The sequence below is a fragment of the Lycium barbarum genome, chromosome 6 (genome assembly GCF_019175385.1).
Source record: "Lycium barbarum isolate Lr01 chromosome 6, ASM1917538v2, whole genome shotgun sequence".
NCBI lineage: Eukaryota > Viridiplantae > Streptophyta > Magnoliopsida > Solanales > Solanaceae > Lycium > Lycium barbarum.
The window spans coordinates 120652420-120721206 of record NC_083342.1 but is presented as its reverse complement, the minus strand read 5'-3'; the positions used below and the strand labels follow the sequence as shown (position 1 = coordinate 120721206).

The 68787-nt window shown below is 35.8% G+C and overlaps 11 protein-coding genes and 1 non-coding gene across 18 annotated transcripts in view; 4 read left to right on the top strand and 8 right to left on the bottom strand.

The window, feature by feature from the left end:
* Positions 1 to 2169, bottom strand: part of LOC132645969 (translationally-controlled tumor protein homolog) — a 2407-nt gene extending 238 nt beyond the window's left edge. Inside the window, exons 1-5 of the mRNA XM_060363266.1 lie at positions 2007 to 2169; positions 723 to 796; positions 476 to 604; positions 231 to 388; positions 1 to 99 (exon numbers count right to left, since the gene is read on the bottom strand). The exon at positions 1 to 99 is cut by the window's left edge and continues 238 nt beyond it. Coding sequence (XP_060219249.1) covers positions 1 to 99; positions 231 to 388; positions 476 to 604; positions 723 to 796; positions 2007 to 2034 — 488 coding nt within the window. The 5' untranslated portion in view covers positions 2035 to 2169. The remainder of the gene's footprint in view (positions 100 to 230; positions 389 to 475; positions 605 to 722; positions 797 to 2006) is intronic.
* A 1696-nt stretch (positions 2170 to 3865) lies between these two features.
* Positions 3866 to 4704, top strand: LOC132644539 (uncharacterized). Its single transcript, XM_060361126.1, has 2 exons — positions 3866 to 4526; positions 4628 to 4704. Exons 1-2 carry the CDS (start codon positions 3866 to 3868, stop codon positions 4702 to 4704), a joined length of 738 nt encoding a protein of 245 aa, XP_060217109.1.
* Positions 4705 to 12984: 8280 nt separating this feature from the next.
* LOC132644538 (uncharacterized mitochondrial protein AtMg00820-like) lies at positions 12985 to 13338 on the top strand. The gene has a single exon (XM_060361125.1). The coding sequence runs from the start codon at positions 12985 to 12987 to the stop codon at positions 13336 to 13338; it is 354 nt and encodes a 117-aa protein (XP_060217108.1).
* A 233-nt stretch (positions 13339 to 13571) lies between these two features.
* Positions 13572 to 14108, top strand: LOC132644537 (secreted RxLR effector protein 161-like). The gene has a single exon (XM_060361124.1). It carries the CDS (start codon positions 13572 to 13574, stop codon positions 14106 to 14108), a length of 537 nt encoding a protein of 178 aa, XP_060217107.1.
* A 5859-nt stretch (positions 14109 to 19967) lies between these two features.
* Positions 19968 to 25756, bottom strand: LOC132645968 (26S proteasome regulatory subunit 6A homolog). Its single transcript, XM_060363265.1, has 9 exons — positions 25541 to 25756; positions 25340 to 25456; positions 23854 to 23961; positions 23329 to 23712; positions 22286 to 22404; positions 22009 to 22096; positions 21472 to 21591; positions 21215 to 21355; positions 19968 to 20403 (listed from the first exon to the last, which is right to left on the bottom strand). Exons 1-9 carry the CDS (start codon positions 25655 to 25657, stop codon positions 20326 to 20328), a joined length of 1272 nt encoding a protein of 423 aa, XP_060219248.1. The 5' UTR covers positions 25658 to 25756; the 3' UTR covers positions 19968 to 20325.
* Positions 25757 to 27531: 1775 nt separating this feature from the next.
* Positions 27532 to 34683, bottom strand: LOC132645966 (uncharacterized). 3 transcript variants are annotated; one of them, XM_060363261.1, is made up of 14 exons: positions 34299 to 34683; positions 32732 to 32787; positions 32503 to 32640; positions 32316 to 32397; positions 32063 to 32139; positions 31871 to 31986; positions 31669 to 31786; positions 31471 to 31587; positions 31280 to 31371; positions 29162 to 29228; positions 28999 to 29080; positions 28810 to 28901; positions 28284 to 28427; positions 27532 to 27959 (listed from the first exon to the last, which is right to left on the bottom strand). In XM_060363261.1, exons 3-14 carry the CDS (start codon positions 32635 to 32637, stop codon positions 27813 to 27815), a joined length of 1269 nt encoding a protein of 422 aa, XP_060219244.1. In that variant the 5' UTR covers positions 32638 to 32640; positions 32732 to 32787; positions 34299 to 34683; the 3' UTR covers positions 27532 to 27812. The 3 variants fall into 3 exon arrangements, with proteins under 3 accessions (XP_060219244.1, XP_060219245.1, XP_060219243.1); XM_060363262.1 differs by lacking the exon at positions 32732 to 32787 and having other exon boundaries at positions 32503 to 32663; XM_060363260.1 differs by lacking the exon at positions 32732 to 32787 and having other exon boundaries at positions 34299 to 34682.
* A 663-nt stretch (positions 34684 to 35346) lies between these two features.
* Positions 35347 to 39947, bottom strand: LOC132645967 (probable U6 snRNA-associated Sm-like protein LSm4). Its single transcript, XM_060363263.1, has 8 exons — positions 39797 to 39947; positions 39532 to 39568; positions 39396 to 39437; positions 38829 to 38927; positions 38666 to 38743; positions 36310 to 36349; positions 35989 to 36147; positions 35347 to 35654 (listed from the first exon to the last, which is right to left on the bottom strand). The coding sequence occupies exons 2-8, from the start codon at positions 39532 to 39534 to the stop codon at positions 35632 to 35634; spliced, it is 444 nt and encodes a 147-aa protein (XP_060219246.1). The 5' UTR covers positions 39535 to 39568; positions 39797 to 39947; the 3' UTR covers positions 35347 to 35631.
* Positions 39948 to 41273: 1326 nt separating this feature from the next.
* Positions 41274 to 41345, top strand: TRNAE-UUC (transfer RNA glutamic acid (anticodon UUC)). The gene has a single exon. It is a non-coding gene; the product is annotated as a tRNA-Glu (tRNA).
* Positions 41346 to 41809: 464 nt separating this feature from the next.
* Positions 41810 to 48517, bottom strand: LOC132645964 (F-actin-capping protein subunit alpha). Its single transcript, XM_060363259.1, has 10 exons — positions 48180 to 48517; positions 47940 to 48055; positions 47138 to 47227; positions 46023 to 46087; positions 44890 to 45051; positions 44478 to 44556; positions 44142 to 44219; positions 42655 to 42729; positions 42455 to 42490; positions 41810 to 42269 (listed from the first exon to the last, which is right to left on the bottom strand). Exons 1-10 carry the CDS (start codon positions 48301 to 48303, stop codon positions 42162 to 42164), a joined length of 933 nt encoding a protein of 310 aa, XP_060219242.1. The 5' UTR covers positions 48304 to 48517; the 3' UTR covers positions 41810 to 42161.
* Positions 48518 to 49176: 659 nt separating this feature from the next.
* Positions 49177 to 53369, bottom strand: LOC132645961 (uncharacterized). The gene is made up of 7 exons (XM_060363252.1): positions 52954 to 53369; positions 51269 to 51387; positions 51130 to 51195; positions 50832 to 51029; positions 50538 to 50656; positions 50103 to 50208; positions 49177 to 49922 (listed from the first exon to the last, which is right to left on the bottom strand). The coding sequence occupies exons 1-7, from the start codon at positions 53180 to 53182 to the stop codon at positions 49344 to 49346; spliced, it is 1416 nt and encodes a 471-aa protein (XP_060219235.1). The 5' UTR covers positions 53183 to 53369; the 3' UTR covers positions 49177 to 49343.
* Positions 53370 to 54753: 1384 nt separating this feature from the next.
* LOC132645963 (uncharacterized) lies at positions 54754 to 62131 on the bottom strand. 3 transcript variants are annotated; one of them, XM_060363256.1, is made up of 8 exons: positions 61367 to 62110; positions 58994 to 59071; positions 58764 to 58906; positions 58341 to 58411; positions 58049 to 58144; positions 55531 to 55623; positions 55289 to 55390; positions 54754 to 55167 (listed from the first exon to the last, which is right to left on the bottom strand). In XM_060363256.1, the coding sequence occupies exons 1-7, from the start codon at positions 61760 to 61762 to the stop codon at positions 55308 to 55310; spliced, it is 960 nt and encodes a 319-aa protein (XP_060219239.1). In that variant the 5' UTR covers positions 61763 to 62110; the 3' UTR covers positions 54754 to 55167; positions 55289 to 55307. The 3 variants fall into 3 exon arrangements, with proteins under 3 accessions (XP_060219239.1, XP_060219241.1, XP_060219240.1); XM_060363258.1 differs by lacking the exons at positions 54754 to 55167; positions 55289 to 55390 and adding an exon at positions 56614 to 56684 and having other exon boundaries at positions 55545 to 55623; positions 61367 to 62131; XM_060363257.1 differs by lacking the exons at positions 54754 to 55167; positions 55289 to 55390 and having other exon boundaries at positions 55545 to 56684; positions 61367 to 62130.
* A 583-nt stretch (positions 62132 to 62714) lies between these two features.
* Positions 62715 to 68787, bottom strand: part of LOC132645962 (ATP-dependent Clp protease proteolytic subunit-related protein 3, chloroplastic) — a 10385-nt gene continuing 4312 nt past the window's right edge. The window contains exons 4-10 of one of the 3 annotated variants that reach the window (XM_060363254.1): positions 68097 to 68156; positions 67574 to 67670; positions 67398 to 67471; positions 66438 to 66491; positions 66275 to 66358; positions 66033 to 66157; positions 62715 to 63156 (exon numbers count right to left, since the gene is read on the bottom strand). In XM_060363254.1, the coding sequence (XP_060219237.1) occupies positions 66062 to 66157; positions 66275 to 66358; positions 66438 to 66491; positions 67398 to 67471; positions 67574 to 67670; positions 68097 to 68156 (465 nt within the window). In that variant the 3' untranslated portion in view covers positions 62715 to 63156; positions 66033 to 66061. The remainder of the gene's footprint in view (positions 63157 to 66032; positions 66158 to 66274; positions 66359 to 66437; positions 66492 to 67397; positions 67472 to 67573; positions 67671 to 68096; positions 68157 to 68787) is intronic. The other 2 variants (XM_060363255.1, XM_060363253.1) reach the window with 2 other exon arrangements.

Below are 68787 nucleotides of genomic sequence, written 5' to 3'. Positions count from 1 at the left end.
AAGCCAGGTGCAACGTACAAAAAGGTAGGATCAGTAGCACCATCCTTGTAGTAAGCAAACACCAGGGAACTGTCATCATGCATACTCTCACCAACAAAGCTGCCAGCACAAACACTTAGTATAAAGTTCTAGTGGTTCAAGATGTGAAAGTGAAATTTAAAAACATTCCACTTCAGTAAGAATTAGCTTAGACGATGTGATAAACTGATAAAGAGTGAAAATAGACATACAATTGAAGGTCCTTGAGCTTTGACATGAGGAACTTAGTTGCTGATTCAATGTTCTTTTTGAATGTTTCTTGTGCTTCTCCTTCTAGCTTGGGTGTCAGGCTCTTGATATATCTCTTCATGTATGTAACAAATTGCTTCTTGTCAAAAGAAGGTTGCTCCTGCAAATAGCAAAAAACACTTCTTATTCACATATAATTAAGAGGAATATTAAAAATGCTGAAAGTTCCTTAAAAAGGTATACAAACCTGCAGTCTAAAAGTGTCAACAATATCGACAACCTTGACAGCTTGATCATCCACACCTTCATCTGCATCTGCACCCTCAGCAGAAGGATTTGCCCCGATGTCAACATCAACAGCTCCTTGAACAACCCACTGTAATGTAACAGACACACCACATTATTCCTTTTTTACTTGGATTAGATGGTCCACAAAAAATAAAGCTTGCTAACATATGGAAATATTTGGGGCAATAATTAACTGGAGACCCTACCTTGCCCTGAACCTCCCAAAGACATCCATTCTCAAGCTCTTTGTAGGGAAATGAGTCAGAGAGAAGCTCATCACCTGCAATATTTTTTTTAAAGTGTTTTAAATTTCAAGAACAGCCAAACTACTATGAAGGGGACGGGACACAAACGAAAATAAAAATTCCTACAAGGTGAATGTCCTTTTAAAGTATGTATAACTGGAAAAAACATACATGCTCAAAAGTTCAAATTGCGGAGACAAATAGGAAGCTACAGTTGGTTCAGCACCATAAAAATGTAACGATATTTTTCAATATTTAAAAAGCAGGTGAAAGATATTCACCAGTCCACATATAGGTAGCTATATTTTTGTTTTATTACAATTCCAGCTAAACATCTCATTCCTCCACATGCCTTATTTTGTGCTAAAATTCCAATGATACTGAGTATAATAGTTAGCTTTATAGGGTTCAGCCGACATAATAGTTCACTCTGTTATATACAAAAAACCCCATTGAGAGCACAAAAGCAAAGTGAAAACTCAACAGTTTGTCCAAAGCCACAACCTGAAAATAGTGAACTTTTGCATATCAAGCATGTGCACAAAACTACAAATACTTGAAGAAAAAAGCTTATACCAAAACAAAAACCTGTGTACTCTATTTTCCTTTATGATTACTGCAACCGAGATAAACTTCAAGATGTACAATTGATCTTGGAAATCCATATCTTTGGGGTTTGCAAAGCACATCTTTTTATTTTTGTTGCATAATTTTGCCTAAAATTTGCACTGGACAGATATATACTATAAGTCTAGTCAAACTAGAAGCAATCAAGATCAAGACTCTATGGATCCAAATCAATCATATATGGCTCTAAAACTCACATAAAAGAAATCAAACTTTGGGGATAAATCCTCCAAGATGGTAGATCCAGATTAGATCTAGTTCCTTCGTTCCCCAACAAACAAAAAAAAAAAAGAAAGAAAGAAAGAGGCAGTATCCCTTAATAGCTTAGGACCTTAGGCAGACCACATAGCAATTAAAACCATTCAAATCAGCCAGATCTTATTGACATCAAGGGAACATAAATTAATAACAAGTTATCCATTAGCGTAAAAGAAAACCTGACGCATCAACAACAGATACAAGCCAATCATCAAACACTATTGACTTCGAAATTACAATCCTCTACCAAAATTTTTAGCACAACATAACCAAGAGATTGGCCGATAACAAGAACCAGCAAAAAAAGAGCATAACAAATTAACGAAATCAGAAACAACACAATATTAGGATGAAAATTACCGGTAATAAGATCTTGATAAACCAACATGGTGGAAAAGTAAGCCTTTTTTGCTTTCTCTCTCTAAAATTAAGGATGATAAGAAGAAGAGAGAGGAAGAAAAAGTGTAGGCTCGACAAGGAAGGGTTTTGAATGGTACACAAAAGGTCTTTATTGCGCCAGGGGCTCTAGGTCTAGGGTAAGGCAAGGCAAGGCCCCAACTATTTAAGGCCCAAAAAGTATCAAGTACTACGTTATATTAGTTCGTCCGTGCCAATTTTAAGTATTTTATTTTGACTGAGAATGATATTTAAAAAAAAAGTTATTTTTAAATTTTGTGGATTTAAATTTGTCATGTATAATTTTCAAATTAAAAAATTACTAAATATAAACAAAGACACTATTTTTGAAACAGACTAAAAACGAAGATAAGACACTTCAATTGAAACAGAGTGAGTGTCTAAAAATTATTTTCACCGCCAATTTTACTTTAAAAATCAAACTCCCTCCTAAAGTATGAAAAATAGACATTCTTCCCTCTTTATCATATGTGATGTCTATTTTATCCTTGATATTTTCATTCCTTCATCTATGTAAACTTTTTTATATTATATATAATAATTTTTTTAACGTATCTATTTATAAATTTTTATTTAAATTCATTAATATTATATATTTAGAATAATTTTTTTATGAATTTATCACAAAATGTAACATTATTTTTTACGATTGATATTGTAATATTAAATACATTAAGTATGTATATTTGCATGTACATGCATGTGTATGCGTATATTTAAGTTTCATTCTCTCTTATACACTATTGTCTTTATAAATAAATGAGTTTTAGTTGTCATTAATGAAATATTTTTAAATTATAATTTAAGATTCGTTTACGACATAAATAGATATTCTTCTAAGAATTTTGTTATAAAATATACCTCTATTTTATTAATTATTTTTGTATTACATGCATTGTAATATATTTATAAAGTTATTATTACCTATTATTTTCACATGTATAAATAGATATTAGAGTTTTGATTATTATTAACAAATATTTTTTTTTAACTCTTCTCATTATTTCATTATAAAACGAAATTAACTTATACTCAATTAGTATTTCTCTTTTTTTTTCCGGCTCGGAAATAATGTTTATTTTTTCTATAGGAAATTCTTTAAATAGATTAAGGAAAATAAAAATATCATGATTTTAAAGAAGTAAAAAAAAAATATGAGTGGATAATGTAAGGGTAAAATAGGCATTTAAAAACCCAGTTAGGATAGTGGGAGAAGAATCTATTGTTCAAAGTTGTGTGGGGGGGGGGGGGGGGGGTGCGGTTGTGATTTTTAAAAGCAAAGTTAGGGTGTGTATATATATATGGGGGGGGGGGTGCGGTTGTGATTTTTAAAAGCAAAGTTAGGGTGTGTATATATATATATATATATATATATATATATAATTATTACATTAAAAATGGATTTCAAATTTAAAAGAAAACTATTAGAGGTAGATTGAGTGAGTTAATATTGATAAATTTTTTCTTTCATTAAATTAAACAATATAATTATCCTCTCATTAAATTTTTTTTTTTTTTTTTAGATAGTGTGATTTTGGCTCATGAATTGGTTAAATCATACACTAGGAAACATATATCTCCTAGATGTATGATAAAAGTGGATATTCAAAAGGCTTATGACTCATTAGACTGGATTTATTTGAAGCAAGTAATGGAAGAATTGGGATTCCTTGGAAGATTTGTTCAATGGATCTTTGGATGTGTTACTACAGTCAATTATTCCATAGTGGTTAATGGAGAACCCACCAAACCTTTTCCTGCTGCAAAAGGTTTGAGGCAAGGGGATCCTATTTGCCATAGCAATGGAGTACCTTAGTAGAAGTCTTAATGAATTGAAGGAGGACAAGGCTTTTAAATTTCACCCCAGATGTGCAAAACTAGGTATCACACACCTCTGTTTTGCAGATGATTTATTGCTATTTGTGAAAGGAGACTACACAGCAGTCACTAAACTTCATGAGAAATTTACCAGATTTTCTAAAGCCTCGGCTCTCCAAGCCAATCTAGCTAAGAGTGCTATTTATATGGGAGGGGTTGATCCTACAGAAAGTACGAGAATAACTCAATTCTTAGGTTACGCTACAGGTGAATTACCCTTCAAATACTTAGGTGTGCCATTGACCTCAAAAAAACTCAACCTGTCTCAGTGGCAGCCTTTGATTGAAAAAGTGGTGGCAAAGATATCATCATGGACAGCAAAAAAATTGTCCTATGAAAGCATAGTTCAATTGGTTAAAACTGTTATCTTTGGTGTTCAGTCATACTGGGCCCAACTTTTCATTCTTCTAGCTAAAGTAATGAAAGCAATTAATGCCTATTGCAGAAGTTTCATATGGTCAAGGATCAACACTATTACAAAGAGAGCATTGGTATCTTGGGATAGGGTCTGTTTACCTAAATCAGTTGGGGGAATGAACCTGACATATTTGAAGACTTGGAATAAAGCAGCAATCACTAAAGCATGTTGGGACTTGGCTACCAAACAAGACACACTATGGATCAAGTGGATCCGTACATATTATATAAAAGGGAGATCACTTGACCTTATTCCAATCCCTTAACAGGCAAGTTGGATGGTCAAGAAAATTATAGGCGCAAGGAGTGGACTTGTGCATATGCAGACAAGCAGGATAGGTACTAGAAGTGCCATTAAACATATATATCTTGGTATGCTTAGAGCATTACCTAGAGTATCTTGGAGGAACCTGTTATTTCATAATGTTGCTAGACCAAAGGCCATTTTTTTGCTATGGCTTCAAATACAGAACAGGCTATCCACATGTGACAGACTTATCAAGTGGGGTATTCAAGTGGAACCAAAATGTGTTAATTGCTTACTAGAAATGAAACGAGAGATCATTTATTCTTTGACTGCGCCTATGCTAAAGAACTATGGACTAGATTGCTTCTCTAGTTGCAGCTTCACTGGCCTGCTACGCTCAGCTGGTCACAACAATACGAGACTGTATTAAAAGCAAGTAGAGGGAAAACAAAACAGGCCAATATCATCAAGATGGTGTACACGGAGTTCATTTGGGCAATATGGAGAGAAAGAAACACTAGACTTTTTGAGAAGAAGGCCACTCATTGGGAGCCCATAGTTAAGGAGATAGCCTGTATTTGCAATACTAGAGCCTCGGCTTCACTAAAGACTAGATTGCTTAGCTGCAGATTTTAAGGCTTGACCACCTCTCCTTGTGTTCTATATTTAGACTAGAACTGGTTTTGTTTTGTTTTGTTAGTATCCTAGCAGTTCTAGTTTATTTTGGAGTTTGTTGTCGGGATGTTCTCTAGTAGACTTAACAGATTGAGTTGATCTGTTGCTTTGTAAATACTACTTTGGTAATTAATGAAATTTGACAGTTACCAAAAAAATAAATCCATTTTTTTTCTTCCTTTATGTGTAATCTTTTTTCATGTTTCTCGTGGTTTTACTTTTTAATTTTAACTTAGATTCTTTAATTTAGATATCCCTTGTTGTCAGATTTGATTGATCTATATATCAAAAAGTAATTTTTTTTGTGTCTTATCTTTTTAACTAAGAAATTTCTGAAGTGTATCGTAGAGTTCAAAATTCGATGAATATGGACTAACTCTTTTACCATGTTAACTTAATACCTTATCATATTTATGCAAAGGGGGAATTTAATACCATGACATGAGCATAACTCATGCATCAAAGCCATGTAGGTTTTTTTCCCCCTCTCATTCTTATATGAATTATATGAAAGAAACTTAAGGGTCTTTTAATATATTTTGATTTTAGGCTGCTAGTTCTGTTGAGACCATTGCATGAACTCACTGTTCAAACCAACTTCATTCACAATAATTGAATTATACATTCATTGTCTTTAATGTCTTGTCATTGTTGTCTTATCTTAATTGAGACTGAATAAAATTTGGTTGAGAATGTCATGGGTGGAGTGGCTGGGCAGGGGGAGGGCTACTAAAGCTTTGATTTAGGCCCTCAGAGTTTTGAGGCCCCCAAAGTTTTTTAATAGTAGATTTTATGATTTTTTTTAGTTTAGACAATATTAAAATTTGCAAAAAAAATTAACTAAGTACAAAAAATTGTAAAAAAGAAAGAAAGAAAAGAAAAACTACCTGCTCTTCATCAGTAAAAATATTTTAGCACTTTAAATTAAACTACTTAAATCCTAATATTAATAAATAGAGTCTTTTACAACCCTATCAAAGATAATATATTATAAATACAAGTCTAATATCTTATTTAATTAAATTATTTTTTACTAATATAAATAATTCAGAAACTCACTTATAACATAACAATCTACAAAGATGTTTACTATGTAGCTTTTTAAGAATATTTCTTATCTTATACCAAGCCATGGCAAATATCTTGTCGACAGTCTTGCATACAAGTTATCATGACAAATATTCTATCAACTTGACTCCAAAAAAATCAGGATTACAACTAACAGCCTCACGTTGATGTCCCCACGTTTCAACAATATGACATGGAAAGATGCAGTGAAGAAAGAGCCTTGCAAATGGAACGGATTGTTGCGGCAAGCTTTTGAGATAATCTTCACATCTCCGCCGATGTCGTCCGAACAATCAAACGTGGGTTGAGATCAGTTGTTTCACACCCTAATTTATCAACCAAGATTTTAGAAATGAAGTTTTGGCTTGTTCTATGCCAACATAGTTAGTGATCGCATTGTCACATCATACCCATCAACGCTGTAAAGATAGCAGTCTCACAGTTTCTATATCTTCAATTGAAACTCCTCAACTTTTAAAAAATCATAAACAGTAAGTATCAAGCAAAGATTTCATGAAGAAAAAAAAAACTGGAAAGGAAGAGTGAAAATACCTCAGCTTCAGCCTCCATAAAGTCAATGGTTGGCTGCATCTACGTGATTTTTAATTCTGGTGGAAAGATCCCTAAACGAATGTGACATGTAGATCTCTTCGACTTAGAAAATTATCAATCTTACTGCATGCACTGAAGAGTCTTACGTATAAGTTATCATAAAAAATAATGACAAATATTCTATTAATAGTCTTGCATGCAAATTATCGTAAAAAATCATGTAAAACATCTTATGAACTTGACTCCAAAAAATCAAGATTTAAATTAACAGTCTTACGTCCACACCAGTGATTTTAAGAATACCACTTAGATGCATAAAAAGAAATAAATACTGCATGGTCTATGTATGGCAATGAAAACTGAAGAATGTATCATTTAACTACATTGTTATTAACATGGACAATGATCTGAATAAAATACACATATACTTATTATATTGAGACACAAAAATAAGCAAAAAATCAAATATTAAGTAAGTATTAAGAACTGGAAGAAAACAGCAGTTCGAACGGAGGCGTGGTTGGTTGCTATTCCGCGGTAGTTTTTTTATTTTTTTTTATTTTAATAAGTAACAATGTATTTGCAGTTCTTTTTTTTCATTTTTTTTAATATATCCCCTTAATGTGCTTGTCCACTAAGATATTCAGGTTATGATTTGGGAAATTACGGTTTCTTAAAAATAAGATAAAAACTTTGAGATGTGAACATTTGTAACCATAATTGATGTTTTTCATATTCATATTTAAAATGTACATATTTTAAAATAGAATAAACAATCAAGCTCAATATTTAAGATATTTGAACTGTTGTCATTTGAGCATTACTTTGTCGCATTGAGCGTCACAGTGATTATTCACACACATTTGTGCTATATTCTTTAGTGTAATTATTTTATTCAAAGCTTCTATTTTAGTAATATTGATATTATTTTACAAAATCATGTACTACATGATTGACATACACTGATAAAAAATTAGTTATACTGAAAACAACAAGTACGGAAAAAATGGCAACATTCTTTTTTGGCGTATGCGTGTGTGTACATATCTGAGTTCTAATATAAAATTATATAAGAACCCCATAAACAAAATTGATTTTAGGCCACTAATTTTTTAGCCATCCATTGCAGTATGCTAGTGGGACTTGGTAATTGACTAAAATAAACCGACTTAAATTCAGAAATTACGTATTTGCCATCCCAATTTGAGTAGGATTCTGACTGACGCCACAGTTCGCACCATGTCCCAAAAGGAGCCAAAAATTTGCTGCCATTTTAGGCTTTTAACAAAGGCAAAATATAGTAAATACTAAAAATAATAATAGTACTACTAATAATATATTTTTATAGTGACCATGCCCCAAAGTGAAATTGCCATTGGTCCACTTGTTTGGATGTTAGTATAATCAACGTTGGACAATATTATAACTATAAATAGTATTCGGTTATGTTTAATTTTGAAAATGTTAGGAAAATCTGTATCGTTTGAAAACTATGTTTATTCTTGAAAGACTTTGTTTTAATACGTTTACGAATAATTTTTAGTTTGGAAGCAGGGTAATTTAATTCCTTCTTCAAAACTTATTCTCCTCTTTCATTTATATTAGGAATAGAAATTATTGGAATTGAAAGCAACTTGATTGCTTCTTGAAAAACTTACTTGTCTCTTTTAATTTAGTTATAGATTTTAGCAATTGAGACATTTTCAGACCAACTAACATTGCATTTTTATAAGATTTTTCTACCTTGAATTTGCTTAAAATTAATTCACCTTCTTTTTGTAATTCAATCTTACTTAAAGTTTGATGTTACAAGATGATAACAATTTCTAGAAGAATTTTTCCCAAAAAATAATAATTCTGTTTTGCATTCTATATGCACACGTCAATATAATAACATCACTAACAACGCTAAAAAATAAGTAATATATAACAGCTGTTGTAAATATGATAATGTGAATGTCCATAACTTCTAAGAGTTAATTCACTATTATGTGCACCATTATGTGTAGTTATACCACACCTCTACTACTCCCTAATTCATCTCCCACAACCACATATTTTTTCCACCTTCTCAAGGGGTTAATGTCATATTCAAGACAATCTTGTAACCCTCTCTATGGAGTAGTATTAATAGAGGTATGATATGTGATGTACTACACACTTGAAAGAAAAGAAAAAAGTCATCTTTACATTGTTTTATTCTATATTGTTTCTTTACATTGTTTTTTTCTATATTGTTCTCTTGTTTTAATATTTTATAGTGTTACTTTGAGCTTATTTTACAACACATTATCAGTACGAGTCTCTAACTCCACTATCGTCGTTCCAAGTTGAGTTTACTCTTTTATCTGGTATGCGTTTTGACCATCCTTCTAATATGTGCTATATATATAAAACAAAAGTCTCGTTTAGCCCGTTTTCAATTTGATGCAAATGTTTCCTGTTTCTATGCCTTATACTAGTTAATCCTTGGGTAATCAAATATGATGTATACTATTAACTACAATATTTTTATTTAATGTCCAGCATATTCAAATCAACTAGTTATCCATCATAGTATGACATCTGGAAGACTTCACGGCTAGTGCTCTTCCAAGTCGTTCTTATTTTAATTCTAGCATGTAGTATATGTTAGAATAGGCATAATTATTATCCTACTGTTTTGTTGAAAAAAATTACCATTGTTGTTTTGTGGAAAATTCGTAGTCTTTTGTGTGAAAAAAAGGATACTGTTTTGTGAGAGAAAAAAAAAAGTACTCTTCTGTGAAAAAAAAAAGGTACTCCTTTTGTGAAAAATGTACTGTCTTTTTGTTTGTGGAAATAAAGATGTTGTTTTGAAATTACGTTATTTTATTATTTCTAACACTAATATTTTTATGATAGTTTTGATCATCATGTCGAATTTGTCGAAGTTTGAGTTTGTGGCACTTGATATCTCGGGAAAGAATTACCTATCATGGGTACTTGATGCTGAAATTCACCTAGACGCCAAAGGTCTTGGTGCCACTATTACTCAGGATAATACAACATCGAGTCAGGACAAAGCGAAGACAATGATTTTCCTTCGTCATCATCTGGATGAAGGATTGAAGGTTGAATACCTGACAGTGAAAGATCCACTTGAATTGTGGACTGGTTTGAAGGAAAGGTATGACCACATTAAGGTAACGGTATTGCCCAGGGCTCGTTATGAGTGGATTCACTTACGGTTACAAGATTTTAAAACTGTATGTGATTATAACTCTGCTGTCTATAGAATTACTTCCCAATTGAAATTATGTGGGGATAATATAACTGACGAGGATATGTTGGAAACGACTCTTACGACTTTTCATGCCTCCAATTTGGTATTACAACCATGAAAGGGGTTTTAAAAAGCATGCTGATTTGATATCATGTCTTCTTGTGGCTGAGCACCACAATACCCTTTTATTGAAAAATCATGAAGCCCGTCCCACTGGAACTGCTCCATTCCCGAAAGCGAATGTGGTAGCAACACATGGCCCAACTGAAAGAAGACAAAATAATCGGGGCCATAATAATGAGTGCGGGCGTGGCAGGGGCAAGGGACGATATAATAATCGCGTGATGGTGGTCAACATAAAAGGGAGAACAATATGGGTTATCAAGGCAATCCTTCAAGGAACAACTGTCATCGTTGTGGTTTGAAAAGTCACTGGAAAAATGAATGTGGGGCGCCTGAACATTTTGCCAGGCTTTATCAAAATTCCTTCAAAAGAAAGGCAAATAGAGGTGGTGCCTCTTCTGCTAATGCCCGGGTGGAGTCACAAATGACTTTAAAAAATGACGATGAGGCAGGGCCTTCACGCAAAAAAAAGATGATAATGTTGAAGCTAATTTGGCTTTGAAAGATGATGATTTTGATGGGCTTGGTGATATTACTCATTTGGAAGTTGAAGACTTCTTTGGAGATCAAAATTGAGATTTGATCGTTTCACCGGGGAATGTGTTATGTTCTTATTTTTATTTATGTGTTTTAAGTTGTCCTTATATTGTTTTATTTTCGAGAAGTACTTAAGTTCTCTATGTTGTTTTATTTTCAAGGATTAGTAATTAAGTTTTATATTGTTAGTTTCCGTATTTCTTATGATGTATTTTTGTTTTTATGAAGATAAATAAAAATTTTCAGTCTTTAATTGGATCCAAGATGAGTAATGGAGATATGTGCCTTTTGGATAGTGCTACTACTCACACTATATTAAGAGAAAAGAAATATTTCTCTCATTTGGTTATGAAAAAGGCTTGTGTTAATACAATATCTGGTAGTACAAAATTAATTGAGGGCTCTGGAAAAGCGACCTTATTACTACCTGGAGGAACAATATTGGCCATTAGTAATGCACTATATTGCAGCAAGTCTCGAAGAAACTTATTAAGTTTCAAGGTTATTCGCCAGAATGGCTATCATGTTGAAACTGCCAATGAAGGAAAGGTTGAGTACCTTTATATTATTACAATGAAAGCTGGGGAAAAGTTTGTGCATGAAAAATTACTTGCACTTTCTTCCGGGTTGTACCATACAAGTATTGGTGCGGTTGAAACACATGTTGTAGTAAATAAAAGGTTTAATGGTTCTAATGATTTTATCATTTGGCATGACCGGTTGGGCCATCCCGGTTCTAATATGATGCGCAAAATAATTAAGAATTCACATAGGCATACTTTGAAGAACCAAAAGATTCTTCAATTTAAGGAATTCTCTTGTGCTGCTTGTTCTCAAGGAAAATTGATTATTAAACCATCAGCAACTAAGGTTGGGATTGAATTCCCCACATTTCTGGAACGTATACAAGGTGATATATGCGGGCCAATTCACCCTTCATGTGGACCATTTAAATATTATATGGTCTTGATTGATGCATCTACAAGATGGTCACATGTGTGCTTATTATCAACTCGCAATATGGCTTTTGCGAGATTGTTGGCTCAAATAATAAGGTTAAGAGCACAATTTCCAGATAATGCGATAAAGAAAATTTGTCATGATAATGCTGGTGAGTTTACATCTCATGCCTTTAATGATTATTATACGGCCGTGGAAATAACAGTTGAACATTCGGTTGCTCATGTTCATACTCAAAATGGTTTGGCAGAATCAATGATTAAACGCCTACAATTGATAGCTAGACCATTGCTAATGAGGACAAAACTTCCTGTTTCGGTATGGGGACATGCTATTTTGCATGCAGCGGCACTTGTGCGTATAAGGCCAATCAGTTATCATGAATTCTCCCCATTACAATTGGCTTTTGGTCAGGAACCAAATATTTCCCTTCTTCGAATTTTTGTATGTGCGGTATATGTTCCAATTGTTCCACCACAACGTACAAAGATGGGTCCCCAAAGAAGGTTGGGGATATATATTGGGTATGAATCTCCTTCAATTTTAAAATATTTAGAACCGATGACTGGAGATTTATTTACAGCAAGATTTGCTGATTGTCATTTTGATGAATCAGTATACCCAACAATAGGGGGAGAACATAAGCAGTTGGAAAAATGAGGTAGATTGGAATGCATTATCACTATCTCATTTAGATCCTCGAACAAATCAATGTGAGCAAGAGGTTCAAAAGATGATTTATTTGCAAAATGTTGCAAATCAACTGCCTGATGCATTTACTAATCTTCCAAGAGTTACTAAATCTCATATTCCAGCTGCAAATACTCCAGTTCGAGTTGATGTCCCGGTTGGACAAACGGTTAATGCAAATGAGTCCAGGCCACGTTTGAAACGTGGTAGACCGATCGGTTCCAAGGATAAAAATCCTCGAAAAAGAAAAGAAATAAATGATCAAGATGATCATCATGTGAGGGAAATTGCTCAAGAAGAGGCCCGAGACATAATAAATGATAAGCCCACAGAGAAGGTCCAGATACTTCAAAATAATGATAGTGAAGAGATCTCGATAAGTTATGTCTCGACGGGGAAAGGTGGAACCGAAATGATATTGTGGTCGACAATACTTTTGCATATAATGTTGCTGTTGAGATAATGCAACAAGATGAGGATCTTGAGCCAAAATCTGTTGATGAATGTAGACAGAGAAATGATTGGCCAAAATGGACGCAATTCAAGCAGAATTGACTTCACTTGAAAAACGTGAAGTTTTCGGACCAATAGTCCGAACACCTGAAGATGTGAAGCCAGTGGGGTACAAATGGGTGTTTGTGCAAAAACGAAATGAGAAAGGTGAAGTCGTAAGATATAAAGCACGACTTGTGGCACAAGGATTTTCACAAAGGCCTGGCATTGATTATGTGGAGACATATTCTCCTGTGGTGGATGCAATTACCTTCGGGTATCTAATAAATCTGGCAGTTCGTGAAAAGCTTGATATGCAATTAATGGATGTTGTCACAGCCTATTCAATGTGCCTGAAGCATACAAAAGTTCGCAGGAAACCTGTTCAATAAAACTTCAGAAATCTTTATATGGATTGAAACAATCAGAGCGGATGTGGTACAATCGTCTTAGTGAATATTTGCTAAAGGAAGGATATAAAAATGATCCTATTTGTCCTTGTGTTTTTATAAGAAGGTGTGGGTCTGAATTTGTCATAATAGCTATGTATGTTGATGACTTGAATATCATTGGCACTCCTAAAGAGCTTTCAAAAGCTATAGAGTGTTTGAAGAAAGAATTTGAAATGAAAGATCTAGATAAGACAAAATTTTGTCTTGGCCTACAAATTGAGCATTTGTCAAATGGAATATTTGTCCATCAATCAACATACACTGAAAAGGTTTTAAAGCGTTTTTACATGGATAAATCACATCCATTGAGTACCCCGATGGTTGTGAGATCGCTTGACATAAATAAAGATCCATTTCGACCTAAGGAAAATGATGAAGAGCTCATTGGTGATGAAACTCCATATCTCAGTGCAATTGGGGCATTGATGTATCTAGCCAATAATACCCGACCAGATATATGTTTTGCAGGGAGTTTATTGGCAAGATTCAGCTCCTCCCCAACAAAAAGACATTGGAATGGTGTTAAGCATATATTCAAATATCTTCAAGGAACAATTGATGTGGGATTATTTTATTCTTATGAATCCAAGTCAGATATGATCGGTTTTGCAGATGCAGGATATTTGTCTGACCCACATAAAGTCCGATCTCAAACAGGCTATTTATTTACATATGGAGGTACAACTATATCATGGCGTTCGATGAAATAAACAATAGCTGCCACTTCTTCAAATCATGCGGAGATAATAGCCATTCATGAAGCTAGTCGGGAGTGTGTTTGGTTGAGATCAATGACTCAACATATTCAGGAAATGTGTGGTTTTCTTTTGAAAAAGGATATTCCAACTGTATTGTACGAATATAATGCTGCATGTATTTGTCACGACCCAACCCCGTAGGCCGTGACTAGTGCCCGAGTTGGGCACCCTAACGAACTTATCCAAATCGAATCACATACAGATAGCATATGCTGGCACAATTGTCACACGCTGCCTTAAATTATATCAAACTGTCTCAAACGCATTTCAACACAACCATATATATATATATATATATATATATATATATATATATATATATCAACAGCCGACAAGGCTATCAAATGGCACAACGGCCCCAAAACAAATACGAATGCACGCCGACAAGGCTGCCATAGCGAATAGGATCATACAAACACATCTAAACAGAAGTAGGCACACACACCCACAAATACGTCTACAGACCTCTAAACAGACCAATCGAAACATATGGCGGGACAGGGCCCCGCCGTACCCCTGAACAAATATATACATATGTAACAAACGAACATATATACCAAAATGTAGGCTCTGGAATGAGAAGAGCACTCCAAACAGCAAAAGAGGGTGTCCTAAACTGGTGGATCACCAAACTGTGCGTCTGTACCTGCGGGCATGAAACGCAGCCCCCCGAGGAAAGGGGGTCAGTACGAAATATGTACTGAGTATGTAAAGCAGAAGATACAGAAGACAAATCTGAGGCATAAACGAATTAAACGTACAGAACATAAGTGCAAGTCCAACATATCGAAATGTTTAAGTTAAAAACATAAGTCATGCATAGGGTACAGAGGAATATGGTCGCCTGCCCGTCAATGGCGCCATAACACAGCATAACACCAGAAAGGTTTCAAATCTCCATACCCGCGTCACATATCATAGCACAGCATAACGCCATACACAACATAACACCATACACAGCATAACACCAAATATGAGTGGAACCCGACCCTCTGGCGAGTAGCTCGGTGAACCATAAACACAATATAACTCCGGAGTATATCAAGTGCGCACGACAACAGAACCGGCCCGGGACTCGGCGAAAGGGATAACAGAATGCACGAGTAGAGTCGTGAGTAGTCATATGCATAAAATCATTATCATGAACTCAAACCTAAGTAAAATGATCATACTTGAAAATCGAAATAATAGTCATAACAAATTCTCTCAAAAGTTCTCCGAATTACATAAAGGAAAGTCGCGGGACCCACGGACGGGTATTGACCCGAGTCGGGCCCGCCTATGGAGAACATACTCATTATACATCATGCAAACTCCTATAAAAAAATATTGGAGCAATCCGAGCCTTTATGCAAAAGATATGGCATTCAAAAATTACGAAATTCTTTAAAGTGAACCCTTTCTATGCAAAGTTCGGAAAGCGATTATTTCAAAGACATAATGGTTCATATTTCATCAAATCATACATAAGAGTGCCAAGGAATATATAAGGATCATAACATGCTCGGATTTCGAATCTTAGAATTTTCCTCAAGGCTTATAATCTAGCCTATTGAAAACTAAGACATGCCAAAAGAAAGAAGGATTGGGCTTTACATACCTCGTACGCACTCCAAGTTAGTCAATCTAAAGTTAATCCCAATCTACGCCTCGGGCTCTCCAAGGTCTACAAATATGCCAACAAATATCCAATATTAAACGTAGGCACTTAAGCAATTTATTTCAAACTAACACTAAATTCTACAGAAAATTCGGCGGCACTTCCCCTGTAAATAGGCCAACCCGAGAATTTAACTCGTCCAAAATCAACAACAACAACAACAATAACCAACCTAGCAACTCCAATAACCAATCCGAAGGGCAATATTGCATTAATAACTTTCTTTCGCAACATTCAACAACATTCATAATATTCAATGGACGACTTACATTCAAGCCACATTATCGCTCATACATTCACTTACCAACCCGAATCTTTACAAACAATATTCAAGGACATTCTAAACAATTCACATAATATTTCCAACTATCCCACATTTTCTCCAATTTGGCCGAAAACAGCCCCTAAAACCGAGAACAGCCCCTTTTAACACATTCCTCATTTTCAAATCATGATATGTATCGACAATTCACAATATAACGATATCATTTTCATGGATATACAAATTACGTCAAACGCACAATAATCCTCAAATCAGTCCGCAACAATTCACCATATCATTTTGGGACATTAAACTCTCATTTCCAACATAAAAGTCATCACAACAACCATTAAAACGCTAAGCGACATTAGTGTGTTCTTTGGCATATAGCATGACCCATATTCATCTATCACTACACATATACATATATTGATGATTCTTAGCCATCCTACACACTACAACAATTTAACATGCTACATGGAATTTATTCAACAACCCAATCACCATACCCATTTACACGGCTAGCACACCCATCACACAACCCACTTCCAACATACTATATTTCATGATTTTTATCCATATTAACATACTACAATATGCATAAAACATTTATAACCCATAAAACAATATCAAAACTCACCTTTCTTCTTCAGTCCACAAGAAGTCTAGGGTTTGCAAATGGCCACAACGAATAGTTGGATGACCCAAATAACACTCCCACGCTACTTAGGGACCTCAAAATAGTTGGTTTGTACCAAGGAAATAATTTTGGGATGGCTTGAATTGGATTTGGTTTTCCATAGTGCTTGGCCGAGAGAGGTGATGGTGGTGCTCTCCAAGTTCTTGATATTTTTCTAAGTGTAATGACAGAAGATGACTTAAGGGTTATCTTTTAAGCTTCCACAATATTTATCCATGTGTCCCATGGCCCACACATGTGTTGGACCAATTAAAATTGGCCACAACAATGTGTGAGACCATTTCCCATATACACGGCCACAAGGCCTTATGGTGCAAGATTTTTAATTCCAATTTTATGAATTGTGGTCCCAATTTTTCCTAAGTGTTCAATGCCAACAATTTCATATACAACTTATGTCTCAAAGTAGAATCGGAGGTCAAAAGTCCCGACTTCAAATCCCGGAAAGGTCTTGGCCCTAACTTATCATAATTAATCCGGGTTGTCCCAATGTATAAAAATACGGGACATAACAGTATTGCTCAACTGAAGGGAGGATACATTAAAGGAGACAGAACAAAACATATTTCACCAAAGTTCTTTTTTACTCATGATCTTGAAAAGAAAGGTGAGACAAATGTTCAACAAATTCGCTCGATCGATAATTTGGCGGATCTGTTCACTAAAGCATTACCAACCTCGACATTTGAGAAACTGATATACAAGATTGGAATGCGTCGTCTCCGAGAACTAAAGTGATCTTTTCATCAAGGGGAGAAAATACGCGCTGCACTCTTTTTTCCTTGGTCAAAGTTTTGTCCCATTGGGTTTTCGTGACAAGGTTTTTAACGAGACAACAAATAATGCGTAATGAGGCACATTATCGGACATCCAAGGGGGAGTGTTGTAAATATGATAATGTGGATGTCCATAAATTCTAGGAGTTAATTCACTATTATGTGCACCATTATGTGTAGTTATACCACACCTCCACTACTCCCTAATTCATCTCCCACAACCACATATTCTTCTCACCTTCTCAAGGGATTAATGTCATATTCAAGACAATCTTGTAACCCCCTCTCTATGGAGTAGTATAAATAGAGGTATGATATGTGATGTACTACACACTTGAAAGAAAAGAAGAAAGTCATCTTTACATTGTTTTATCGGAAAAGGGCCAAAATTACCCCTGAACTTTGGGCAATAGTTCATCCATACCCTTCGTTATACTTTAGGGCCAATTATACCCTTACCGTTATACTATGGGGTCAATTATACCCTTATATCTAACAGCTGCCACGTGGTATCATCCCAGCCCTTCAAAATTATTTTCCCCTCAAATAATTTTTTACCCACTAAAATAACCCAATCCGACCCGACCCGAATTTTTTTTTTCCAGCCAAAGTGATACGGACCCAACCCATTACCCCTTGGATGGAAAAAAAAATTCGGGTCGGGTTGGGTTATTTTAGTGCGTAAAAAATTATTTGAGGAAAAAATAATTTTGAAGGGCTAGGATGATGCCACGTGGTAGCTGTTAGACATAAGGGTATAATTGACCCCATAGTATAACGGTAAGGGTATAATTGATCCTAAAGTATAACGAAGGGTATGAATGAACTATTTCCCAAAGTTCAGGGATAATTTTGGCCCTTCCGTTGTTTTATTCTATATTGTTCTCTTGTTTTAATATTTTCTATTGTTTCTTTGAGCTTGTTTTACGACAACAACTTGACCTTTATAACTCTTTAACATTAGAAGATCTATGCGCTTAAATTAGTAAACTTCATTCATATCTTGTCAAGTAATGTTATTAAAGTTGAAGATATAGGAGTTATAACTGATTATTTAAATTACTTTTTTTCTAGCTTTCCACTATACTATGTGCTAGTGTTTGTCCCACCCCTTAGCAGTGGTACCTTCCTTTTAATTGAGCGAACTCATAATTGATTTCCCTCGATTGGAGATCCGTTTCTAAGATCTTACTGAATTATTGTATGTTGAAATTATCTGAAATCTAATAACATTTGATGTTCCTTTTTTTTTCTTCCCAAAATTCATTCCCTCTGCCTTACTTCACAATATTTTGCCTTATTTTTCAAGTGATGGTCAAATTACATTAACAATAATTGGCAACATTGCATTAAGTTAGAAAAAAACAAACAAAGAATAGCTGGTTAGAGTTATATAAGTATTAGTAATATAAGAATAATAAGAAATAAGAGAATCTATATATTATTTTATGCAGATATTAGCTATGCATGTTTCTAAGTAGGCGTTTTGACATACAGTTTGAAACCAACATTTGGACATACATTTCATCTCATGATTTCAAACCCCAAATCATCCAAAAAGGCATAATTTAGAGTTTCAAAAATTTTAAATATAAAACTTGACCCATAAGTTTATATTTTATAAAAAAAGACCTATTAGTTGGTAAATACTTTTAACAATTACTCCCACCAACTTTTTACCAACCTCGTTAACTTCCACCAATCTTTATTTATGTCTTTTATGTGGGAGAATTATATTAAAGAGTAATTACATTACTATTCATGTTAAATTTTTTTTTTTATTAATCTAAAATTTGATCAATTGATGTTGTATTTTTTAAAAAGGTCTTCTAGTAACGTATTAATTTTGTTATGAATTATGACTTACTCATTTGGTAAGATTGTATAAGAATTGAAAATATTTTGTTAGTTTTCAAAACTTGTGGGGTTTTTATGTCTATAAAAGAAAATACAACTTAAGATATCCAAATTACATATTCAAACATGATTTCAAATCATGATTTGAAACCATGTCCAAACGGCTCCTTAAATTGCAAACCAGACACCGTAGTAAATTTATACACAATTAACTTACCTCCCAATGAACTTCCAATCATGGAACTACTTATGTTAGATTTGATACCTGCATAACTCAAACTAGCTAGCAAACGACCCCTAAAATTTAGTTTGGTTTGTGCGCGGTCCAGAACCAGTCTCCTATAGAGGTTAGGTGGTCAGTAGACCGGTCTGAGCCCCTTGTTACGAGGAAAAAGGGGGGCCAAACCAGCCTCTTGGCAGGGTACATTGTCCCTGATCCCTGGACCAATTTGGTGAATCTTTTCTCTCAGGTGTGCCACAACACAACCAACCTCTACGACTGCTGGTAGTCTACAAAGATGGAGCTGCAATTAACTAAACCCCAATCACAAGCACGTCGATCAAATAGCAGATCTTATATTGGGTAGCTATTGTCCAAAACTAAAGATAAATTCCAATTAACAAGAAGTCTCAATTGCCGATATAGGTCATTAAGTTATACAGCATGAAAGTATAAAAAGAACAAATTCAAGAAGAGATCAACACACCAGCAGACCATTTTGATATCAACAATCAACAAGTGTTGCACAAAGGCTAATGTGCAAAGATTCTATCCCTACCCTCCCTCCTGTGCCAGAAAGAAAAAGGGGTACTGGAAGGTTCTTTTTGGCCGGGGGGGGGGGGGGGGGGTAGCATGCAGTAGCCATGTCAACTTTGAAAGCTAAAAGCTGCTCGCCGTGGCACCTCAAATTAGTTTAGGCGTAGTAGTTCAAGCTGGCTTTCTTCTTGGCTTGAACTTGAATGATACCTTCATTGAAGTCTTCATGTGTTACCTGCAAAACAGTGGAGACGAATTAGTTCTATCCAGCTTGCCAACCATAGAAGGAATTGGATTCTGTTTTCGCACAGTTGATTAGCTCTCACGGGACGAACTTAAACATGGAGAAGGGTGTCAGAGATCATCACGCTTTTTTTTTTTTGGTTAGGGAATACAGATCATGACATGAATTAATCACCACTAAACTTTGAAAAAAGCAGACATAAAGGGCCAGTTCAACTTAATTAGGACTATGAATATAATCCAAAATTATTGACTAAACCAAAGTAAAGTCTAAACCTCATCATGATCTCACAAAATAACATGGTTCTTATGTAGTTATATAAGAAGCAGAATATTTCTTCAAGTTGCAATGAGGAAAACAATTAGAAACAATCACTCGAGGTTTCTTAGCATACTTGTCAATTCTTAATTTTCTTCATTTCCAAATCAAAAATTAAATTTTCTTAGGCTTCTAGTATCATCAAAGCATTCAAACCACTTGAGCTTTTAAGCTCCCTAAAGAAGGGGAGCCTTGGAGCAATGGTAAAGTTGTCCCCATGTGACCTATCGGCACGGGGTCGAGCCATGGAAGCAGCCAATAATGCTTGCATTAGGTTAGGTTGTCTACATCAGACACCTTGGGGTGTGGCCCTTCCCCGGACCTTGCTAACGCGGAATGTTTTGTGCACCGGGAGCCCCATTTTTTTAATGATAAGATGCAGAACTTAAGTCAAATATCAAAAAGATCATAGCCAGAGCTTCTGCCCAACGATGCATATCATGCACATATTTGGAGCACACACAAAGTAGGAGAGAGAATAGACCTCAGTGGCATCACGACGGAGTGCTAGCATGCCTGCCTCAACACATACAGCTTTCAATTGTGCCCCATTAAAATCATCTGTTGATCGAGCTAATTCTTCAAAGTTGACATCTGGGTTAACATTCATTTTTCTGGAATGGATCTGCAGTTCCAAAGAATCCACACATGTTAAAGCGAAATACTCGAGAACTCATTTCATGTTAGCTAACAAGGCAAGTTGAACGAAATGAAATGATATATGTTTGGCATAGTACCCACCTGCAAGATCCGAGCCCTGGCTTCCTCTGTGGGGTGGGGGAACTCAATTTTCCGATCCAATCTACCAGATCGCATCAAAGCAGGATCCAAAATATCAGCTCTGTTTGTTGCGGCTATCACCTGAAGTGAAGGAAAGACACCAAAAGAATTCAATGAAAATGTAGAAAACCAGAATACTGAAGATCACCTCATTTAGTTTTTAGGGCTCGTTTGGTTGGGAAACAACTTAACCCGGGATTAGTTATTCCACCCTCAAGGTGGGATAAAATAAGGCTACAATCCCAGGATAACTAATCCCGGGATTAGTTATTCTAGATTTTTATTCCAACCAAACATGGGATAAGGAGGCACTAAAATTTTATTCCAGGACTATTTTTGCTTATCCTTCACACCAAACGACTCCTTATAGTTATGTGCAACTAAAATCAAGAAACCAAGTACAAGGTAAAATTTTTGCAAAGGAATATCCTACTCAATACCTGAACCACAAAGTAAGGAAAAAGATGTATATATAAATAGCTGTAAGTGGAAAAGTACCTTAATCCGATCATCGCTGCTAAAACCATCAAGCTGATTAAGTAACTCCAACATAGTTCTTTGGACCTCTCGATCCCCACTAACCTCACTGCAAAAGAAATACATTACGTAGTAAGAGAAGAATCAGCACCCACATCTATGAGGAGCTAATAGTGCTCAATTCCTTTTTTTGCAAGCACAAGCCACTCCTTAGCCAATATGCTTGCCTACTGAGGATATTATCAGCATGCAAGGTTAAGTAGATATATGTTCAAAGGAAATCAAAAATGCAGTATACCTATCAAAACGCTTTGTGCCTATAGCATCAATCTCATCAATGAAAATTATGCAAGGTGATTTCTCTTTTGCCAGTTGGAAAGCATCACGAACAAGTTTTGCTCCATCTCCAATGAACATCTAAACTTAGCACAAGCATTGATCAGCAGCATAATTGAGTAAATTCTTCAGAATGGAACTTAAAAAAATAGTAAAATTTCTATGCAGTAGTTGGTAGCTAACTAAATGTGTCATTAGAGAAATTTGACATGGCAATATTAATCAATTTTTTTATGCCATGTAGACATGGACCCCACAAATAAAATAAAATAAAATAAATTCATATTTTAATTTTGGATATACATTGCAGTTTTTTCCAAAATTTAATGTATAAAAATTAATCTACTACTTTAGACACTTTACGTGAGAGCTAAGTTGTTAAATTTCAATTGACTCATTGAAAACACTACTGTCAACGGATTTATTTTTAACCTTAGTTTCAATGTATATTAACCAAAAAAATTATTGTTTTTTTTTTTTGGTTAAAAAAAAAAATGTTGTTGCTTACAAAAGGAAAGGGTCCAACCGGTCCTATGTGGCCTCTTCCTTTCAGCCAGACCAATAATAACATTCACGTGTTTCTATATATTCTTTAATTATGATTAATTAATATGTATTTTTATTTTATTTATTTCTTAATTATAATAAAAATCATACATATTGTCGTGCAAAGTATTTACATAATCTAAAGCTGTTTCATTAAAACTAAAGAGAGGTAAATTTAAAGGATGATTTTAGACCTATCTCCAGATATAAAGGACCACTTCATTCTCTCTGGATCTAATCTTCCAGTTTTAGACAAATTCAAGTAGAGAGCCATCTAGCATATTAAAATTTTAATATACGTAATTTCTAATAGATAAGTGTACTTTGCAGCACCTCTTAGTCAAAATTTCCAGGAACAATGGGAAGAGGGAAAACTAGGCCCCAGTATCCGGCAAAGAGAGTTCAATTTCATCTAATGCAATTAAACACAATCGGATTCAGAAGCCAAAGATGATCTACCTGCACAAGCTGAGGTCCAGCTAGCTTAAGAAAAGTAGCATTTGTTTGTGCAGCACAGGCTCTGGCCATCAGGGTTTTCCCAGTCCCAGGAGGCCCATACAAAAGGACTCCCTTTGGAGGACGAACGCCTAACTTCTGGAACCGTTCTTGGTGCGTCATAGGAAGAACAATTGCCTCGACAAGTTCTTGAATCTGTTTTTCCAAGCCCCCAATATCATTGTAGTCTTCAGTTGGCTTTTCATCAACTTCCATTGCCTTTACCCGGGAATCATATTCAGATGGCAAGGTATCCAATATCAAATAACTGTCTTTGTTTACTCCAACCAGATCACCAGGCTTCAAGTTGTCAGGATCAACAAGACCAACAACAGGCAAGAAAATTGTCTACAAATGGCAATAGAAAAGAATTCAATCACTGAAAGAACTTTACCATCTAAACTGAGTATAATCTAAAGAAATTTTGGATAGTAATACACAATGTACAACTAGAAGCATATGATGTAATCCTATGATTTGACGCCTTACCTGACGCGTGGATGTTTTCAGTACAACACACTTGCCCTTCCTTTGCGAGTCGAGATCAATATTTGCACCATCCTCCTCAGCTTCTTCCTCCGGATTCATTTCCAAAATCTGAAAAGGAGCAGAATTAAATGAGTTCCTCAAAGTTAAACTTCTTTACTACTCTTTCCATGAACCCATATTCCTAATACCCCAAAACAAAAACAAAGAACTTCACCAGTTTCAAAAAAAAAAAGGGGGGGGGTCAAAACTTGCAATCTCACAGTTCAATGTGTTGAAAAATAAGACCTAAATATAATGAAAAACAGATTCAAGCACTGAAGAAAAGGAAGCATAATGACCACTCCCCTCCGTCCTGCCCAACATATATTTCTATTGATCACGCTCCTATTTCTTTCTTCTTCGCTTCTGGTGAGGATAAAAAAAAAATAGGAGGATGGACTAGAAACACATATTATCCTATCTATCGCCTTGCAAAAAATGCAGTTTCTGTACTTAGATTGACACTCAATTAATTTTCTTAGGGTACTCTTCAATATTGAACAAAAAAATGCTTCAAATAAAATCAACAGCAATATATGCAAACCTAGAACGTTATTTCTAGGATTATATAATAGTAACCACATCGCGTTATAGAGAAAATTATTTGTGACACTACTTCATTCCAAGCAAAAGATATATATCAAGCCAGAATCAGCAACACACCCTAAAAGTTGTTAACCTCTAAGTTCTTTGCCATAGCACAAGAGATGAACTTATAAAGTGGCTAGGAGCAAGAACCGATTCAACAATTCTATTATACTTGAGATATCATCACACATGAACTGTTCCTTGAGTCACTTAGAAACCTCCATTTTTATCTTGCTTTTGGCGTTGAAAATTTAGCATGGTACAGTACTCTTCCTGTTGATGAAACAATTGCTAATAAATTACCCAAGTTCTCTTCCTATTTTAGTGAATCCAAAGACCTGCACTCCTTCTATGATAACACTACTGGTACTTGTCATTATCCCAAAATCTCAAGTTCCTAACTACGAAGGTACTCATTATACTTTAGAAGCCACCATGAGGGACCATAAAAACCCCTTCTTGGAAATCCAAGACCGTATAAGCCCAATGAAACACATCCTGCATAACAGGGGTACTGATTTTAGCAAAGATCAATTAGGTTTCAGGTTCAATTTAGCCAATCCCCATATTCAAAGACCTCCTAAGCCCTACACTTAAAAAAGTTTTTTTTTTTTTGCCTTTTTGTACTTATCACTTGCTAAAGATAGGCATCAAAAAATAGAAAAATACCCATTGAGGAAAACCTAATTACTGACCTCTAACAATGGTGCCGACCAAGTAAAGAAGTTGTTTATTCAGCTTAGTTTTCTATCAAAAAAAAAAATGATCTTTTTTCCATTTTTTTTAAATACTACTTACTTGCTAAAGATAGGCAAAAATAGCAAGAAAAATAGTGATTGAGGAAAACCTAATAACTGACCTCAACAATGTTGCCAACCAAGTAGGGAAGTTGCTTATTGAGCTTAATTTTCTCTTGATTCTCCTTTATCTTCTCCTTGAATGAATCCAACTCAAGATTGGTTCTCTGTAGCTCTTCCTATAAAATTCAGCATTCAAGTCAAATAGTCAATCCCCAAAAATCGAGACAAAACAAAAACAAAATTAACTGAAGATCGGAAACCTTTATGATACGAATTTTGTTGTCAAGAAGGCGTGAAGCCCTAATAATATCTTCAGTGGACATAGCATGAAGTTGGTCATCTTCGAAGTTGCTATCTTCGGCCATCGGTGTTGCCATTATTGAGAGAGGTTCGTATGGGAATTTGGGTAGAAATTGGAATGATGGAGTCGATCTGTGTAATCACAAAGCTTTATATTCTCTCTTCTTTTTGTTGCCAATATTTGCCGTCTTCTTCCCCAAGAAATAATATGGTGCCAAATGGGCCGTCTAAACGGTCTTGGTGCTGGTCCATGATTGGCCCAATCTCCTTTGTCGGCCCGTTGAAAAGCAAAACGCCTAATAGCTATGACTTAAGGGTCGTTTGGTCTTTAATTTTTGTCCTTGGGCATTTCCAGTAACAAAAAGGTGGCCAAAAATATCCTTGATATCAAAAAAACGAAAAAAAAAAAACTATGCACTGTCCTGCATAATACTGTAGAAATTAATTAATCCGGTATAACTTCATTTCTACAAAAGCCTGACAAGGCAGAACTCATGCCAGACAAGGCAAGTTTCTATAGATTTATGCAGAGCGAATTAATTACGACACAACTTATGCCGGATAACTTCATTTCTACATAATTATACCGGACAAAACATAGTTTTTATGTACTTTGCTCGACAAGGCATATTTTTTATGAAAATTTACCTTGCGATTTTGTTTTTGACTCTGTTGATCCAACCCGGAATATTTGGTTTCGTAGACCAGCGAGTAAGAATACTTTGGCCCATAAATTATCATTAAATGAGAAGCAGGGACAAAATTAAAGACCAGTCCGTATGAAGGGAATCCGCGCAAAAAGATTGTTATTTGAGTGTTAGGTAAGTAACAATACTAGGTATGTTGTTGTTGTTGCTACTGTTAGCAGTGGCGGAGCCTGATTTTCACTAAGGGGGTTCAAAATATGAAAAAGTAAACACATCAAGAAGCAATAGGAGATTCAACATCTACTATATATATATATATAATTTTAACCATGTATAAACAGTGTTATTTTCCGTCGAATGGAGTTTGGATGAACTCCTGGGAGCTAGTGTTAAGTAAGTAACAAATTAGGCAGAAATTAGCAAATATCCATTTTTGCACCGCTACTCAAGTTTTAATCACAAGTTCAATATTTTTTAATGAGAAAAAAAATGTTTGGACAAAAATACTACTATTATCTAAAACACAAAAAAAACTCCGCTATAGTATGTCAGAGATCGAAACTTTTACAAGTGAAATTTCGTTACACTATACTAGATTTGGAATGTATATTTGAGACTGAAACTCTAGAAACTTTTCATCATCGTGTGATGGAGTTGTTCCGTGTTTTAGCTAGGATATTTTTGTTCATATGTTATTTTAGCATTAAAAATGGATACTGTCTAATTCAATTGAAACAGTGGCTAAACTTTATTTGCCAGCTTAAAAACTGGTCATCCCACCTATATTTTTCATTAAATCCTGGCCTAGTTGATAGTGCAATGTGAATTACATTTTTGCTCCATCAACATGCGATTCCATTTATGTCGCTTCCGGATCGAAAATAAAAATGAGTTACTATACTAGTTTGATCATCAATATTTAACTGTCAAAGTACAAAAGTTTTTGATGCGCACCAGCCTAAGGTCCTTAGGTGTTACCACTAGTTTAGAATCTTCAAATTGCAATTATGGACATAAAGAGATATAGGAAATTTCACTTCCTTGAACTTTGATCTAAATTCCAGAAGAAAAAAGAAGAAGAACTACGGTAATTCAGATCCATCAATTGAAAATACATATGTAAAAAATCTTCGTAACTGAAGATCCGGGATAACTTCATGCTACATCAAACGTTCACCCATGCTAATTAGTGTGTATTTTTATTTCATTCAATCACTTATCATGGAAAAATTAAATTAGTTTGATATAAATACCCCTGCAGATAAGTATTTACCGTTGTTTACATTCATCACTAATCAGAAAGATAAGGAGGAAACGTCCCTATTTTGTCATCTTGTAGGATAATTGAACAAGAAAGTCCAAATAAACATGAAGATTAATATGAATTCCAATCAAAAAAAGCTTTCTTACAAGCAAGAACCAATGATATCTGTATTGTTCATTTGTACTGCAAGATGTATTGAACTTCTTAGCCACTTCACAAGGAAATCAAACTGCGATCGATGGCTAGCTGAAGCTCTTTCTAGTAGCACAATGCTATATCTTATCTTAGATAAGCAAGCAGAAAATGCAGATTCCATTGGAACTAAAGCTTCCAGTATATGCCCAATCGATGAAATAGGCCAGCAACAATAGCCCAGAACAATATCTCAGCAAAGATGACATACAGAAGAGTTCCAACTCTGGTTGAATGCCACACTCCAATGAAGATGTGCTTCTTGATCCAATATATCTGCAGATGTAGAGTTCAATCAGTTTACATACAAACAGTTTACCGAGTTCATTTCTTATTATCAGTTCAGTCTGTCAAAGTTTGTTGTCAAGTGAGAAGCAACACTTGTAGTATGGGCTATTTGAGTTCTGACCAACTAGCTCCAGAGGGGCATAGACAGATGTAGTGCATAAGTGACGAAGTTATGTTTATCTCAACTCAATAACTTTGGCACAAAACTTGAACCTATAATATTCAAATCCTAAATCTGCTTCTGCCTAGTTGTATACGATGGACTGCACCATATCAAAGTGATAATAGTAATGAAAGAGATGAAAGAAATACCAGTGTGTTATGAGGGTCCACGTAATACCAGCCGTTGATGAAACCTGCAAATATTCCTCCAGCGGCCATTACATAAACAAGCATGGCATTCATACCAATCCATTTTAGTGGCAGAAATAAATACTTCAAGTTCAAAATGTCAACCTGCATCCCAAAAGGAAAGGATTAGGATTAGAAATTTGGGAGTGTTGCAACGGCAATCATGCATCAGAATGTTGTCTTTCGAAGCTCTCTGGTTAAAAATTACACGTTTTTTCAAACTTCCAGTTCCATTCTCATTCTCCAACTCTATATTATCAAATACTGGTTGATGAAAATATAAGCATGAAGCCAGACAACTTGGAATATGTTCCATCAATTGAAACTTTGAGATTTTTGTTTCTAATTAATGTCTTGCACGTAAGAGGTGTGTGATTTTAAATGTGAAGGTGTAGATGATCAACTTCTGATGTACTAAATACTCAGGTTAGTTTCAATTTTTAGCACAGAATATTAATAGAACCAGATTTTGACAAGACTACTGTACCAGAATGTAGAAAGCAGAGAACACTAACGCGGCTGCTCCTGAGGTTACGCAGACATAGCTGAAGGTGTATAATTGCTTATTTAAAGGAATAGCTGCATTCACCACCACCAAAGAAAAACATGAAGAAGATAAGAGAAGATACGGTTAAATAGCTAGCTTTGAGTCCATTTCATACACTGTGAATTTTACCATCAGTGAAGTGGAGAATAATTCCAAAAACCAAAAGAGCAAGACCCATGCCAACCCAATGCAAAAGTCTGGATGAGTGATCCTGGAATTCACAAAAAATGGAAATCAGTAACTTTGCTTTAATATGGTGAGGCGGTCAAGTCTAGAAGATTTTTGACTTAACCTTCATATGAATGAGGACATGTCCACAATGAACTCCAAGGATCGTAGATAGAATAGCAGAAATTGAGCTGTAGTCATAAGTAGAAGAATTTACCAAACAGGAAAACTTGAACATTAGTAAGTTGCATGAAGCTATCAGTCTTTAAAAGCTTTTATTCATCAAGCAAGTAGAGAACCGGTGATATTTGGCACCAATATCATGTTTTGTGTCGTATTACAACTTCTTCTTATGACTTTTATCGCTTAATTCATGACGTAACTGTCGTATTTGAACTTATGTCGTTACATTTCATGTGTATAGGTACGATGACGACAAACGATGGAAAATGTGCTTGAAATGATTGGAATTCGTAGCATATGCCGAGTGGCTGAGGTGACGAGTCGATGACTGCAAAGGACGAACTAAAAGGAGAGTTAATCGACTGCAGATCCTCGCTTCCTTCCGCATCGCGGAAGGATCGCGAGAAGCTCCAGAAAGTCAGGCCATCGAGGTGCATCGCGTGAAGAAAGCGGAACAACCAAATTCAGTCATCAGTGTGCGCGATCGATCCGCATCGCGTGAAGAGGGCGAGAAGCTGCAGACCATTGCGCGATCCTTCCGCGATGCGGAAGGAAAGCGGGACTCTGCGGATGTTTTCCGATTAGACTAGGATTTGGATTCCTTATTTATTATTTTTACCCTAGCCTATATATACACGTTTTTATAGTTGAGAACGGTATTCTGGGATTATTCAAGGATTTGTAAGCCACCGTTCTCCTTTTTCTCTCTCTAGGTTATTTTATTTGTCATCTTTTTCAACCCTAGTTTATTCATGGCTTCTTTTGTCTATGATCGAACCATGAGTAGCTAATCTCTAATTCTAGGGTTGTGGCGAAAGACTTGAAAGTTGATTTGATGACGATTATTATCTATTGATTTTCCATATTGTGGGTTGCTTATTTATTCTTGGTTTTAATTGTTTGATTATCTGGCCAATAGTTAGACACTATCTGTGGTGCGTGGATTGAACTTGAGAAAGGGAATTCACGTACGTAATAAGAATAAATAGAGTTTGTTCGATTTAATCGTTTCGCTAATGAGGATAGAGATATACCCTTTAGCCCTACTTAGTTGAATACGGAGAAATAAAAGCGTTCTTGTTACCTCTGATGACCATAGAGATATAGGCATTATAATAACATCTACAAGCTTGTGAGTAGTTCGAGAGAATATCATAAAGCACAATTAACCCGTTAACTAGTAACTCAGGAAATAAAATAGGTGGAATTGTCTGAAGATCAACTGGATTGTCGAAAGCCATAACCCTAGATCTTTCTCTCATCTGAAAATTCTTACAGTCCTTGTCCACATAGTCCCAGTCCTAAAAACACCCATCACAAATTGTTTACTTTTCAGTTTTAGTTTAGTACAACAAACAATCTTGATTTTTACTTTCTTGAATAGTTTCATTCGAATTTGAATTAGTTTGACAGTAGAATCTAAGTCTCTGTGGGATCGATATCTGGACTTAACAGTCTATATTACTTGTACGACCACGTATACTTGCGTGTGCGTTTGGGAGCAACAACCGGTGATAAATAGATTGTACGGAAAAGGCTCAAATATGTCATCGAACTATCGAAAATGGCTCATTTATGCCACTCGTCAATAGTTTGGCTCATTTATGCCATCGAACTATCAGGAATGGCTCATCCATGCCATTTTTCAATAAAGTCGATTTTACAATACCAAATATGACACTTGATCACCAATTAGAGGTCCACGTCGTTTAATTAAACCAGCATAAATCAAATCCTAAATTAAACTAAAACCCGACCCACAAATCTGTGTTGGTTTAATTAAACGACATGGACCTCTAATTAGAGGCCAAGTGTCATATCTAGTATTGTAAAACCTGCGTTAATGAAAAATGGCATGGATGAGCCATTTCTGATAGTTCGATGGCATAAATGAGCCATTTCCGATAATTCGATGGCATATTTGAGCCTTTTCCATAGATTGTATTTAGTTCTAATTGGAGGACCTTCTAATGCCACTCGAGCACATATGACTTCATGGAAAAGAGAGAAGGTTTTTCCAGTCTAACAGGCCTTAAAGAATTGGTGGCATGTATCTCACCTCAGAATTCCTTCAGGTTCAAAAGGAGCCCAACACCATGACGGAGCATCACCCCTGAAAGGTCCCTCATATGGGGAACTTTTAGTGCAGGCCTGCAGAATAACGATCATGTAATCCGGTGATAATGAAGATGGAAAATCACAAAGAACAAAATTGAAGGAGGAGATAAAAATTTGTGAAGAACCAATCACCTTGGATCGCTTCCAAGCCGGACGTGGATACAAGTGATTGATTCCAAGTACCTGTCTGTCAATATAACCCACTGCATTGCAAGGAGGATTCAAATTTCCTCTCACATTGCAAGTTACCTAATACCAAAAGAAAAATCCTTTTGACTTCAGATAAGAGATATTAAGGGTAAATTAGGAACATAGACGAGTGAAACTCACAGTCAAAGTCTTCCCAAAATCAACACTGTCCGGGTTCTGGACAACAAAATTCCAGTCAGGAACATATGTTCCGTATAATGTGGCCAAGTAAACTACTAAAACACATGCTCCGATAAGCCTGAAATTATGAACAAATTTTCAGCCCTAAATTGGAGATCCTTAATGCTATCACCACTTTAGCAACACCGCAAATAATACTTACCATTGCCACGAGTATAACTTAAATATGGAGAACCAACCCGTAGGTAGTCCTTTTGATTGGGCTTGTCTTGTTGCTATTTCTATAATTGCCACTACCAAGTAAGCAAGAGCAATTCTCTAGAAATATGACCCACACAAGTATCAGCAATGAAAAGAGAAAGACAGAAAAGAGGGTGAGATCAGATGCTGTTACCTGAAGGATGCCGCACAACCTTATCCTATTCATGTCAACACCATATTTTAGCTTGTCAAGATCATGGAAATAACCCCCTTCACAATTCAAAAATCGAATTTAGGCTTGTAATGATTTTGGGAAGACGAAAGATGAGATGCAAGATTAGATATCAATAGAATGTGTCTTGCATGAATTATGGAACTTTAAAGGGAAGAATAGAATAAAAGAAGAAAGAAAGGAAGAAAGAAAGAAAGAAAGAAAGAGAACTGACCTTGTAAAAGGAGGCCCCAAAATAGAAGTTTGAGAGTCCTTAGAATCACCTTTCTGATGGCCACTAGCTTTTCTGGTATTTTCTACAATAAGCACCAATGGGTAGGAACAATTACCTCTGTTTATCTTCTTAGAAATGGGAAGGAAAAACAAAAAAATAAAAATAAAAAAGCACGAAGATAATATACCTTCAGAGCAAGTGCTATGGCCATTCCCACAATAAACAGAAAGAATGGCATCACAAAATCAGCAAGATTGCAACCGTTCCATGGTGCATGTCCGATCATAGGCCATTCTCCTCCCGCATCATCAACCAAGACCATCAGCTACAAATTCGACAAACCTTTTTCTGTCAGGAATTTATCAAGGCAACAATCATAACGTGTGAATTGCATTCCAATGCAGTAAGCAGGTTACTGTAATTTAGTCCAAGCAAATCACGAGACTGATGAAATTGATTCTTAAGATTGTACCTGAGGTAATTAAATAAGATAATGATTTAAATTCATTCAACAAGATAAACTCTAAAATTTGCCAGGTTACTTTAGGGTACAGGGAAAATAGGAAACGAAATCAATTTCTTTTCTTTAAAATTGATAAAGAGGATACAGTATCAATCATGTTATAGCATGAACACTTTTTCTTGGGAAAATCTTCAAATCCTTACAACAAGCATAACATTCATAAACATTATCAAGGTAACGCCTCTTAAAACTACAAGTTTAAGAAAAACATAATTCTAAACTTGTTTCTAAACTTCTCATCAAATGTTCCACCAAGACAGCATAATCCTCAATAACATGTGTGCTTCAACTATTTTCTTTTATCCAGATATCAAGTTTAAAAGAGATATTAGTGCCTTCATTTTACTCCAGATGACGGGGATAATTTCTAATCTAATAGACAGGTTCCAACATTCCACAGCACCTATAACAGTAAGTCTTTACTAAGGGTGCTTTTGGTATGGAGGAAAACATTTCCAGAAAATAAGTCTTTCTCTGGCAATCGAACACCAAAAGATATGTTTTTTCTCCGATGGTCCATTTGAAATATTTTATCCGACGGTGCATTTGAAATTATATTTTCTGAATTTTAAAAAGTGTTGGATAGTAAGACAAAGTTTCTTCGGCGAAATGTTTTCTGGAAAGTATCTAATCAATATTATAGTTTCAGATTTCGAGCAAATCAGTATGAAATATGAATTTTTGTATGCAATAAGTTCAATATGTAAGGTGGCATGCTAGCTACAGTATAAATGTCATGGTGCATGTTTAAAGATCAGAAAAAATATGTACATATTATTGAGTTATTCTGTAGTTAGCCCTATACTTGATTTATGAACTCATCGACAGGGGCGAATTTATGGTTAAAAAATGGGTCACGTGAACACATGGTCACCCGACTAAACTCGGTATATTATGTATATAATCTTTAAAATATATCTAATATTAACTGAAGGAACACATGGTCAAACAAGTCTTGGTGGAGCACTGGTTGAGTGCTAGGTTTAATTCCTTAAAGTTGTGGGATCGAACTTGACTAAATGCACTTTTGCGTATTTTTTTATTTTTACAATTTCTAAGTAGCATGTAATGGTGAACCCATCCTCTTGAAATTCTGAATTCGCCTCTGCTCATCGACATACAAATATAGATATCTTATGCTGCCTTGGACTCGAGTTTTATTACAATAAATAATTTCGTCTAAATATATAGTTATATTAGGTTCCCACACATTTTTGCCAAAGAACTATAAGTGCAGTAGTCCTCTACACCACAATCTAGAACTGTCAAAAGAAATCAGCTGTGTTTTATAATCCTATGTCAACTGCCGACAGAGAAGTTCTCAAGAAATTATCTTATGAAGTTTTTCACCCGCTAATTAAATATTTAACTCACAAATGTTACAAGAATTATTGTATTATCCCATAGTTCCAAACTGGGGAAAACTTCACCAAGTAGGGAAAGGAAAGGGCGAAACTTACTGCAACGGTGAGACCTCTGAAAATATCAAGGGAAGCCACTCGCTTTGTCTTCTGAGGCTTTACTTCTTCTTCTTTCTCTAATTCTTGAGCTTCAACTATGACATGATGCTGCTGCTCCATATCCACTTTGCTATCAGCTATCAGCAACGGCTTATGACACCAAGGTTGGTAACTCAATGAAGAGAGAAATATGTCCAAGACAAAAAGATATTATAGGCAACAACTTTATGCTCTTTGTCTCTGTCCGATTATCAGTTTGTCGTTATACGATTCCGCGACTGTCTTGAAGTGGGTTCAATTATTGGATAAGTTTTCCAAGACCCATTGTACTGATTGCAGCCTTCATTCTTTAGTTAAACAGTTCAACCTCAACAACCCCCCCCCCCCCCCCTCCCCCAACAAAAAAAAAAAAAAGTTAACTAACCCGTCCCATCCCACCACGCTAATCCAGAAAATAATCACTTCATGACAGAAACAAAATCACAAGTCAAATTATCATATTTTCGGCGGCAACTCTGTCCAAATTCTACATACTTGATAACTGTCGTGCTTGCAATTTATATGACACTTTTCGCTTTTTAAAAATTAATTTAATTAAACTTTAAAGTTAAATTTAATTAGATTAACTTAATATTTTAACATTAAAATTTATATATTTATAAAAGTGCTACGAGATGCAACTTTTCTCATATCAGTTAAAAAAATACATCTTAAAATATTAATCAAAATTCATATAGTTTAAATCTCGAAAAGCGACAGAATAGTTTTCAAGCACGCAGAATTTGGACAGAGTTCTCGTTGAAAATATAGGGCAATAATCACAACTTCCTGTAATAAAAATACCTGAAAAATAATAGTTAAACAAATGTTTGCCTCCCTAATCATAATAATACCACAAACTAGAGTAAAATAAAAAAATCCAAACAGTAAAAGAAAGTACAGAATAATCTATCATGACCTGCCGATGAACGCTGAATGGTTTCCTCTTTAATAAACATGCCAATTATAAAATGAAAAGCATCTTTAACTAGAACCTCGACACCTCGGATTCGGCAAGAAAACTAGCTCAGTTTTTCATTTAAAATAATCACATAGTGATGGCATATATTTTCCAGACACGAACTCTTACATATGTCTTCACAAAGAAAAGAGATTGAGCATTTCAAGCCTAAATACATTCCATCTCAAACTAAAAATAAATGGAAGCAGCCTTTCCTCCAGTAAGCGCCTTCATAATTTCGCAGTACAAACAAAATTAGGTAAGTACAATATATCTAGTAGGCCTTTAAAGTGCCACTTGTCATCTGGCTTCTTTGTCTCTAAATGAAGATGATTAGCCGCGTCCACGGCCTCCACCTGTAAAATAAATCCGATCCAGAATCATCTGATTAGCAAATGGCTATAAATAATGAGTTCTCAAATATACTTGATTACTGTTAGAACTTAAAACTTCCTCTATGGAGACTGATTTTTTTTTTTTTGAAACAGGTAACATCACTATGGAGACTGATTTCAAGCATTGAACATGGCAGCAAGTCTCTTCAATCTAGTAGAATTTATTGCTAGATATAGAAATGCATGAATAAGATATCTTGGAAATGCAATGCCTCGGATTGAGACTTAGGGATATCATAAACTTTTAGCAGAATAAGAACAAAATTATGTTCAACTAGCATTGAACACGTCATACCTTTTCCACCAGACTTAGCACCAGGTCCTCCTTTGCCCCGGCCTTTGGCACCCCCATCTTCCATTCCACGCCCAATGCCTTTTGCCTGTCTTCCAGCAGCACCTTCATCCCTACCACCTCTTCCTCTTCCTCGCCCACCTACACCGGGTGGTTTTCGATCTGCAAAAGGAATTAACAATATACTAGTTAAGCTTAATGTTCAGAACCTAATTCTAGGCAAGCAGGGAAATATTTGTACAATGAACAAACCCCGCATTGATCCAATAACTAAAATAGAAGTAATTATAACACTTTCTGAATATTACTAGTCCAAAGTAGTACCTTGACGGCTTTTTGTTTCTTCTTGGACTTTATCAATCACCTGGAAAGCAATAGTATAGTTAGCCAAACAGCACTAAGAGGGATTATCAACTTGAGCACTCCACAATTTATAAACATCAACTCCCTTCCTAGTTCCTAGTTAGTAGTGAAGGCCCGCACAAGCGACAAAAATAAAAGCATCTGACAGAGGAAACAAACAAACACTGGGAAAAGATGGTTACTGACACTCCTAAGAGATCAATCAAAGGATACAGAAGTAAACTCCAACACTCAACAGCCATTCCTAAATCAATTATGAATGTGTGTGTGGAAGGTGAACAGACAGAGAGAAGCTAGCATTATGACAACAATTTACGATAGCAGAAACTGCAACCCCTAAAAGCACACTGGGAAAGGTGTATAACAAGTTCATCTCAATTTACTTGCTTTGGTTTCGATTAAATGATTAACCTGACAAATCGCTCCATGAGTACAGTCACACCGAGATTAGCTAGTATCTTGACTCCATCTACAAACAAACTAAGGGAACTGGACCTAGAAAAGGCTAAAGTTGTTATCAAACATGCATCTGTGTGTCTGCTATCCGTACGTATTTATACTGTGTATGTGAGTTATGTATATACAAAGAGATGGATGGCAGAGGTTTCGGTGCTTAAGGAAGAAAAAAGAACAAGAAAATGCTAATGTTCTTGGTTACACATCTTATTTGGAAAAAAAACACGGTTCCACGTCTAAAACGCTAAAGTTCCATCCACAGGAATAGTTTCATTTCAAGAAATCTATTTTATCAATAGTAGAAAGGCAACAAGATTATGCGCACATTCATATTTAGCCTTAGAGACATCAGAGTTGTGTTATAAGTTTCAACCTTCAGTTCCCACCCTGTATCACTGCTTAGATTTCATTAAAGTTGGCAAATCATTAAATTAAATTCTCAGTTAGTGAACTGGGGAAGACTGGAAGACATGTTTTACTGCAGATACCTCCTTGAATTTTTCTACCCGTTTTCTATGGCTTTCCTGCTCTGTTTACTAGTAAGCAGACAAAATGTCAGATAAGTTTAGCCCCATAAGTGCAGAAACCACAAGATTGGCTTCCTGCTCTGTTTACTAGTAAGCAGACAAAATGTCAAGGTAAGTTTAGCCCCATAAGTCCAGACACCACAAGATTGGCTTCCTGCTCTGTTTACTAGTAAGCAGACAAAATGTCAAGGTAAGTTTAGCCCCATAAGTCCAGACACCACAAGATTAGCTGGTACTCCCTCCGGTCCAAAATAATTGAGGTTTTAGACTTGGGCACATGGATTAAGGAATTCACTCACTCCCAAAAATTAAGAGGTGTATTGACTAAAATACCCTTAATTGAGAGGGGCTTTGAAACTATAATAAGAATTAAATTTGTTCATTGAATTAAGAATGTGTCAAGGATAAATTTGGCAAAAGAATAAAATACCTTCTTGATAAACTAAAACCTCAATTATTTTGGACCAACTTTTAGAGGCTAAATCCTCAATTATTTTGGACCGGAGGGAGTATAATAACTTCAACTTACAATAGCAAACATGGGCCTGCCCCTAAAAACCTCATTAAATGAGTAACCAGACAAGTATATCCGTGAATCTGGTCAAATCAAGATTAGCTAATATCTTGATTCCACCTACTTAAATCAAACCAAGCCCCTAAAATTCACCACGAGACAGGTGTAAATGGCCTGTCTTGCGTGTTCTGTCTAATATATTATTAAGTAAATAAAAATGTGCTCTCTCTAACAACTTCAGCTTTTAATTGAGATGGTCAAATATTTCAACATGTTTTTTATTTTATAAGATCGCATTTCAACCTCGTTTCCTAGCAGGCAAAGGTCCTGCGTTTGAGTCTCACCCCACCAATTATCAGAAAAGAATTTCTACGTGTTGGGCCTATCAAAAAGAATCAGTCCTGCACCTTAGGAGGCGTGTAAAGAAATATTATTAAGAAAAAAAGAGTGTACTCTCTCTCTCTCTAACAACTTAAGATTTCACATACTCATTGTCACATATTTCAACACAAACATCTTAATTTACAGCCAAACATATAGGAAACTGCGAGTTATTGATGAACAAGGCACGTCGAGTGATAGCACAAAAGCAAGTAGTTAGTTACTAAAGTAGAAACAGCCATTCCACAACCAGTACACGAACTTTACATTCGCCCACACAAAACAACCATTTAATGATATGAATAACCACAAATAGGCACACATCTTGTCCCCTCAATACAAGGTCCAAGAGTGCCATTTACACTATGTTATTAGTAAAAAACAAATAATACTTGCACTAACGCATTATCAATCATAGTAATTCAGAAAATAAACTGACCTCGTCAGGAACTCTAAGATACTTGATGGTATTGCCACGAATATAACATTCAGGCATTCTCCAAAATCTATCTCCATCCTGCATTAGTATTTTTGAAAATAAGGTGACCTTGCACCAATACATCTGAAAACCTAGCGATAACATTTAAAAAACAATGAATTACCTTTGACGTACAGATAACTTCACGAAGATGGATATTCATCCAAGTATCACAATTCACCAAATGACCATTATAAGTCTCTCCATTTTTTAGCTCCACCAACTGTATTAGAAAAAAAACAAGAAGTCTCCAGTCAGCGAATACAAGCAACTTCAATGATAATAATCCCATACACCATTTTGAATCTTGAAGACTTCATATGGGATACAGGGACTTGAGGCTTATTTTGGAGATATTATATGAATATGCAGAAACTAATAAACTATAGCAACAAAAGACACGTTGCCTTTAAATACGGTGACAAAATATGAGATCATTATTGTTATTCTCTCTGTAATTTCCCAAGCAGCTACAACAGGAGAATTACGCATCTAAATTAGTATAGCTATTAAAGCATGCAAAACTCGAAAAAACCTAATTGAGCTAAGTGCATTACCACACAGAAAAGATTTAAGATCAGACTAAACAACAAACTAAGAAAAAAAAAAAAGAGAGAGAGACACTACCCCTCGTCCACATTGGTGGAGGAGAGGGGGGGGGGGGGGGGGGGGGGGGGGTTCAAAAGCCTACCATGGGATGCCCCTGTGCAGTCTTGAGCAAAGAAAGGGGAAGCTGAAACAGAAGAAACATAAAAAAATTAGAGTTTCATATAAAACTCAAAACCCTAACCCTAAACCTCAGAAAGCGATTATCATATTAAACATACCATCTTTAGATGCAGGAAATTCTGAATTCAAGATTGCCTGCAAAAGTCAAAACACACAGATTACCAATCCAGCAAACTGATACCTTTTGTCGCCGAGTAATTGTACACAAAGAAAAGAAAAGGGAAAAAAAAAAAAAAAAACACTATCTTAAAATTCTCTCTTTTTTACAATCAAAACCTTGACATGAGTTAATACGCAAAAATATGTGCTAAAACAAACAATGAATAAATTCTAGAGATTTGAAAAAAATATTCAAAGGCTTACCTAGCTGGTCTTCGTATTTTTTTTATTCACTTTCCTGGAAAAATAAAAGCGTAGGGTTGCTTCAAAGTGGGTAGATTACACTTAAACTGTGTATTAAGTAGAGTCCAGCTTGTCGTAAATATTTTTCCATTATACCGCCGTTAGGGCTATGCTTTGATGTATGAATTGGGTGGGCTCCATGCTCCATGGGCTGTAAATTGAACCGTACTGCTTTCAACATATTTTAAGTTCAAAATCCCCAACTTTCTGACTTTCTATTTCAATCATAAGGGGCTATTTTAGTCTTTATATACACTTCACCTTTCCACCATGTCTCTGTTTCTTTTATCATTTTTTCTTTTCGAGTTTCCTTCTTTTTTCTTTTGGCCTTAAATTACTTCAAAGTTATTACATATTTTAAATTTTTTAAAAGTTTAGATTATATGTCCTCTTCTTCGAGTGCATCATTCTATATTGATTCTTACTAATGGTTGTGCATGTGCTTTATGAGTATTTCTGAATATAATTATCATTATGAAATTTCAACTTTTAACCATGAATCATGTCATCGTGCTCGTGTCGTGTCATGTGGATTCATGTCAAATACTATAATCTCGCGCTACAAATTTATTTACAAGATTGTGTTGTGTTGAACATTTATATTATTAATTTTTTTTATTATAGTAAGGTTGTATTGTTAGGATGATTCATCGTATAAGTTCTAATTAAAATATAAAAACTTCAGTAGCAAATATTGAAGAAAAAAAAAAGTACAGTAATTTATTTAAATGAAGAAAATGTAAGAAGATTATTTTACTTTTATAATAAATTATTAGAGAAGAGAGAAGAAAAGGGTGAAACTGATAACAGGTAATGATTGATTTTCATATGTTACCTATTTTCTCCAATCAATTGCAAGTCATAATGCTAAGATAATAATGGAAGTGGAAGAATTTAAGATAATAAAACTTTAAAGCTTTTGTATTAGAGTTTACAAGAGAAAGCATTGTTAATAATTTATCACTATTGATTATTATTGTATCATTTATATCCAAGACACCTTCTCATATTCTTTCACTTTCCAATAGTCCGACAACTCTTCTCTTCATAAATAGGCTTGACGCTTAGTTGATTTTCGAAGCTATAACGATACAAGAAGAAGAGGAGGTGGATAGACATAACAGAAAGAAATAGTATATTACAAGAGGAAGACAAGTGCCAATTTAATATAGCATTGCTAACAGGACGGTTAGTCGATAGTGAAAACAAAACTTCTCACATCTCTACAACTCTTTGTTCACACGACCTCAAAAGTAATTGACTACATTCAATATAAAGGGAAAAAAAAGGATTTATTCCCAATTCAGCTACCTATCCAAGAGCATTTGACTTTAAAATATTTTGATCCTAATTCCTATCAGTAAGTTAAAATCTATATTTTTGTTGGACATTTGAAGCGCAATAACTTGAATGTTGAAGCAAAACAAAACATACAACATCCGTTATCGTCCAGCGGTTAGGATATCTGGCTTTCACCCAGGAGACCTGGGTTCGATTCCCGGTAACGGAAATTTTTAATTATCACTTCCTCTGGCTCAATTTAGCGGCATAGTTCAAATTTTACCTGGAGGGAATATTACTTTCAATATTTTCCTTTTCAATCTTTCAGCTGGCAACCATCATGAATAAAGGAAAGTATTCTTGCGCATTTTCGAATCATTAGTCAACAGTTGTTACTGTCGGTCATAGTTCATCCAATGTTTAATCTGACAATTACCCATAGTCCATAGATAATGCTATAATTAATTTCCGCGTTTCTCTGTTCATATACAAGCAGGTATATTTTAACCGGTCACGGATTCATACGGACAGGGAAGTTCCATAATTAGGTTAGTCTTACCAAGGATGCACAAATCTGTATGATCCAACAAAATTTTAAAAGGGACAGATTAGACGAAATCACAACGAAGTTCGAACAATCTGATGGTTGTACACTTGTACTCGCCTCGACCTTTCAGACACTTGAAAAAAGTATACAACAACAACAACAACCCTTGAAAAAAGTATATTAACAAGAATCATTCTTTACCAGCTTCGTTCACACATTCCAAGGTTAAAAACCATGAAGAAAGACTTCAAATTCAGTACTTTACAACTCTTCATAGCATACACAAATCTTTCAGGCCAACTGCCAAATGAACAACTAAGGAACAGTTCCCACATTAACAACCATGGTAAGAAAGCATAAAACGGAAGTCCCTCTCAAAGAAATACAACAGGGAGAAGACAACAAAGAGCCGGTGATGGCAATCTTCAAGTAAACTTGCTTGTACTATCAAGAATGGTGTATACATGTTCAGCTTGTATAAAAGGGCATCAAACGTTTCTATTTTCCAATTCCAAGTTCCTTTTCGATGTCTCTTGTAAGGCTAAATTGAGCGGTGTTGTGCCATGGGAACAATGTACGGGTAACGGGAAGCTTCCTCCGCAAGTCCTGCAAAAGATAAGATTTATTTATTTGCATCCTTTCCATGGTGCAACGTGGTGAGAGATGTTTCTCCCAGCTAAGACATAGTGAGAAAACATGACTGCTGTGAGATTGTAATGACAAACTCTCATGTATCTTTCACATAAAATGTAAAATATTTTGATTTAAAGGCTTTGAACTTGAAGGAGTACCTTGAAAGTGGTATCAGGCAATTTCAAGTAAGATGTCTGCCATTAAAAGGGCCATCAGTAACTTGGAATAAAATACCGGTAACAGACACTTAATAGAAAAGGGGTAGAAGGGTGGGGTGGGGAGGGAATGGGGAAGTCTTAGATGACGTGATAGAAAGGGGTGGAGAGAGTGATGAAGGAAGTAGGAACAATGAGAAAACCTGAAGAGAAGCCAGATACTCGGTCTCATGGTGACGAATAATGTTGACCAAGGAAATTGCAGAATCATCTGGGGACTGAGAAAGACACGACAAAATCAGTAAATTCAAACTTAAATCATTGTAAAATGTAAATGATCACAAGATAGAGTTAATCGGAATTTTATTTCTTCGTGCTAATAAGATTATTCATTCAAGAAACTTTTCCTTTAGCTTGTCCTTGAAGTTTTACACTAGTTAAACAAATAGGACTTTCCAGAAACAGTTGTCTCACTTTCTAATCATTCTGGCTGTCTGATCATGCTACTTCTTTTCTTTCCTATTCGATTCCCAATCAGATCATACAAGCAAAAAAGTTTTGATTTTAGCTTAAACTTTTTCAATAAGGATTGTAGCTTAACCTTATCCAACACTAAGACAAGCAGAATATAGCATTTCCAGGAATTATTATGTCTTACCCTTTATTTTCTTAGCATGCTACTTCTATTTCTGCCACCATATGAGTTCCAATCAGATTGCTTAAGATGCAAAGTGTTGATATTAGTATGACCTTCAATCTCTACATCAGGTACACAAAGTAGGATGCGCAGAAGCAATTATATCATTTTTCATTCTCTTGCTTGTCTAGCCATGCTAGTGGCTTTTTACTCTCATTGGAAGTATACATTAGGAGACAAATCATGGTAAATGAAAGAAAAATTATGGAAAAAAGCCATCATAGCCGAAGTCTGTTTGTAATACTAAAGTTGGATAGTAATGCTTATAATTTTGTGCTCTAGACATGGTAATCTGAAAACAATACAAGCCAAGAAATCACACATCAGCGGATCTAATTGAGTTAGAGATGGTTGATTTCGATGTTATTATGGACATGGATTGGCTAGCATCTTGTTATGCTACGGTCGATTGTCGAGTGAAGATTGTAAGATTCCATATCCCGGACGAGTCAGTCGTAGAGTGGAAAGGTAATGCTGTGACGCCTAAGGGTAGGTTTACTTCTTACCTTAAGGCGAGGAAGATGATTTCCAAAGGGTGTATATATCACCTAGTGCGAGTTAGAGATGTGAATGCAGAATTGCCGACTCTTCAGTCTGTTCTGGTAGTTAACAAATATCCAGAGGTGTTTCCTGAAGAACTTCCCGGGCTAACATATTCGTCATTAAAAACTATTACCAACAACCATGCTCTCACATTGTAGAAGAATAGCTAAACTCAAGACCGCCCTTACAATATTTTGAGAAAACTTATCATGATTTATTGCCAAAAGAAGTAATCTCTCATTGCATTCTCCAAGTACCCTCACAAGGCATCAATCTACAGTCTCTACGGGCTGTTCTGCAGCATTATCACTTAACACTGGTTCAGAAACAAACAAAAGAAATGACACAACCTACAGCAGAGAACGGCTGCTATACCTTGTGAGTTATGACCAGGAAAAGGACACGACAATATAGAAAAGAGAAGTTTGTGGACAAACTATAGTCACTTACCTGAATTAACGTTGTATCCTTACATTCATGTTTTGCATCTAGCTGCACGTTTCCCTCTTCAAAGTAGTGGGCGCCAACCTGAGTACAGAGCAGGTAAAGGATATGTAAGTTTGAATACTTAAGCTTTTCATACAACAACAAAGCGACAACTACAGCGACAACTACCCTCACCCCTAAACTAGATGGTCGGCTCAATCCAACCATAATAATTTTGGAAGAGTCTACATTCATGTGTAAAAATCAGTGAAGAAACCAGAAAATTGTGAAAAGGCAAAAACAAAGATCAGGAAACCAAAAGGCAAAAATTATATGCTCGTTTTGTTGATGAAACCATACCTGCATTTTCCCTCTCACTTCTACGGATTGAATTTCATCCTTAAATTCAATATTCCATATTGATCGCCAGCTTCCATTGCTACAGAAGATGCAGATAGTATTAGGTTCTTTAGACAAGCTATAAGAAGATGTCTGTTGACCCAATTGACAAGTTAGACGTGCTATAACAAGACATCACTTGATGCAAGTGACAAGTGTGAAGCCGACAGGAAAAATAGGCAATAGACATCCCTCATTCTTTGTTTATATATAGCAACCTATTACTTCAGTATCTGTTTACAAGTTCTGTACCAGGATAAATATAATTATTTAGGAATATAAGATCGGAGTGTTGCACAAATAAGTCAAGGAATATATGAAGGGAGTGTTGCACAAATAAGTCAGAGTTTGAGTTTTAATAATCTTAACACACCAGAAATTCTGAGGACTATGCCTAACAGCTGAAATCACCACAACAAGTTCAAAGTCGAATCCTGGCTCTTCCACATCCTTTCCCTCGGTACAGTAAACTGAACAGACACCTTTTGGATATGCTTCACTCACATACTTCATAATTTCTGCATCCATGGCAGACCTACACACCAAATACCATGATTAGGAAATTTGGCAAGCAATGGTAATAAAAAGCCATTACTCAGAAACAAAGCCCCTACAACAACAACAACATACCCAGTGCAATCCCACAAGTGGGGTTTGGGGAGGGTAGGATGTACCAAGACCTTACCCCCTAATGGAGAGGAATAACTAACCATGATAAAAAGGGAACTGCTCACATAAAACAAAAACATGATTATTATAATCTGCATGTTAAGCATTAGGAATTATTGGAGAATTCATTGCGCTCTCAGAATATAATCTTTTTATACTCTTAAAGCCTCCCAATAATACCAAATGTAGGTGCAGTGCCACGACTTTGGTACCTGACATTGATGTCATTACCCATTACTTTGGAGACACCTGTTCCTCACAGATAAAGTTGAACGAAAAGGTAAACCAGTGTATTATGAATTAGTTTCTTAATGGAATAAACACACGCATGAATCATGATGCAGGATAGCTTATTAACACTTGAGGTGCAGATAACTAAGAATATCTCCAAAGGAAAGGCATATAATGCAATTTAGAGGGTCAGAGAAGAAATGATACTGATTGAGAAGAGCAGCATTTAGGAGAGATTAGCCTAAATATTTATTTTCAGACTGATTTCTGTAAGCACTGACCAAAACATGCAGCTTTTCTTTCAATTAAGCAGGAAAAGAAAATTTCCACAAGAAATGCAACTACATATCTGGGTGCCATCTAAGAACTGAGGTTGAGTTTGCAAGTCTTGTTGAGCATGGTTGAAAAAAAAAAAAGCTCAATTAGGCGAAGTAATTGCAAATTGTCATAACATAGAGAAACTTTTTTTTTTTTTTTGATCAGATCATAACAAAGAGAAACTTCAACATCTGAATGGAAAAAACGGAATGTAGAGAGTAACTAAAAAGGAAGCAAAACCGCAGATGTTAAAACTGAGAAATATATTTGATGCTAACAGAAGCTTACCTATACTCTTCCACGAAAGCAGATGGAAGCTCTTCATCTCTTGCTGGCCTAACGTCTTTACAAACCTAGAATACATACATACTGTGAGCTTACAAGAAGGTAGCACAAAGTATTACACGACAACAATAACTAGGAAAAAAAGAGAGAAGGCAATAAATTTGAATTTCACAACCCTTGAATTATGAGTAAACCCATGCACTTGTTATATTAAACATAGACTTATTTTACTATTCCAATCTATTTGCATCTACTCCATCACATTAACAAGAATAGAAAAGAAATGCATGCTATATGAAGCTCATAGCTGTAGAGTAATGAGGATTAATATAAAACCATGGACCAGTCATATTAGAAGAGACTTATTTCACTTCTCCAAAATTGGTATCCACTCCATCACATTAACAAGAATAGAAAGGAAATGCATGTTATGTGAAGTTTATAACTATTGAGTAATGAGGATAATCACGGACTTGCTATATCCAAGCACATTTTTCAAGTTCACAATATCTTCATTCTTCATATTCACTTCCATCATAGACCAATTTAACACTTAACACAATTCACTCTGGTGTTTTATTCTTTGTCCCCAATGCCTGAATGTGATTAATAAATCAAATTCCAATCAGCCGGAAGAAGTCTAGAAGTACTAAACTATAGATAAACAACATGGGCATAAGACCACATTATGTGGATATTTTTAATTGCAAAGCATAAGGAGTATACCAAGCATTATATGAAGCATCTCTTTCTTCTTTTCTCTCTTCGTCCTGTTCTTGTTACTTTTCCTTTTCCTTTCTTTTAGAATAAGCACATTTTTGGATATCGTCCTACCATCTCCTCACAAATTCTAACTTCTGCCAGATTGTTTATGTCTGTCCATATTAAATGTTTTTTTTTAATTACCTTCTAAACAAAATACTCATCCTTACGAACCTAGCATTCATTCCTTCCTCTTCTATGGAATCACTCCCCACCAAGAGAAAAAAGAAGAAGGAAAAAAGATAAACCTTTCTTCGTCACTTAAGCTGATCATTTATTAATTTCTATCTGCTCAACTGATAGGAATACAGAGATGGGCTTTGGACAATTATAAAAAAGATAACATAGCTACTTACTTGCTTGACATGGTCAACTATGGCAACCTGGGCAGTTCGGGGATCAAGATACTCATCCTTATCAACCTCACAAAATGGCGTAATCAGTACCTACAAATTAGTGAGCAGCAACTTTACACGACTAGATAATGAAAATAGCTTCCAAGTGGTCATTACTACATAAATCATAAGCATTTTAATTTTTACATTCTTTTTAGAAGAGGGGAACAAAATCTTAGACATCATAAAGAACAGTTCTTCGGAAAGTTTTCTTTTTTCTTTTGATGAAGTAATCATTTATTGAAGTGGTGGAAAATTCCCTATATACAAGAGTTATACAAATGTAAAGAACTTATACATACACACGGTGCTCAACAAACAACATCCAACTCTTTCGTAGTAGCTCCGGCCTCCAAGTACTATGAAATATTTGTCTATCCTAAAAGCCTTATTTGGAGCCTTACAAATGTAATCTTACTTCTTTAATGGAGAATAAGACAAATGATTTTTCTCATGCAAAACTTAATTTTATTTGAAGTTTCTCGTGCATTACTTTGATCCTTCGTGTTCCTCCAGTCTTTGAGCTCTAAAGGAGGCACGAAGAGGTCACAAACCTTCAATTAAGGAAACTTATCAGAACAATTAAGTATTGCTTACGAATTACTTCATTTTTTAACCTTCAACCCCTTAGCAATACTTTAAGATACAAATCTCAACAACCGAAAACTAACAAATCTAACATTATCAACTCCTCCAATAACACAATTAGCCTAAATTACATTTTGAAGAATCTAACTAACACAATGTAAAAAGAAAGACTTACATCGCCACTTCTGTTAGGCAATTCGAGACAAATCAAGTGAGATTTGTTATACGAGGGAAATGATTCCTCAGCTGCTTTCTTATATACATTCTCGTCCTTCAAAATAGCTCTAACGTCTGCAAAATCCAAACCGAATGTGGTTACAATATCAATAAACCGCCGATCGCAAACGAACACCAATGTGGTTACAATTTCAAGCACGAAGAAAATAAAGGAAGACAAGGAAAAGACGAAGAAGACCTTTGGCGACATACTGAATTTCGCCGGCAGGGGCATTTAGAAGGAACCATTTGGCAATTTCTATTTTCTGGTCATCGGTTAGTTGAGTTTCTGATTCCACTAAATCTTCGTCTTCTTCTAACATTTTTATTTTTTTGGAATCTTATTGTTAACAAATATTCTTCTTCTCCATTTAATTCAATTCAAATTCGAGAAGATACCATCAACTACCCCACCACAGTTGTTCTCCTGTCTATTTTGTTAAAATCCAGTGGAGTTTCCAGTTTTTTTCACTTTTCCATTTTTGTCCCTGCTGCGACCCTGGGGAAATATGTAAACTGAGGTGACTGTGGGTCTCACTAGAGTTCGATTGTTCGACTACCGTCTGATGGACGTTATGCTGCTCTATCAGGTAATTTTAACCGTTGGATTAGTCCTTCTTTTTCTTCCCAAATAAATAAGCTCTCTTTCAACTTATGCCCCACTTGATCTTTCGTCAGATAACAACTATAGCAATAATAGTTTAACATATTCAAATTGATTGATACTTTTTCTAATATATTGTAAGAAAAAATTCAAATTTTCAAAAGTGGATTTTTTTTTTGTCAAACAAATAATACTACCAGCAAATATATCCTAGTTTTTTCAATAACTTTTTTGATCGATTGTATTCATTATCACTCGTATGTTTAAGTATGAGTGGCATTTTGATCCGTCAAATTATACTCTCTTCGCCCCAATTTATGTGACACCATTTAAATAGGCACAAAGTTTAAAAAATAAAAAAATATGACATTATTTTTCAGACGGACCGAAAAGAAAAGTGTAGAACATGGGAAATATTATGTTGACACCAAGAACTTGGTGCTTCAACAAACTGGGTCAAGTTCAATTGATTTTGACACATGATCGAAAGGGCCAAATGAGGAAAATAATCAAAGGGCCACCATGACAGGACATATATTGCAAACCTTATTGGCAAAAGGATGGATCTACCGAGAGACCATAAACCATATCAAAATGATGCGCGACAAGACATTTTTAACTTGATACAGCATTAATAAATTTATTATTCTAGTATATTTTCACGAGTTTATAGTACTATAAAATTGACTGTATGCGACAAACACCAAAAGCACAAAATTTGAACACTCTAGTTAGACCAAAACCAATTTAACTCTTCAATTAAATTAACATCTCCCGGTTACCAACCTGACTCTCATACAACGGCATCCAAAGGCTGTTCCAAGCTTTCAATGGAGCAATCTCTTGAATGTCCTCAAAATTTTCTTTTACCCTACTATTAGTAACTAAACATCTAGCAGAAAATAGCATTAATTCTGTAGAACCCATGTAACCTCTGATCCTCGACACAATTCCACTTTCCCCAGAGAAGCCCAACCTAAAGTACCTATCCTGATTATTTTCTTCCACCTGCTTCTCAACTAATGGCTGCTCAATACTAGGTTCTTGCATTGGAGGAGGGACATGATCCTCCTCAATGCTCATGTAATTGTCCATGCCGAGAGCTTCCCAGTCAACATGCTGCACAATCCCAGCAGCTCGTTCACCAACACGGTCATTGTAGTGTTGTGATTGTGCTTCCTGGACAGCTAATCTGTCAACCTGGGCCTTAAGCATCTGTAATCGATCACCAATTCTTGTTGACACGGCATCATATAATTTTCCTCTTGACATATTATCCTTCTCTTCCGCAGCAAGCAAGTCATCAAACTCGATCGGATCACCAACAAGAACGGTCACCTGCAGTTTTCACAGCTCATTGAGAGTATACTAATTAATACAAGCAGTTGAAAATTGTAACTAAGGTAGAGGAATGCAATAGGTTTTATCTCTTTGATTGCCCTCTCTCTACCTAATAGTATTGGTGCGTGATATGTGTCGCTGCATTATTCACCACTCTTCAAAATAAGAATTACATACCATTTTTCCAATCCTGGGAAGCTTGGCTCCTACAGGCATGATGTCCTGCATTCCAGTATGCACAAACGGGACGACTATTGGCACATTGTCAGCATCCAGGACCAATCTATTAAGACAACCAAAAGTCTCATACTTAACACCAACAGACAACATGAATCTAATTAAATAACAGGTGAATGGCGGAGAGAGGGAGAGTCTCTCATTTTATAGCAGCACAAAAAACGAGAAGGTAATCAATAGCAATAAAACTGAATCAATCTGCCCGTGATGTCTACAAAACTCCTTCAATATCTTATCTCTTGGTCTTTTTCTCTCCATATATGAAATTCTAAAACAAACGAACTGGTGTCCTTTTTGACAATCATGGAATTCACAAGTTACCTACTTAAGGATAATCATACAATTCACAAGTAATTACTTAGAAAGAATAAGTACCTTCCGATGCCTCTTTTCATAGAACCCATTGTTTTGCCACCATCTCGAGAGCGACTACCTTCTGGAAATATGTGTACCCATCCACCACGGTTCAATTTTGAAATAGCCATGTCCATCCCCTGCAGTACATGCAGAAATTAGCAATTACCTACATCAGACTCTTTTACCATTTAAAAGAAAACATCTCAGACTGAACGAGTGAGACATTTAATACTATCTTCATCAAAAGTGATGTAGAAGCAATTAGAATATCAGAATAACTTCATCTCACCAGCATCTCAGCAAAGAAAATACCTTCTGATAAATACCGTCCCCACGCGACACTGGAAGAACTTTGACATGTTTGAAGAAGGCAGATGTCACTGGATTGCGGAAACATCGATCAGTTGCACAAAGTGTCCATCTCAAATTTTGCGCATCCAACATAACGCTGGGAGGAAGTAATGCAGCAATAACTAGTGGGTCATCCATAGCAGCAACATGATTGCTCACCTAAGTTCATTTACACAGTAGAACCAGATATCAAAAGATATAATCCAGGGGTCTGAGGTTTAAAGGAAGGAACTAGAATTAACTCAGAAACATGGCTTACTGTAATAAGAGGTTTATTTTCCATTCGATTTGCCAGCGCCTCATGTAATTTTTCTGCACCATATATCTGCAAAAGTTGTCTAGTTATTCCTCCCAATTATGCAACGGCTGAAATAGTAACTCACTCAGATTTAGCTTACCTGAACACGATTGAGGCCATGCATAAACACATGACAAACATTTCCAAGCACAGGAACGGCCACAGCCTGCAGCATGCGAGTCAGGACTGAATCTGCTTCTGGATCAATATCCTTGCTGACTGCAGTATTAGGCATTCGATTCATGAGTATCAACCATGATAAGCATCTTGAAGAATCCTCATATAGATTTAGCAGCCACAACTTGCAGGTATAAGCAATGTTATTAGACGCAATTGCTTCTTGCTTAAAGTGATGAAGGGAGGCAACACAATCATGGTGCACTTTAGTAGGCCTTACGGACAGTATTTGAATTGAATTTGAAATTATGTTAGGGCATGTACTTTAACAACGACAACTATGCCTCAGTCCAAACAAGTTGAGATCGGCTACATGAATCCCCATTTCTTCATTTATGCTCATATCATGTCATCATCAGACTAAATAAAATAAAAGTGAAGAAAAAAAGAAAAAAAAAATATATATATATATATAATAATAGAAATTCTCTAACAAGTTTAAAACCTATCCTCAATTTGTAGCTATCACCTATATGGATCTTTTACTTCCACTGTGCCCCATCTTTAGCTAAGTTTGGACATGTACTTACTTGAAAGAAAAAAAGTTTCACAAATACACATTCAACCCAATATTTCACTTGAAGTTCAGGATTAGCAAGTACTGAAATAGTATTTCATGGCCAAACAAGCCCGAAAATCATACCAACGCAACTCTATTCATCCGATCACTTCATGCTCTTACATGAAACAAACTTGATTCTACTTGGTGGGTTTGAATCCCTAAAAGTTAGCAAATACAAATAGAGGGATAGTTTAATGGAAAGAGAACCTTCCAAGTCATGAAGGTAGCAAAAGTGAACCTTGCAAGTCGCGAGAGGAGCAATGGATATTGAAAGGCATAACATATTAAAAATTCCCTAAAAGTTGGATAAAAACCCTAAATCCATCAAAGGTAGACAAACATCGGTACCAGGAATCATTTTAGCAAATAATTTCAGTCGCGATGATTAATTTTCAGCATGAAATCACATCTCTAATGTGAAAGACAAACTTAAATAAAATAGAATACAGCACGAGTAAACTGCAAACACTGCGGTCAAAACCAGTATAAGCAGAAATCAGCAAAGGTAGCTGCGATTTAGGTCAGTTGGTTATTCCAATTTCTTCTTGCAAAGATCATGAGCTCATAAATGTTAATTGTAGATGGCATTGGTTAGTTATAACAACAATTTATTGCTTTAGCAAGTTTTTTATACATATGAAGTTCAGTCATATTGCCTAATCTTTTTAATTGTAAAACTGAAAACTTATTACGTTCTCGTATCATACTAAAAAACTATCACATTCCTGGATTCTTTCTCAAATAACTTGGCAAATTCTGCATTTAGATTTTCAATGTAGCATAACTGATGATGCTTAAGAATAGGAAGATAAAAATAATTCAAAGTTTTAGGAAATCAAAATTAGTTAGAATTTGATATTTTAATTCATATCTAAATAAGTAGTATTTATAGTAAGGGAATAGGTTTTCCTGTTTCTACTAAGTTTCATATAGTGGAGAAAAAGTGGAGATTGTAGAGAGCATTCCGAGATTTATGAGTCTATGAATAAAATATATTCCTCAACTCGTGACATTATGTATTGCTGCAGTCCTATTTAGAAACAGACCTTTTTTACGATAGAAAGTGGAAGAAGAAGGCAGAGCATCTCTACGGAAATCCCTGAACCGTTGGATCCATCTTTCAAGGGTAGATGAGAAGTAACCATCAGATATCATCTGACGGCGACAATGATGATCAACGGCTACTCTAAGTCGGTCTCTGAGACGAAGTTGCAACGATCGTGCCCTATCTTTCCACACATCCGCTCCTGTTTCCATCCATCTCCCTGATACCATTCTCAATATTACCCAAAACTATATTATATATGAATGTAAAGGTTTATTATATTTGTATTGATCCAAGCTTTGTGAAGAGGGAGTAGAGAAGCGCGAGAGTAGTGATGTGAGAGGAGAAAAAAAGTACAAGGGTTTCGACTAGTGGGTGGGTTTGTTTTTTTCTTTTGCCTTAAGATGCGCAGTGCGCAAGTTTTTTTTAAGAGCCCGTCGTTTAGATTGCCTTATAAGTTGCTTATAAATTATTTTCAATTTCTTTAAGTGTTTGGTTAATCAGTTTAAAGTTATTTTATGCTTAAAATAAGTTCAAAAAATAATTGAGCCCATTTAACTTAGCTTATAAGTTAAAAAAATAAACTAGACTACCTAATTTATTTTTTTTAGCTTATAAGCTGCTAGCTTGCGGGCATAAACTTCCAAACAGGCTCTAAAACGGATAATATTGGGAGTTCCTTAAATATCTATTGTGGGTCCAAGAGTCTACGTGGCGGCGACTACACAAATTGGAGCTGCTTTAATAATTGATGTATAATATTGAAATCAATTTAATGAATTTTTTTCTTTTACGACTAATAAATTAATGCAAGTTGTATAAAACTTTTTTTCAGTTTATACAAATTGATAAACCAAAGTTTATGGAAGTTTTATGTATAGAAATTTAAAAAAAAAAAAAGACATCTCACACAACTGAGTCAATTGTGTGAGAGGGAGATATAGGAATTACAGTAATGTATAATTTAGCACACAAAATTATATTTGCATAGCCATATTTTTAAATTACAAACCTATGACCCAACAAATTATGGCCACAGCTTGTATATACAACATTATACAACAATGTATAATTTTATACAACAATATATAACTTTATACACCTACTGTAGATAATGTATAAATCTTGTATAAAAATGTATATTAACGTAGAAGAGTTATTTATACACACTTCTACAGTGTTATACAGTATTTATATAGTGTTAAAAGTGTAACATAATGTATGTGTTTTATAATTATTTAAAAAAAAATGGGATGAAGGCTACAAAATGTAAAAAAAAAAAACTATGGCCATTTCGGATAAATACTTTACCCAAAATGCAATAGAGTGTTATTTTCCCAAATAAAATTTCTCTCATTTTAAGTCTAGTCAGACACCAGTCATTCCTATTCTAGAACAATCACCTGGATTTCTTACATATTCGCGAAAGTTCCTCTCTTTTTTTCTTTGATAACAAAAAGCATGTCCTAATAACAGTTTTTAAAATCTTTAAGGTTTTGGGTTTAACGATCTAGGTTGCTTAGAATTCAATACTCTTCCATTTTTTTATTTTTTTTTTAAGATTTCTCAATTCTGTCATATTCCCAACCACCCCCCCCCCCCCCCCCCCCCCTCCCCAAAACAAAACCAATTGCTTTTCTCCCATGTACCCATGCAACTCATAAGAAACAACAAATTAGATCTGTGTAATTTACAGGATTGCTTTCTTTGGCAGAACAGAAGTTAAACATATAAGTTAAATTGATTTGAACACTACATCTACGGCTTTACACTACCATAAGGAAAATTAGTTCACAACAGCTAAGAGACAACAGACTGAAAACCCTTTTGACTAATGACCTTTTTGAAATACAATATTCAATTACAAACACGAGATCCAGGATTTGCAGTTTATAGATTCTTAAAAAACCTCAAATTAATATTATAACAATACCTAGGTTCAAGTAAAATATTTATAGAAATTTAATGGATTTCTTATTATAAGTCAGTGGCATAGACAAAAGCTACTCAATCGGGAACTCATAAGTCGTACGCTAATCGTTTCATTGTCCAAGCTTCATAGTATAATCGGGAGAGGATATTCTGCCAAAAAGATTGCCCCTTCACAAACTAAATGACTTTAAGACTTTCAATTCCAACAGTAAAATCTTCGTCAGATATCCTTTTTCCAAGCAACCATCCACTTGAATGCGCTAGAATCAACTACTGATAGCAGCTGCAGGCGTAGTAAACATTTCAAAGATGCATTTTGATTCAGGCAGAGAAATTCCATGACGTTGATAAGCAATATCTATAGAGCATATGGAATCTCACTTCGTGAAACTGAATTGACATACCTGAACCTTCCCAAAGAGATTAGCAAATGAAAATTTGGAACTTGGGTGTTTCACCTCCTGTGTTTAGGTAGTTAACGTCAAAAGCAACGTCCCCAAAATCATCTGGCGGACAGCAACTGATTGTATCAGAATTTATTTCCACAAGTTTTCATGACAGGGTTAACCCTTTTTTTTTTTTTTTTGATAAAGAAATGACAAGGTTAACTTTGAATTGTTGATTCAAAGATAAATCAAATTCAGACCTTCATAGAGGGTCCTGGCAATGTGAACATACTCGGGTATGAGGTCCTTGTATATGATTCCAGTTGGATGTGCATCCAAGACAACTAGGACTCCTGTCAACATGAATTTCCGAAAACAGAAGTCACAAGGTAAACAGGAGACTTTTAACCATAACGGTTTCATCGCTCTATCTTTTTCCAACTAATCCTGATTATCATCGATAATCATTCTTACAGATCACCAGGATGTTAATTGTTATCCAATTAGATCTTTTTTTTTTTTTTGGGTAGCTTGAACTAGGTAACGGAAAAGGGCCAAAATTACCCTGAACTTTGGAAAATAGTTCATCCATACCCTTCGTTATACTTTAGGATCAATTATACCCTTACCGTTATACTATGGGGTCAATTATACCCTTATGTCTAACAGCTGCCACGTGACATACCCTTCAAAATTATTTTTTACCCACTAAAATAACCCAACCCGACCCGAAATTTTTTTTCTAGCCAAGGGGTAATGGGTTGAGTCCGTATCACTTTGGCTGGAAAAAAAAAATTCGGATCGGATCGGGTTGGGTTATTTTAGTGGGTAAAAAATTATTTGAGGGGAAAATAATTTTGAAGGGCTGGGATGATGTCACGTGGCAGCTGTTAGACATAAGGGTATAATTGACCTCATAGTATAACGGTAAGGGTATAATTGGCCCTAAAGTATAACGAAGGGTATGGATGAACTATTTTCCAAAGTTCAGGGTAATTTTGGCCCTTTTCCGACTAGGTAATATAACCTAATTGAACAGTGGTTTACTTGAAGCCCAAATAACATTGAGAACTTTTTCGTTATGATACTGTCCATCTTCACCATTTGCTCTCATTCAACTGAACCCGGAACTTGCCTCTGCTGACCTACCGCTCCCCCTCAAGAGTACTGAAGTGTAACTCAACATAAAAAGGTGAATGTCATAGAACCCAACAAGCAGGGGCTCTAAGTCATTAAAGACGTCATTGATTGTTCACAAAGTCAAAAAGTAACACAAAGTTCTTTACGACTAAACTTTTGCCAACCACAGAAAGACAATTAGACAAATTGATAGAGGTGTCTACCATGTCTTTTTATCCGATAAGACACCTCACTGATCTCCCCTGGGAGTTAGAAAGACCCTCCACCAACGTGTCTTCAAAAACAAAAGGAAATTAGTAATCTGAAGAAAAGTGAAAAGGGATCCAAAGTAAAAGTTGGTTTAGGAACTAAAGGACAGTACGGTGCACAAAGCATCTCATGTTAGCAGTAACACATTCATTACAACTTAAGACTGAAAGCCCTTATATCTTTCACAACTTTCAGCAATCTAGCACCTTACTGTATTTATAAAGTGACTCTATTTTCTTGAAGACAAACCATGCTCAGTTTATAGTTACTTATCAAGACAAGTATTTAACAGCCGACCTTCCTCTGCTCTATGAAGCTTTGTAGTTGGAGAATTTTGTCAAGATACTGAGAAAAATAATACTCGAGAAACATGGCCAAACATAAGGAAAGCTAAAAAGAGATGTGGAACCCTGCTAAGAAAGATCTATGAAGGAACATTAGTAGATATTTCTGAAATTCCAGAAAAGGGGATATGGACAAATCACTTAGAGCCCGTTTGGATTGGCTTATAAGTTGCTTATAAGCTGTTTTAAGCTTTTTTAAGTGTTTGGCTGGCCAGCTTAAAGTCATTTTGTGCTTAAAATAAGCTCAAAAAAATAATTGGGCCCATTTGACTTAGCTTATCTAAAGCAGCTTATAAGCTGAAAACAACTTATAAGCCAAAAAAAATAAGTTAGACTACCCCAACTTATTGTTTTTAGCTTATAAGCTATTTTTAGCTTATAGGCATAAGCCCATCCAAACAGGCTATTAGTTCTAGCGACGGGGTCACCTTTCTTTAGAAATTCACCATCATGTCCGCTACTTTAGCCAAAGAACACTCAAAGGGTTTATTACAAAATAAAGAAAAGTTCCTCACAGTGACTTTGTTTGTCAAAGACGCAAACGGGAAACAAGAGGAAATTTAGGTGATATGTGAACGCTCTTATCCCTGTGATACATGCCAGAACAGTGTTCATCAACAGCCCCATATCTTGCTGAAGAATCTTGGTAACACGTTAAACTCCTAACTATAGGCTATAGCTGCATTTCTGCTGCTGTAAGAAACTACTTCAAGTTTAAGCTGATCCGATTAGCTTGGATTGAGTCATATAGTTGATCAACTCCATTAGAACTAAGATCCTACAATCATAATGTCCACTTTACATCCCACCCCCACACCCCACACCCCACACCCCACACCCCACACCCCCAAAAAAAAGACAAAAAAGAAGAAAAGAGGTCAAATAAGAGAATGCAAGTTGTAGACAGATGCTTCTGCATCTTTGACATGGTCTGGGCAGAAAAGTACACTGCACTGGGAAACATTCCACTACAATTGTAATTTGAGAACTACTTCTTTTTCTCTTTTTAGGGAATGGGTCATCTAGGCACATCAAAGACACATACCTGGTGCTAACCATTCTTTTGTGGAGTTGCTAGCTAATGGAGCTAGCCACAATATATTTCGCAAATTCATTGAATCATCATAAGAGACGTTAGATCCTGAGATCAATAAAACCTAAGATGAGTATAAAGAACATCATTATTGTCTTTTTAATAATAATAATATTAATACCAAAAATTTGCAAGGTTAGAAACATTGATGGGTTGAAGACTGTTGCTGGTAAATAAAGTTTGAGAAAATCCAATTCTGAACATTCAGTTGATCTCAAAGGAAGCGGTTAAGATGCTGACGTACCTATTTGGCAGTAGCCCATGTTGCAAGGGAAGACTTCCTTATCATATGCTGGATACTCCTTAGCATGGAACCTGGAAAAGTGTTTGCACCTTTGAGTCACGAGCATCTCACACACACAAGACAACAACGAAAGAACAATTGCGCTTAAATCATACACAAGTTGGGATCACTATATTCTCCAGTTTTCTCTCATCCTAGTTTCATTTTATTATTTACCAACGGAAGAAGCAAAAGAAACACTTGAAAGAAAAAAATATCCTTCCAAATATCCGATTAGCCAAATAATTAAGTGCAAACTGATTGCATTTGCTTGGTCATTTACAATGAAGAGTTCTTAGGTCCTGAATTTTGTGGAACACTCAAGCAACAGAAGCACCATTTGTCTGATGTGTGCACAAGATGGTGAAGGGCATGTCAACTTACAAAATCCCAAGCCTTCCAGAGTCTCTCGCAAGAAAGACATGACCATGAAAGAAGTCAAAGCGCGACAATGATACATTCAGCCCTACACTAGGTCCCCGAGCAACAATCATTTCAAACAAAAGTTCAAGGTATGAATTTATCTCCTACAAAACAACAATTGAATTAAACATCAACCGTTAACCAGAAATCCTCATTTCAAGAGGATCTAGAAGTTCCATTTTAATGCTGACCTCATTAATAAAAAGTCTCCCATAAGGAGTTCTAGTAAGTTCACATCTGTCTTCCTTTGATCCTTCAATGTCAGGAACCTACACATTGAAGAGGATGCACTTACTGTCAAATTTAGCTGAGGAAGACAATTGAAAGAGGAAGCACTTCAATAAATTGCTAGTGACTTAGAGACCCTATTAGTAAGGGCCATCCACAAAGTTTTTAGATGGACATCACGGGCTAAAACTGTCTATTTTTTGCCCTCTGAAATTCGATCCTTACTCAAGTTAACAATATTGTACAAAGAATGCACCAATTAAATTTCCAACAATGTTAGTATGTGAATGATGATCAACACCTCTTTGTGATGCAGCCACCCGAGGCATTATGAAAGGCCAAAAATGTACATATCCTTGTGCATTTATCATTTATCTGTTTACAAACTTCGACACAAATGCTTTCATGACATAAGAAGATAAAAGCTAGAACTATTTGTTTTGCAGTTCTTTATAGAATTATAATAGGTATGTAGCCCTGAGTTAGTGTTGCCAGAGGCAAATAATGCACAACCTTAACTTCTCCATTTTTTTTTTATTAGTAAGGACTAATGACAATATACTGCCAGCAAACCTTAATAATATACTGCCAGCAATAAGGTGGTGCCTCGTATTAGCGTATATACAAGTTGTGCCTTTTACAAAGAACAAAAGAAGGACCTCTTCTATACAAAAGTTACTCCTCGAATGAGCTAATGAAATCTGCCATCTTGTGCACATCATATACATTTTGTAGCCTACACCAGACAACCTTAGTTTTTTCCTTTCCACTTCTTGCATCTACTTTTTGAATTTTTGCAGTTACCCACCCTTTACCTCCGGATCACGTTCTTTAAACATTTACACTTCACAGTTATTTGTATCTCCCTATGAGTATAGGCTAATCTTAAAATTTTTAGATTGACATACAAGCTAATAGTGTCTCTCTTTTTCCCTCTGAAATTCATTCTTAACACAAGTTATAGGTAAGATATTTTGAGTACATCTTAATAATATAGTACAGTGCACCAATTAACATTCCAGCTACATTAATATAATATGTGAATGGTGATCAACTCTCCTTGTCAAGAGGCCACTAAGGCATTATAAAAAGCCCAAAAATGCATGCACCTCCATGCACGCTTATGTCCTCATGTCATCCCAATTCTCAATTACCAAATTTGCTAGATTAGGTCCCTTACCCGCCCTGCCCTGCTAAAGTTTAAGTCCTTAGCCTGCCTCATTGCCATCCCTATATCCGCTTTTTGAATTTTTGCAGTTATCCATTGTCTTCCTCCAAATCAAGGTTTCTGGAAGTCTCACTACTCAGTTATTTGTTTCGTATATTTTGAGTTTTCCATTGCACTTGGCACTTCTATAACCTGTTTCATTTACTTAAATCACTATACTAACACCTTTCAAAACTGTTCAGCTTTGTGAAATGATGTGTTACACATTTGTTACTAGCAATTTTTGAAACCGGTAACTCATTTGTCACTAGCAATTTGAAACAAGAACGAGATAACAGCATGCTCAGTTTAATATATCTGATTACTTTTCCTAGTTCTCCTTTTATGTTGTTTCTACTATGGAAACAAAAATTGAACAATTAGCTTCAAAGAGCAATAATAGATTATCCTCAAGGAAATCTTGATCACAACATCATGCACTGTATACAATGAGCTGAAATAATTGGATTTGCTTTTGCAATGAAACAAATGAACAAATGTCTTATCTAATTTACACAAAAGTCTTAAAATCTAATTACAAGTAATTCCCAACCGTAAACATGCATAGTTAGTCAAAGTGATATGGTAAGTAACAAGTGGTAACTGGTTAAATTATACTGTAAGGGGTCGTTTGGTTTGAAGACAAGTAATGTTGAGATTAGTCATACTAGGATTATTTATTATTGACTGTTTGGTTTGTTATTTTAAAAATAACATGCATTGCATAATTTCTAAGAAGAAGATATTTGTTTACAAAAATACCCTCCACCTTTATTTAGTAGAAAAAAGGGGTTGAGAGACCTCAAGGATAGTTTTGTCATTTTCATTGTTTTATCTAGGTGAGCCGAGGGTCTTTCAGAAACAGTCTCTCTACCTTTATAAGGTAGGGGTAAGGTCTGCGCTTGTGGGATTACACTGGTTATATTGTTGTTGTGTTGTTTTATGTAGGGATTAGTGGATAACTAATCTTGATACTATTATTCCACCATCTGGCAAGGACATTCCTGTACTATGTCAAATCCTGGGATAACTTATCCCACAATTGGTAACCAAATAAGGGATATCGAACATACGTAACGACCCCTAAATAATGTGAGTTAAATCAAAGTAGATTAAGATGAAAACTGACAGGTATGACAGTTGGATCAAGAGTCCTTTGAATAGAGGCAGTATCACCACCAGAATCAACGGCAAGCCGAGCGAGCTCCATCACGGGGGCCGGGGGCCACCAAATAAGCTCATTCTCTTCACTTATACTCCTTCTTCCATTACTCAACGATCGTCTATTTGAAGCCGGAGAAAAAGGGACGAGGAATTTGAAGCAAGATTGGAGTTGGCGCGCCTCTTGAGAGTTTACAGATAAGGCTTGTTGAGGTGGGCCCAACAGAGCAAGCAAATCGGAGCATGAGGCCTTGGGTACGGGTAGTTTGAGTATGCGATAGGAAGTGCAAGTGGCAGTGTATGAAGCGGCGAGTGAAAGAGAGAAGAAGAAGGCGAATTTTAAAGAGAATAATGGTTGCCTCATCTTTCTTCTCCCCTCAGAAAATTGGAGTCAACCCACTAATCGCATTGGCTTTCAATTGAGATATGTGGATTTTAGATTTTACACTAGTAGTACATTAATTGCCCATGCGACCTCCTAGATCCTTTTTTCTCTTGATCTTTTGGGGGGCAAAATTATATTATAGATTAAAGAAATATACAAAGATCGTGCTTAGATGATTACAATTTACATTTACAAAATGCTACTATATGATTTCTGTGCGCTTTTGTATAGTTTGTTACGGTAAATGGTCAGACAGTAGACAGTAAATTTTTCTTTGGTCTTGAGTGAGACTGAACTAAACCTCCAGAAGTGTGTGTAGAATTTGGAAATAACCTCTCTTTTCTTTCATGGAGTATTTTTCTTGAGGAAATGATAAAAATGGTCTCTGATATTTGAGGGTAGATTTAAAACAATCCCTCGAGTATGCACTAAACAGTTTGATCTTTTAAGTTTTGCTCTAACATACGAATTTAGAGTATATTGACAGTGTCTATTTAATGACAGTGCATTATTAAGTCTCGACTTCTTGACAACTTATAGCCACAAAAGTTTTTCACAGTACTCCACGAGATGACCTTTCAAACTACTCAAGGAAAAAATACCAGATAGAAACGTGAATAAATTCTTATTTGTTGCCTCGCAAAAAACATTCTCTAGTACACTCTACCCTCTCCAGACCGATCACAGGGCTGTCTGGTTGGAAACAAGTTATCCCAGAATAACTTATCCTGAGATTAGTAATCCCGAAATTAGTTATTCCACCCACCCACAGGGATAAAAAAACAGTACAATCCCAAGATTAGTTATACCATCATTTTATCTCAACCAAACGTGGAATGAATTCATCTCAAATATAATATTTATCCTTACCCCTTGTACCAAACGAGCCTTGAGTATGTTATTATTGTTGTTGTTGCGGGGCAAAAAGCTGTTATAAGATGACAACATAAAACTTCATATACCAAAAGAAAAATTTGTCACCGAGGAATCTAGTCAGTAAAGGGGCCATGAGATAATAATGGTCTAACTCACAAATTCAGAAAACGACAATAACATGTTGTGTACAAAGCTTTTTATCCAAGCTAGAACCCTATTCTTGGTTGCTATGAGCAAATATCCCACCATAACACTGTATAATCTTGGAGAGCTACAGCAAGTGCGTCCATTTCAGGACTTGCTCAAAGCAGAATTCTCTCTCATTCGGTAACTCTTTTCTTGTGAAATGAACTCCTTGATGGTTGAAACGCTTCCATCAATATTCCCTGCCAATGAATAGCTAGAAGAGCTTAATAGGATCATAAAGTCTCTAAAACAGCTGAGCAGGATAGCTGCTTCTCCAAAAGATATTTGCTACTGAACGCAGTGTATGATACCTAATAAACCAAAGAAAACGTATAAACTTGACTCATTAACACTAAAAACTAGAAAAGCGAAAAACTAAATGCTTCCACGAATCCCTCATGCAACAGTAAAACAGGATGGAGAATAACATTCGTGTATAATCATTTTTTAATGGTATGGTGCCTGGGCCAAGCTTGTGCACACCTCGGCTAGTCCACCATGTACATGCTACCTCCCACCAGCAAAGGCACCGGATAACTTTACCCACCAAGGCTCAAATAGATGAGAAGAAATTACCTTTTTGAGTATCAACATTCGGATTAGTCGATCAACAATGTACAAGTGAAGCTCCACATATAGGAAGGGGCAACGGACAACATAGAAGGTAATAATCTTTATTTCTAATATGGTATGTAACTACTCCCTCCGGATCTAAAAGAGTGTCCACTTAGCCTTTTTTTCTTGGGTCAAAAAGAGTGTTCACTTATCACATCAAGAAAGAACTAACCTTATCTTTCCAGATTTGCCCCTATTAAGTGTTATGTGATCAAATCCCAATACCTATTTAATTAAGGACAGTTTAGTCAAATTACCTATTTTTTTCTAGGAGTACGTATTAAGGGATGTGCAAATGGCTAAGTGGACACTCTTTTTGATCCGGAGGGAGTATTGAATACTTAATTACAGAATATCTTAAAGTATCCCATATAATATTTACAATATGTTCTTCATTTAAGTTCCATGCATCTAAACACTATTAACTTTTTCTCTCAACATTCAACACACTCTTTCAAACGCAAAGTGGAAAAAACAACTTGAGTTAGGTTATTTTCAAAACCAAACAGATTGCCACCATGATTTCCTTAAGAATAATGCACAATCATCAAAAGGAAAAATCCTGCTAGAATTCGTCCTCTAATGAGTCGTCAGTCATTGGCAGTTGCACAAAGATAGTGCTAGAGTTCTCCCTCTGGTACCCGCAAGGGTGGCTCAGCTGGTTGAGCATAGGGCTTCCATAATGGAGATCTCAGTTTCGAGAGGGGATTTGCTTTCTGGGTTGAATTGGTCGCACGGGGCTTGCCTAATGCAGGTTATCTCTCCTGTGTGGTTTGAGAGCTATTGCAAATGAGCGGAGTTCACCTTGTGCGCACCCGAAGGGTAGCCGCTGCGGGTTCCCTTGTCAAAAAAAATAGAGTTCTCCCTCTGGTCATTGGCAATTGCACAACGATAGAAAGTGATTCCTGTACTACACATGGAAATCTATTTTTTTTTTTTCAGTCCCTAGAAAGATGTATGGTTCTGCAAAATTTCTGACACTATTAACATAATTTCGATTGGTGAATCAATGACAAGAAATACAAAGTTTAGAGAAGAGATTGCTGGCCGCAGTAAAGATGAGTAGCATTGGTTGTTATATAGATGAACAACGCCAGTCTCCGTACAGAGAGAATGCCTATACAATCATTGGACAGATAAGCGGGCACCGATAGCAGAGAGAGGAAGGTCGCCAAGAAGAGGAGTGTCGAACACCAGGAAAGAAGAATTTCCATGATTTGTTTATTCTATGCAATAATCCAGAGAGCACAATAGATGAGATTTAGAGTGCACAGCGCTGGAACATGACTTTCAGAAGACTGTTGAATGATTGGGAGTTGGAAAGGGTGGCCAACCTGTTAAGCATAATTGGTGATTTCAATGGTACCAACACTGAACCAGACTCCCTGAGATGGAGGCGCAATAGTGATGGGAAATTCTCAGTAAACAGGGATTACAAAAGGGAGTGCAATCTGCAGAATAGAGAGCAGCCAAAGCTATGAGAAACTTATGGAAGTGCCCAGCTCCAAACAAGGTGAAATGCTTCACATAGTTGGTGGCAAGGAGGGCTTGTTTGACACATGAAGTTTTAAAGAGAAAAGGTGCCATCATAGTTTCCAGATGTTTCTTGTGCAATGAAACAGATGAAACCAACAAGCATATATTTCTACATTGCAAATTCACTGCACAATTGTGGTCCTTATTTCTCAACATGACACAGACAAAATGGACTATGCCTGAACACACTGCAGACTCGCTTAGTGGTTGGATGAAGAAGGGAGGCAGTAAAAGTGGGAAGAAATGGAGGAGGATAATACCACACTGCATATGGTGGACAGTTTGGAGGGAGAGGAATGGGAGATGTTTTAAAGATAAATCCAATTCCATTCAGAAAGTCGAATCTACTTTTGGTGTAAAGAAATAGGATTAGAAGATATAGATCAGTTTGTAGATTTATTAAAATCTCTGTAAGTATTTCTATTTCCTTGTTTACGCTTGTGCTGTAACACTTTTTGAAGGTCGCCAGCATGTCCTAAATGCTGAGGAATACACAATTACCAGTTTAAAAAAAAATAGAAGAAGAAAATCATTAGCCTGGTACACAGCATACGGCCAGGCTCTGTTGGCAGGCAAAACGTAGAGGCTCTTATACCATGTGAAAAATGATAAAAGATACAACATCCGTTGAAGAGATGAACAGTTCCAACAGCCAAGAGAGGAAGGCCGGCTGCCAAGCGAGTACTTGAAGTTGCTTAAGTCTGTATTGAGATTGTACAGGCTCTGATGCTATTGTGAAGAAAAATTGATCAAGGATTAACTCAATCCAAAAGCTAAATCAAGAGGTGAAAATTACCCAAAAACCACATAAAGAAATTATAACTCATACCCTCAACCAAGGTAGGACTCTTAACACCGAGCGCACACCCAAGACTGAACATTTGGACAGTGGATGGCAATTACATAAGGGCCAAAACATCGTGCGAACGCACTGCCCCTAGATCCTAGTTTATATATAAACCTAATTTTATTTTTTGTTTGATGTGTTATTAACCCACATTTACCTACTGAAAAGACAAATAGGAAAAGAGAATACCATCAGATTATATATCATCTTGGAAGAACCTAAATAGCATCAGCAACTCTAATGCCTGCATTCTTGTCCCACACATCTGGGGCAGCAACATCTGCCATAATCTGCTCCTGGCCACGCCAAAGAATCTGAAACACAAGAACTGGCGTTAGTAAGAAAAGCCACCTATAAACCTTTAGCACCTCGAACAACTTCAGAAGAAAATTAAGACATGACATAGTTGACATGATAATGAATTTATTTACCTTATCGATGACGCCAAATTCTTTAGCTCTGGTAGAATCCATGTAAAATGGTCTTCTCATCGCATTGGCAACAGTCTCTTCCGACTGGTAAGATACAACAGATGCTATTATGCCTTCTGTTTGATTACAAATGGACAACAAGCAAGAAATATCCCCTACTTACATTGTCAGTATGTTTAGCCAAAAGCTTGACAAGGGTGTCTCTGTTTATGATTACCTGCAAAAGAGAATAGTCAGCTGATCAATCCCATTAGAATATATTCAGGTTCACAAAGTAAGAGCTCATGCGTAAATAAGACAGCTTGTGATGAACTCATCCAGGGTAGTTCAGTTTGTCATTGAGATGGATTTATTTTGAGAACATACACCATCCTGTGGGAATTGTCTACACTGAACATGCTATAGAAATTTGAATAGGCCATAATTGACTAAAATACCAACAATCAAAAAAACTGACTAGAATACCCTTAACTATAGTAGTAGTTTACCTTTTAACAATTTAATAATTACGTACTTAACAATCAATTGTATGTTCTTTATTTCTAGAACAAGTAAGTCACAACCTTCGCACGTATTCATCAGACACACATATAAACAAAAGATTCAAAGCAATCTTTGGATCCCCCCCCCCCCACCCCCACCCTTGCCACTACACTGGAACCTTCCCTTCTATCAAGGGGATTCAACAATTCATATATAACAGGAAAAAATCATTTTAGCTCGATTTTTGCGGTACAACTTTTTGGTGATGGGGATTCAATTGAACCCCCTTGCCTCCCTTTAGCTCAGACTCGGCAATACAAATGCTGAGATAACGGAACACTTTATAACAGTCTAAGCCAAACTCAACAAACAATGGGGCAACATGTTAACTAAGACCATGAAAGTTTCAATTTCGATTAATATCATGAGCTTTCTTTCAAAACCCATTGGCTGGATGTGTATAGTTACTGACAAATATTAAGAAATTTGGCATTCTTGATGTAAGAATTTTTATCAACTTGAAAAAATATTAAGAAAGAATTTTTACCATCATGCATTAAGCTCTACCAGTCACTACCGTGAAGACACATCTGTTTTGTAGCTTAAATGGAAGATAACTAAAAGAGAACATCACACTAACCTCCTTTGCCCGAATGAAAACATCGCTGGCCGCCATTAATCCAGATGATGGCGCACGGGGCTGTTGAATCATGGCTGGAATATAAATAAATCCAAACATCACAAATCATTAAAAAGATTGCAAATGAAATAAAATACATGTCAAAATTGTAAACAAAGAACAAGAAAACTTGACACCTTTGGAATGTGGCATCATAAACCTTTTGCCCTTACTACCAGCTGCAAGCAAGAGACATGCTTGACCTATGGCAGCCCCAACCGCTACAGTGTGTATCTGCACAGGTAATTGACAACCTGAGAGTGCTAACAAAAATCATAAATGAAGCAGGCTGAACTATGCTTTCAGAAGTAAATATGAAGTTATGTGCTTCCTCTGAACGTCTGGAGATTAAGGTAGCAACTACTTATACATTGTCCCAATTAAGTTTGACACAAAGACTGTAACCGACTTTGAGAAAAGCCAAAACTCTCATGCAGATTCAGAACAATCAGACAAAAAAGAAAAGAAAACCAACTTATCTTTAAACAAAATCATAGGTCAAAAAGCCAATGTTGCTTGTTCTTATCCAGTAAATTTGACTAAAGACAAGAAGGCCTAGATAAGACAAAATTCGACGTTCTCCTGCTAGATTAAAATGGAACACTTTATATCAAGAACTAAAAACTATTTGCTGGTGTACAGAGGAGTTGGAAAGCTTACCTCGTTTTTTAGTTGCATCATGGCATCATAAATTGCAAAACCTTCTGATTCCATACCAACCTATATTGATAAAATATCCCAACATCGGTTAATTTGAGCATAGTATCAACCCCAACACCAAATACTCATCAAGCACAGAGAACTGTGTTCCATATTTATTTTTCTATTACTAAGGGTTCATAATTGTGGACCAGGAAAATTGTTGCACCTCATGCTTTAGACCAATCTATTTGCCTCATGTTTAAAATGAAGGCACTCCCTACTCATTTTCAGTTTATATGTTAAATTTGAAGAAGTGATCAACAAAACCACAACATAAAGTGCGAGAGCAGAAAACTTTTGAGTAAGCCAAAACCTTAGTCGTCGTGGTAACAAACTTTTCTCATAAAAACTCTTAACAGGGAGTACTTTACGGAATTCTGGCACGTTATATTTTGTCATCATACAAAGGTGTTTCGTTCAATTGTTGACCATTGACCTAAGAATGCGAAAACCATGAGCCCATCTTCATAACCATGTTAACTGTTATTAAACGTCATCAATCATCAAATATCCGCCAGCAAGTTAGAGAATAACACTTTAAATAGCTCAAAGTTGGACAAAGAGTATTTCAAAACCACTTTATCATATCAAGGATAGAAATGGAAGATACAGAAACAGCCACTTAGAAAATAATTAAAGAAAAAAACCT

Excerpts from the sequence above, each read along its gene's own strand:
- LOC132644539 (XM_060361126.1), top strand. The coding sequence starts at position 3,866 with ATGGAGTACCTTAGTAGAAGTCTTAATGAATTGAAGGAGGACAAGGCT. Across the intron at positions 4,527-4,627 it reads AGCAGCAATCACTAAAGCAT|GCAAGTTGGATGGTCAAGAA; the intron begins GTTGGGACTTGG and ends ATCCCTTAACAG.
- LOC132644538 (XM_060361125.1), top strand. The coding sequence starts at position 12,985 with ATGGACGCAATTCAAGCAGAATTGACTTCACTTGAAAAACGTGAAGTT.
- LOC132644537 (XM_060361124.1), top strand. The coding sequence starts at position 13,572 with ATGAAAGATCTAGATAAGACAAAATTTTGTCTTGGCCTACAAATTGAG.
- LOC132645968 (XM_060363265.1), bottom strand. The coding sequence starts at position 25,657 with ATGGCAACACCGATGGCCGAAGATAGCAACTTCGAAGATGACCAACTT. Across the intron at positions 22,405-23,328 it reads CTGGACCTCAGCTTGTGCAG|ATGTTCATTGGAGATGGAGC; the intron begins GTAGATCATCTT and ends TGCTAAGTTTAG. Across the intron at positions 20,404-21,214 it reads TCCGTCGTGATGCCACTGAG|GTAACACATGAAGACTTCAA; the intron begins GTCTATTCTCTC and ends ACTGTTTTGCAG.
- LOC132645966 (XM_060363260.1), bottom strand. The coding sequence starts at position 34,418 with ATGGAGCAGCAGCATCATGTCATAGTTGAAGCTCAAGAATTAGAGAAA. Across the intron at positions 32,398-32,502 it reads CCATAGCACTTGCTCTGAAG|AAAATACCAGAAAAGCTAGT; the intron begins GTATATTATCTT and ends TGCTTATTGTAG. Across the intron at positions 31,588-31,668 it reads ATTTTGGGAAGACTTTGACT|GTAACTTGCAATGTGAGAGG; the intron begins GTGAGTTTCACT and ends TTTTGGTATTAG.
- LOC132645967 (XM_060363263.1), bottom strand. Across the intron at positions 38,744-38,828 it reads AAGTTATCTGTACGTCAAAG|GATGGAGATAGATTTTGGAG; the intron begins GTAATTCATTGT and ends ATACTAATGCAG. Across the intron at positions 35,655-35,988 it reads TGCTAAGTCTGGTGGAAAAG|GTGGAGGCCGTGGACGCGGC; the intron begins GTATGACGTGTT and ends TTTATTTTACAG.
- LOC132645964 (XM_060363259.1), bottom strand. The coding sequence starts at position 48,303 with ATGTTAGAAGAAGACGAAGATTTAGTGGAATCAGAAACTCAACTAACC. Across the intron at positions 44,557-44,889 it reads CATAGTCCTCAGAATTTCTG|CAATGGAAGCTGGCGATCAA; the intron begins GTGTGTTAAGAT and ends CATCTTCTGTAG. Across the intron at positions 42,491-42,654 it reads AGTATCTGGCTTCTCTTCAG|ACATCTTACTTGAAATTGCC; the intron begins GTTTTCTCATTG and ends TTTTAATGGCAG.
- LOC132645961 (XM_060363252.1), bottom strand. The coding sequence starts at position 53,182 with ATGGTATCAGGGAGATGGATGGAAACAGGAGCGGATGTGTGGAAAGAT. Across the intron at positions 51,196-51,268 it reads ATGGCCTCAATCGTGTTCAG|ATATATGGTGCAGAAAAATT; the intron begins GTAAGCTAAATC and ends CAACTTTTGCAG. Across the intron at positions 50,657-50,831 it reads GGGACGGTATTTATCAGAAG|GGGATGGACATGGCTATTTC; the intron begins GTATTTTCTTTG and ends CATGTACTGCAG.
- LOC132645963 (XM_060363256.1), bottom strand. The coding sequence starts at position 61,762 with ATGAGGCAACCATTATTCTCTTTAAAATTCGCCTTCTTCTTCTCTCTT. Across the intron at positions 58,145-58,340 it reads CATGGGCTACTGCCAAATAG|GATCTAACGTCTCTTATGAT; the intron begins GTACGTCAGCAT and ends TATTGATCTCAG. Across the intron at positions 55,624-58,048 it reads AAAAGAATGGTTAGCACCAG|GAGTCCTAGTTGTCTTGGAT; the intron begins GTATGTGTCTTT and ends TCATGTTGACAG.